This window comes from Salvelinus namaycush, chromosome 26 (assembly GCF_016432855.1).
Source record: "Salvelinus namaycush isolate Seneca chromosome 26, SaNama_1.0, whole genome shotgun sequence".
NCBI lineage: Eukaryota > Metazoa > Chordata > Actinopteri > Salmoniformes > Salmonidae > Salvelinus > Salvelinus namaycush.
The window spans coordinates 5,294,934-5,363,017 of NC_052332.1; the positions used below are offsets into that span (position 1 = coordinate 5,294,934).

The 68,084-nt window shown below is 42.7% G+C and overlaps 1 protein-coding gene across 1 annotated transcript; it reads right to left on the reverse strand.

Annotated features, from left to right (window-relative positions):
* Positions 1-13,296: 13,296 nt before the first annotated feature.
* On the reverse strand, positions 13,297-37,166 carry LOC120021851 (neuropeptide FF receptor 2-like). The gene is made up of 4 exons (XM_038965696.1): positions 36,809-37,166; positions 29,059-29,158; positions 28,816-28,936; positions 13,297-14,070 (listed from the first exon to the last, which is right to left on the reverse strand). Exons 1-4 carry the CDS (start codon positions 37,164-37,166, stop codon positions 13,297-13,299), a joined length of 1,353 nt encoding a protein of 450 aa, XP_038821624.1.
* Between the last annotated feature and the right edge of the window lie 30,918 nt (positions 37,167-68,084).

Here is a 68,084-nt window from a genome sequence, read left to right on the forward strand (position 1 = left end):
ACAACAGAAAATAAGATCCTTCACTGTATCCAATAAGGGATTTGGTTGGTTGCCGGTTGGTTGGTTACGTTCCCTTTACACCCAGTCCTCCTGTCTGTTTAAAGGCCCAGTGCAGACAAAAACATGATTTTTCTGATTTGTATATATATTTCCACACTATGTGGTTGGAATAATACTATGAAGTTGTGAAAATAATGATAATGCCTTTTTAGTTTATGAGCTGATTGAAAAGGCCGCCTGAAATGTCAGCCTGTTTTGATGAGATGCAGCTTTGGCCTACCTGGTGACTTCACCAGGTTTTCAGTTTTCTCCTCCCCACTCAGACCATTCCCCGCCGGTCATAGCAAAATTCTCGCTTGAGAAATTGCGCTTTGTAAGAAGGTATTTTTGTTTCTTTTTTGACCATTTTATTTGAAAACAATCACAGTAATGTTCCTTCAGAAAGTATTCACACCCATTGACTTTGTTGTGTCACAACCTGAACAAAAATGGATTACATTTATTTTTTTCTCTCCCATCACAATACCCAATACAAAGTGAGAACATGTTTTTAGAAATGTGTGCAAATGTTTTGAAAATGAAATACAAACAAATCGAATTTACATACGTAAGTACTCACACCCCTGAGTCAATACATGTTAAAATCACCGTTGGCATCGATTACAGCTGTAAGTCTTTCTGGGTAAGTCTATAAGACAGGGATAGGCAACCCTGGTCCTGGAGTGCCGTAGGTACTGTACATCATGTTTTTGATTTAACCGACCTGGAAGACCAGGTGTTTTGAATTTAGGCAATCACCGAAATGATCAATTAATTCAGTTTCTCAGTGTGCTGCCTAGTTGGGACACCCCTGCTCTAATAGCTTTGCACACCTGGATTATACAAAATATGCACATTATTCTTTTTTAAATCTTCAAGCTCTTTCATGTTGGTTGTTGATCATTGCTAGACAGCCATTTTCAAGATTGCCATAGACTGTAACTAGACCGCTCAGGAACATTCAACTCCAGTGTATATTTGGCCTTGTGTTTTAGGTTATTGTCCTGCTGAAAGGTGTATTTGTCGCCCAGTGTCTGTTGGAAAGCAGAATGAACCAAGTTTTCCTCTAGGATTTTGCCTATGCTTAGCTCTTTTCCATTTATTTTTATCCCCCCCAAAAAATCCCTAGTCTTTGCCGATGACAAGCATACCCATAACATGATGCAGCCACCACCATTCTTGAAAATATGAAGAGTGGTACTCAGTGATGTGTTGTGGTGTATTTGCCCCTGACATAATGCTTTGTATTCAGGACAAAAAGTTAATTTCTTTCAAAACGTTTTTGCAGTTTAACTTTATTTAGTACCTCATTGCAAAAAGGATGCATGTTTTGGAAAATGTTTATTCTGTACACGCTTCCGTCTTTTCACTATGTCATTTAGGTTAGCATTATATAGTAACTACAATGTTGTTGATCTATACTCAGTTTTCTCCTATCACAGCCATTAAACTCTGTAACTGTTTTAAAGTCACAATTGGCCTCATGGTGAAATCCCTGAGCAGCAACTGGTTAGGGAGGATGCCTGTATCTTTGTAGTGACTGCATGTATTGACACACCATCCAAAGTGTAATTAATAACCTCACCATGCTCAAAGGGAGATCCCATGTCTGCTTTTTTATTTTTACCCATCTACCAATAGGTGCCCTTCTTTGCGAGGCATTGGACAACCTCCCTGGTCTTTGTGGTTTAATCTGTGTTTGAAATTCACTGCTCGACTGAGGGACCTTACAGATAATTGTATGTCTGGGGTACAGAGCTGAGGTAGTCATTACAAAATCATGTTAATCACTGTTATTGCAACTTATCCATGCAACTTATTATGTGACTTGTTAAAGCACATTTTTACTTGCCATAACAAAGGGGTTGACTACTTATTGACTCAAGACATATCATCTTTTCATTTTGTATTAATTTGTAAACATTTCTAAAAACATAATTCCACTTTGACATTATGGGGTATTGTGTGTAGGCCACTGACACAAAATCTGAATTTAATACATTTGAATTCAGGCTGTAACACAACAAAATGTGGAAAAAGTCAAGGGGTGTGAATACTTTCTGCAGGCATTGTAATTGTTACCCGGACATGATTTGATATTGAGATAAAAACGGCTGTATTGGACCTTTAAGTGTGCAGTAGCAGGAGGCATCACCCAGCCCAGCGTGATCTCTTGCCATGTTCTGATCTAGTGTCAGTCCCAAGGCAATTGAATAGACTCATCCTCAGCTCTGAGTGACATCCCATTTGACTGGAAGAAAGACTGTCATATTGTAATTACACCCCCGGCCAGCATTAAGAAGCCTCCAGCATCCTCTCACTCCCATTTTTGGCTTAGTACTCTATTGTCCATCTGTAAGGCTGAACCCACGCATATCATCTGTGACATTCAATACTCCTTTAGTGTGAGATGTTCTCCTTAAATGTCACCCGTCAGTAGGGTTGCAAAGCTACCAGTAATTTACTAAAGTTACTGGAATCTTCTGTAATTTTGGTAATTAAAGGTAATCTATGGCAATCTATGGTAACTTTGATCATTTCTACTTGAATAACTTCCTATTATTAATTTCCTATATCTGTGTCCATAGTGTACATTCATTTCTAGTGGATAGACCATATGGTTCAAGAGAAAATAACCTAATTCATGAAAAAGGCATCTAATCAACAATTACATTTTTCTATTAGCAAAACATTTACAACAAAGGCATATTGACATAGTAAAAAAAGATAAAGGATATTTAATGCTGAAACCCTCATATTAAACACCAATATTGTTCACTAAGTTGATGGTTTATACAGATTTGTCATTTGATTAAAATCAAAATTAAATTACATGTATTTTATGTGATAAGGCCACACAGAGAGACAGAGATAATTACAGATTCCTGTGATAATCTGATATATCCAAAAAGGCCACTAGATGTCACCTGATAAAATTCCAAAATAAACCTTTAAGTTAACAAAATTCTGATAATTTACGGCTCAACCTTGAACGTTTCCAGTAATATACCCTCACTTTGCAACCCTACCTGTAAGTCATGACCCTAAATAGCCATGTGGAAATGGGTGTCGACGTGCACGGTTAAATGAAGGACGAGTGCACCTTCCTTTGTGACACTAAGTGTCTCATAGGTCATATATAATCTGCGAAAGGAAGAGAAAGTTGAAGAACAAGATGTCCTAGACATGGTTTTGAAAGATTATATCTTTGGTATGCAAGCAAATGGAATGCAATAATTGAGACCTCTTAAGGAAAAACACATGGATTTCATGTATGATTTTATGTGAATGTCACAATCGTCTTTAGGTGAAAGAGAGGACCAAGGCGCAGCGTGATATAAATACATCTTCTTTTATTTTGAAGATGAAACGAACACTAAATACAAACTAGACAAAACAACAAACGACCGTGAAGCTAAAAAACGAAAGTGCAGACACAAGCTACTAACGTCAAACATAGACAATTACCCACGAAATACCCAATGAATATGGCTGCCTAAATATGGCAACAGCTGCCTCTAATTGAGAACCAATCTAGGCAGCCATAGACATACAAACACCTATACTAGACACTGCCCCCATAAACATACAAAAAGACCCCTAGACAATACAAAAACACATACATCCCCCATGTCACACCCTGACCTAACTAAAATAATAAAGAAAACAAAGATAACTAAGGCCAGGGCGTGACAGTACCCCCCCCCCCCCCCTCCAAGGTGCGGACTCCGGCCGCAAAACCTGACACAGAAGGGGAGGGTCCGGGTGGGCCTTCTTACGGCGGCGGCTCGGGTGCGGGACGTGGACCCCACTCCACCATAGTCAAAACCCGCTTTGGTGGCGCCTCTGGAGCGGCGACCCTTTCAGCGAGTCCCGGACTGAAGACCATCCTAGAGGGCGCCACTGGATGGAGGGGCAGCTCCGGACTGAGGGGTAGCTCCGGACTGAGGGGCAGCTCCGGACTGAGGGGCAGCTCCGGACTGAGGGGCAGCTCCGGACTGAAGGGCAGCTCATGACTGGCGGGCGGCTCTGGCAGCTCCTGACTGGCGGGCGGCTCCTGGCTGACTGACGGCTCTGGCAGATCCTGGCTGGCGGGCGGCTCTGGGAGATCCTGGCTGGCGGGCGGCTCTGGCTGCTCCTGACTGGCGGGCGGCTCTGGCTGCTCCTGACTGGCGGGCGGCTCTGGCTGCTCCTGACTGGCGGGCGGCTCTGGCTGCTCCTGACTGGCGGGCGGCTCTGGCTGCTCCTGACTGGCGGGCAACTCTGGCTGCTCCTGACTGGCGGGCAACTCTGGCTGCTCCTGACTGGCGGGCGGCTCTGGCTGCTCCTGACTGGCGGGCGGCTCTGGCTGCTCCTGACTGGCGGGCGGCTCTGGCTGCTCCTGACTGACGGACGGCTCTGACGGCTCGGAACAGACGGGCGGCTCTGACGGCTCGGGACAGACGGACGGCTCTGACGGCTCGGGACAGACGGACGGCTCTGACGGCTCGGGACAGACGGACGGCTCTGACGGCTCGGGACAGACGGACGGCTCAGATGGCGCTGGGTAGGCAGGCAGCTCAGATGGCGCTGGGCAGGCAGGCAGCTCAGATGGCGCTGGGCAGGCAGGCAGCTCAGATGGCTCTGGGCAGGCAGGCAGCTCAGATAGCGCTGGGCAGACGGCAGACTCTGGCCGGCTGAGGCGCACAGTAGGCCTGGTGCGTGGTGCCGGAACTGGAGGTACCGGGCTAAGGACACGCACCTCAAGGCTAGTGCGGGGAGCAGCAACAGGGCGCACAGGACTCTGGAGACGCACAGGAGGCTTGGTGCGTGGTGCCGGAACTGGTGGTACTGGGCTGGAGACACGCACCACAGGGCGAGTGCGTGGAGGAGGAACAGGGCTCTGGAGACGCACTGGAAGCCTGGTGCGTGGTGTAGGCACTGGTGGGTAATTCTGTCACGATCGTCTTTAGGTGAAAGAGAGGACCAAGGCGCAGCGTGATATAAATACATCTTCTTTTATTTTGAAGATGAAACGAACACGAACACTAAATACAAACTAGACAAAACAACAAACGACCGTGAAGCTAACAAACGAAAGTGCAGACACAAGCTACTAACGTCAAACATAGACAATTACCCACGAAATACCCAATGAATATGGCTGCCTAAATATGGCTCTCAATCAGAGACAATGAACAACAGCTGCCTCTAATTGAGAACCAATCTAGGCAGCCATAGACATACAAACACCTATACTAGACACTGCCCCCATAAACATACAAAAAACCCTAGACAATACAAAAACACATACATCCCCCATGTCACACCCTGACCTAACTAAAATAATAAAGAAAACAAAGATAACTAAGGCCAGGGCGTGACAGTGAAATTAATGTGATAACATGGGGACGCAAAATTTTAACGTGTAATAACATGAAACTACACGTGACATCATGTGAGCCCTTTTTTTTTTTATATACATTTGCAAACATTTCTAAAAACCTGTTTTTGCTTTGTCATTATGGGGTAGAGTGTAGATTGATAAGGATTTTTTTTTAAATACATTTTAGAATAAGGCTGTAACATAACAAAATGTGGAAAAAGTCAAATGGTCTGAATACTTTCCGAATGCACTGTACTAAAGATTGGCTATACATATATTGCACTTGCACTAAAGTATATACAACAACTTGAAGATGTTATGTCTATAAAATCAAATCAAACTTTATTTGTCACATGTGCCCGAATACAACAAGTGTACACCTTACCATGAAATGCTTACTTACAGGCCCTTAACGTGCAGTTGCAGTATGCTGCTGTATTCTAATTTCAATTTGGGTAAAAAATCTGGTACTTTGACCACACTTGGGATTCTGCCTTAAAACCTTTTCTCAATAGGGGGTGCTGTTTTCACTTTGTAAAAATTTCATTCCCAAATTAAACTGCCTCGTACTCAATTCTTGCTCGTACAATATGCATATTATTATTACTATTGGATAGAAAACACTCTCTAGTTTCTAAAACCGTTTGAATTATATCTGTGAGTAAAACAGAACTCAAGTTGGAGCAATTTTCCTGTGAGGAAGTGAGAAATCTGAAATCAGACAGGCTGTTCTGGGGTCAGTTTATTAATTTGCATGTCTTCTATTGGTCGAGATGCACTGCATACGCCTTCCCCTAGATGTCAGCAAATAGTGAGAATTGGAATGGTGTTGCTAGGCAGATCTGAGGCCATATAAAGGGTTTGGGAACGTGGGGTCCACTCTTTTCAACATTCGCCATGACGCAAGACAGACCTCAGGATGGTGTTCTGGAAAGCTACCGTTATAGGCCTTAGATATATCCGGCTCTGATTTTATTCGATATAGGTGTTAGAGACATCATAATGTTGTTATTTTAAACCAAGTTATATCAGTTTATATCAGTATATTGCGATTTTCGGATATTTCTTTGTGCTGCGTTCTAGTGAGTTGGGCACGTCTGGGCCACATGGCTAATGTTTACTGCTAATTCCAAAGTTGAAGGCGACAATCTACAACCGAGCAACGATTCTTTTGGACAAAGGACAACTTGCCCAAGATTCTGATGAAAGCTCATCAAAAAGTAAGAACGATTTATGATGTTAATTCGTTGTTCTGTTGAAAAATGTAAAACTCATATTCCGCCATTAATTTCGGTGCGGTCTCGCTTTAATGCACGCTGTATGTCGTAGTAACGTTAATTTTAAAAATCTAACACAGCGGTTGCATTAAGAACTAATGTATCTTTCATTTGCTGTCCAACCTGTCTTTTTTAGTCAAGTTTATGATTAGTTACTGATTAGATTAGGTGCCTCTCCCAAGATTTCTCCCGACATATTGTTGGCAGCTTGGCTACTATTCTCATTGTATAACCACGATTTGTGCCGCTAAATATGCACATTTTCGAACAAACTCTATATGTATTGTGTAATATGATGTTATAGGACTGTCATCTGAAGAAGTTTGAGAAGGTTAGTGAAAAAATTAATATCTTTTGCTGGTTTATTCGTTATCGCTATTGTTGGCTTGAATCAATGCTGTTGTGTGGTTGGCTATTGTAGTAAGCTAATATAATGCTATATTGTGTTTTCGCTGTAAAACACTTAAAAAATCTGAAATATTGGCTGGATTCACAAGATCTTTGTCTTTCATTTGCTGTACGCTGTGTATTTTTCATAAATGTTTTATGATGAGTATTTAGGTAATTCACGTTGGTCTCTGTAGTTATTCTAGTTGCTTTGGTGGGAGTTGTGATGGTGGCTGCAATGTAAAACTATGATTTATACCTGAAATATGCACATTTTTCTAACAAAACATATGCTATACAATAAATATGTTATCAGACTGTCATCTGATGAAGTTGTTTCTTGGTTAGTGACTATTTATATCTTTATTTGGTCGAAATTGTGATAGCTACCTATGCAGGAAAAAAATGGTGGAGAAAAAAAAGTTGTGTCTTTTGCTATCGTGGTTAGCTAATAGAAATACATATTGTGTCTTCCCTGTAAAACATTTAAAAAATCTGTAACGGCTGTCTAATGCCTCCTCCTCGGATGAGGAGGAGGAGTAAGGGTCGGACCAAAACGCAGCGTTGTATGCAGACATAATGGATATTTATTAAAGAAAGACGAAACACGAAAACTCTTACACAAACTACAAAACAACAAACGACGTAGACAGACCTGAACTTGAGAACTTACATAGAGACACGAAGAACGCACGAACAGGAAAGACTAGCCAAACGAACGAACAAACGAAACAGTCCCGTGTGGTGCAACAGACACAGACACAGGAACAATCACCCACAAACAAACAGTGAGAACAGCCTACCTTAATATGGTTCTCAATCAGAGGAAACGTCAAACACCTGCCTCTAATTGAGAACCATATCAGGCAACACATTTAACCCAACATAGAAACACATAACATAGAATGCCCACCCCCACTCACGCCCTGACCAACTAAACACATACAAAAACAACAGAAAACAGGTCAGGAACGTGACAAAATCAGAAATGATGGCTGGATTCACAAGATGTGTATCTTTCATCTGGTGTCTTGGACTTGTGATTTAATGATATTTAGATGCTAGTATTTACTTGTGACGCTATGCTAGGCTATGCTAGTCAGCTTTTTTACTGATGGGGGTGCTCCCGGATCCGGGATTGTGATGAAGTAGAAGTTAACAGGTATTTGAATTTATAACCTCTCAGTCACTAGCAACCTGCAATGTCCTGCTACACCACCAGGTCTACAAGCATAAAAAAAGATATGGCCACAGACTTATTGGTAAGAAAACATTTCTGGACTTTGCTAAAAGCTGCCCCGAATCAAGTAAATAATTATTAAATTATCACCACCAACATACCATCAACTTAAATGTGCTCAAGGATACTTGACATAGACTATACGTGAATCCTTTAGGATTTGAACTTGCAACTTCTTGGTTGAGTGCATTGATGTTTCTGCAGTGACACCAGGTTCATACTTATTGCTTGCCTTGGAACATGCATTAACACCCCAAAAAATAAGGGCATGGTTAGGGTACAGTGTTGTTCCCCGGGGTACACATATGAACAATTCAGTACCTTGTAGTCATAATGGGACAGTTTGGGACCCATCATTTTTAAATAAAGGTACAATCATCACTTAGCTTTGATAGGCGGGGGGAAATGTACTGGTGGGGCTCATTAGCATATTTGGGGGTGCAGTCACATATACGTGTATTTTTGCCAACCATCAGTGGAAGTGTTGTATCAGTGTTTGTGTTTGATGGTCATGCCAATGCAAGGTGATTACCACCTTTGACATTGTCTGTTCTGTAAACGTTGTAAGAGCATATTATCTGTGGGGGTTTTTCACATGTGAAATCATGTGTTTTTGGAACTCTTCACACTTGCCGTTTTACATGTGAAAACATGTTTTGGGAAAAATTCACGTGACATCTCACATGTGAAATCATGTGCAAGTGAAATTTCACATATGAAATCATTTGCAAATGTGTTTTTGGAACACTTCACATGAGATCACGTTTCCACATGTGCTTACATGTTGTCACATTCTCACATCTTGTCACATGTAGTTTCATGTTATCACTATGCTTTACATGTTGTCACATTGGTTGCATTCCCTTGCTCAGACGTTGCATGCATCAACCAATGGTTTCGTGCCACGTCATCGACTGTGTCATTGGGTACCACATAGCATATGATGTGGTTAGCTGATAAAATACCTATCCAGGCATTGTAAGATCTGGCATGCATCAGACACGCCTGGGCAGAGGAACGCGCCCATTAACTTCACATAAGATTACATGGGATCACATGAAACACGTGATTACGTGAAATTCATGTGGTTTTTCCGTTAAGGTTGAGGACCACGTTGGGATGTTTGTAAGATGTTCTCATGATGTTTGTGTTATCAGTCGCCAGGACTTCACATGATGACCCCAGATGGTCTCAAATCATCCCAAACCATTATAAGTAAAGTACTGAAATGTATGGTATTGACTAAATACACTAAAGTAAAAGAATGTAATAAAATCAAAAAGTAACACAAGAAAATGACATAACAATAACGGGGCTTTATACAGGGGGTACAGGTACTGAGTCAATGTGCGGGGGTACAGGTTAGTCAAGGTAATTTGTAAAGTAACTATGCATTGATAATAAACAGCGAGTAGCAGCAGTGTAAAAACACTTGGGGGGTAGGGGGGGGTCAATGTAAATAGTCCGGGTGGCCATTTTATTAATTGTTCAGCAGTCTTATGGCTTGGGGGTAGAAGCTGTTAAGGAGCCTTTTGGTCCTAGACTTGGCATTCCGGTACCGCCTGCCATGCTGTAGCAGAGAGAACAGTCTATGACTTAAGTGACTGGAGTCTTTGACAATTTTTTGGGCCTTCCTTACACACCACTTAGTATATAGGTCCTGGATGTCAGGAAGCTTGGCCCCAATGATGTACTGGGTCGTACACACTGTAGCGCCTTACAGTCAGATGCAGAGCAGTTGCCATACCAGGAGGTGATGCAACCGGTTCAGGATGCTCTCGATGGTGCAGCTGTATAACTTTTTAAGGATCTGGGGACCCATGCCAAATCTTTCAGTCTCCTGAGGGGGAAAAGGTCTCTTCACAACTGTCTTGGTGTGTTTGGACCATGACAGTTCGTTGGTGATGTGGACACCAAGGAACTTGAAACTCTCGACCCGCTCCACTTCAGCCCCGTTGATGTTAATGAGGGCCTGTTCGGCCCACCTTTTCCTATTGTCCACAATCATCTCCTTAAACGTGTTCACATTGAGGGAGAGGTCGTTGTCCTCGCACCACACTGCCAGGTCTCTGACCTCCTCCCTATAGGCTGTCTCATTGTTGTTGGTGATCAGGCTTACAACTGTTGTGTCGTCAGCAAACTTAATGATGGTGCTTGGCCACGCAGTCAGGGAGGACAGCGAGTACAGGAGGGGACTAAGCACGGGCCCCCGAGGGGCCCCAGTGTCGAGGATCAGCGTGGCAGATGTGTTGTGAGTTAAAATCCCAGGTGAGGACATAATAATAATTACTGTATAAATAGACATCATGTGATTTTCCACACGTTAAATCGTGTCTTTTTTTCTGTAAGATAAGCCTATCAAAGTGCAGTATAATACAAGATGATGCTGAAATCAAAATGTATTCTATAGTTAATGTTGTAGTTTCCAATCAGACTTCTCCCCATATACAGATTGGCATATAATATAACATAATAAAGAATTGTGTATCTATCAGGGGTTGGAACCTACGTTATTTTCCAATCGTTTCGTTCTGAACAGAACCAACATTTTTTTTCTACCTTTCCACTGTCCCGACTAGCATAATAAAGTTCTGAACCGTTTTGAACCAGAATAACGTACCGGTTTATATCGTCCCTTTATGTTCCTTTTTTAACTTGTGACATCTAACCCCCACCCCACCCACCAAGGGCCCCCATCTTGACAGTGGAGAGTGGACAGTGGAGAGTATATATTTTGTGGAGTTAATATCCTGCAATTCTACACATTTTTCCATAGGGTGTAGAGAAAATGTCGCCGTTTTAAAGCAAGTTTGCTGAAATTCTACAAATTTTGACATGGGGTGGAGAGAAGATTTAGAAATGTTATAACTAATATACTGCAATTCTACTCATTTTGCAATCGGGTGGTGATACACTTTTGCAAATTTAAAGCACATTTTCTGACATTCTACACATTTTGCCATGACTTATGCCATGTTAAAGTAACTGTCCAGTGAAAGTCTCACTTTTAAAAGTTAACATATTCTGTTAATTCATACCCAGGAAATGTTGATGACTCGTCCTATATTTGTGGCCAAAGCATAAATTGGAGAAAAACACTTAAAAAACGCCACCTCAAAACTTTTTTAAATGCTTGCTATATGATGTCATACTCCTGATTAGGATGAGCTGGCCAATCAGTGGTCTACTCGCTTGAATATTATTAATGACCTGTATACATCCACACCATTCTGATGTTGAGGTATGCTCACACCATTCCAACACAAGCTGCTTTTTAACATACTTCATTAAAATGTTTTGGGAAGTAAAACTATTTCACTCATACTGTAAGTAATTATAGGGTATCCGAGTGACTAATAAAATCAATGGGGCCCCCTGGAGGTCAAAGCCCCTGTGCACGTGCCCTCTGTGACCGGTCGGTAATTTGACTACAAGTTTAGATGTCTGGTTAGACTAACTTACCAAGTTCACGGGGCCCTAAGTGTTCGCTTATGTGGCTTATGCCTAAGGCTGGCCCTGTTTAATGGACAGACAAGTGTAGGGCGCAAGATGCGGCTCCAATTTTTGCGGGGTGTGGAGAGAGCGAGAGAGCGAGTGAGACAGGTGGACATGGAGGAGGTTTTAAGAGTTAATATGGAGGAACTGTGAACATCCGAGACTTGGCTCAACAGCGAGGCTAGCTCAACGCCCTGGACCAGAGCTAGCTAACAAGTATGTGTGTGCAGCAACACCAGAATTCAAAACACATCTAACCTTTTTGTGATAATAAATCCAATGTGAAACGTGATAACTAGAGTATCATTAACTACCCTAGAAAACTAGCTGGCAGGCAGACAGACAATGTAAGGAGAAGTTTCTGACTGACAGAGTGAGTGCTTTGCGGTGCTTTGATGTCCTTTTTTGTGGGACTGAATAAAAAATGCTCGGAATGTAAAATAACGTTAATAACCAGTTCCCAATTATTTTAAATAATGGTTATGTTCCAGAACACTATAGATCACTTTCGTAACCGGTTCCATTGCTGTTCTTCGAAAAATGGCGTTATTTTTCAGTTTTCGTCTCTGTTCCCTGAACCGATTCCAACCCCTGATAACTATGCATTAATCATTTATTTTGCAGAAGGCAAATTAATTATTGTAAATGTAAAAATCAGGGAAGCAAGAAAACAATTCCCTAGTAATCATCTTCCCTGTACTCCACAATCAGTGTCTCTCAATGGCCCAAAAATATGTACTTTCAACGTCTGGAAAATACGTATTTTCTACTTTCCTTCAGAATAGAAAATTTGCCTGATTTCAAAGTCCAGAAAATACATGTTTTCAATGTCAAGAAAATACGTATTTTCAACGCCCGAAACATATGTATTTTTAACACACAGAAAATACGTATTTTCACCTTTCATCCAAAACCTAAAATTACTGTAACTTCAACATCTGGAAAAAACTTATTTTCGATGTAATTTTGTTACTATGATTGTACATGCTTATGCTATACCAATATGTGAATGGGTAACTAATCACATAATAAACCAACACAACAAGATATTGTGCTGTGGGGAAAGAATCATATTTAACATTTCTCCTAGAGAGTCCAGTTTACCCTCAAGGGCCTCTCTCTATGTGGTTGGTTTGACTCTCTGATAGAATACCTTCACAGCTTCTGCGTCCCAAATGGGCCCTGGTAAAAAGTAGTGCAGTATAGGGAACATGGTGCCATTTGGAACACCCACTGCCTGTGTCCTCTCTGTGTCCTGAATGTCTATTGCACAATATAGGTACATAACAGGTATGTGTGTGTATTACAGTTCATGCAACAGTACAAATGTTTAACTGTAATCTTTAAATATGGGATACAATCTCCAGGTTATCTGAATGTATCTCCATGGCATGTACAATACCGTATGTGTGTTACAGTACACATGGTCTAAATGTCATGTTTAAATCTTTCCTCTACGTGTCCCAATGGCACATACAGTATGTATGACATGTTTAAATCTGGGATACCTTCTCCAGATCCTCCATGATCAGATCATGCTCCTTCGCGTTGCTCCCCGACGTCCTCTCGCCCGACGTCCGCCCGACAACTTCCTCCCGGCCCAGCCCCTTCCCGTTCACCAAAGCCAATCCTGACCCTACCGAGCTGGGCCTGGTGGGCAGATGCAGGTTCTCAGGTAACACTGCGTTGCCTTGGATACGACGCTCCATGTAGGCGACGCACAGCTGGAACTTAAACGCGGCCTCGAACCCCCGGCGGAAGTTCTCGTTGAAGAAGCCGTAGATGATGGGGTTGACGGAGGAGTTGAAGAAGGCCAGCCAGTGGGCCAGCGGGTACACGTAGATGTTGATGACACGGTGCTGGCTCGCTGTCAGGCTGGCGTAGTCACTCAGCATCATCAACGTCCAGAGCGGCAGCCACGACAGGATGAAAAGCAACGCCACCATCAGCAGCATCTTGATCACCTTCTTCTTCTTCTTCGACACCGTCTGACGGTGGTTGTCCAGGCCGGGCTTCGTCCCACCGCTGCTGCCACTACTGATTCCCGGGCCTGAGGCGGGCACAGCCATCTTGAAGAGGGTGAATCCGATGCGGACGTACATGATGACGATGAGTGACAGTGGGGCTAGGTAGATGTTAGCAAATAGGACGGTGGTGTAGATCTTCCTCATTTCCTGATTGGGCCAGTTCTCACGGCACCAGTAAATTGGGCGTGTGTTGTTGTAGCCGTCCCCCAGTAGGATCAGGACACGCTGCTCCTTGGTCACCTTGGATAAGATTAGATTTTTTTTAAACTAGATTAATTACATTTTTATTTAAATTGACTTGAATGTCCTCAATGAGGCAATTTGGCCAGTAATTTTCCAGCATACAAAACACATTTACATTTACATTTAAGTCATTTAGCAGATGCTCTTATCCAGAGCGACTATAATACATACAAAGTGACAGACAGTCACACAACAAATGAATTGCTCGGATGCCTACCCAAGCACCTTAAAGACCATGTTGCAAGTTAAATTTGGTTTAAATTTGCCAATAAAATATAATAGATGGCAATACTCCCAAAAAAGGTCAAACAATTCCCCCCGGGCTGCTAGAGAAAAGAATGTGCGCTAGTAAGCAACGCCCTTCCTCGTGTGCATGACAGAGCCTGTAATTTTGCCTGTGACGTTGCACCAGGTGAAGGCTCTGGAGCTGACTGGGGCAACTCAACTGGGAAACATTTCTGTAGAGGAAAGCCAGTTTTTTTGGGGGGGGGGGACTTTAAGCAATTTTAGAATAAGGCTGTAATGTAACAAAATGTGGATAGAGTCAAGGGCTCAGAATACTTTCCGAATGCAGTGGATTGAAGTGGATTTGAAGTGGATTGAAGTGGACTGATTGAAGTGGATTTAACAAGTGACATCAAAAAGGGATCATATCTTTCACCTGGATTCAGCTGGTCAGTCTGTCATGGAAAGAGCAGGTATTTTTAACGTTTTGTATATTCAGTGTATATATTGGGATGTAAACTCTATATCTGACGTTGTACAGGTGTCTTCTTTTTTTTAAGGCCATAACCATGTGTGTGAGGTGTATGCTTTCGTTTCAAAATAGATTTGTTTAAGACTACCAATAAACACTCTGTGTGACCCTGATTTAGCCCACTGCAGTAAAAGGTTAATTGCACCCCGGATAGCACGGACCCAGAATTCAGTGGGTCAAACGAACAACTAAAATGAACCAGTCACTCAGAAAAACAAATCATGACTCTCAAGTCAGTAAAAAGGGTTGTTTAAAAAAAAAACGAATCGAACTGCACATCACAACTTCAGTGGTACTGGAAGCAAGAGCTTTAGCTGGGAGTACAACAACAGTCTCTCTGTCACAGCCATTCTGTCAACATGTACTGTATGTAACCACTCAATTTCATACGACCTGATACGGACGCAAACACTGACATATTTTCACACTCCGGACCAACCAAATTTGGTCTTGTTTGGGGTCAGAGCTCATTAGAATAATAGCTAGTGTGTAGAATAATATCAATATATGCAATGGAGGATATTGTATATTTCTACCTTTGTGTACCTATTTAGGATACATCACCATGAAGAGAATGACATTAATATCCATAATTATGCATTTATGTGTAGTACAGATCAGGGACCCATGATATAATTCCGTTAACGTAATTCTGTTACCGGGTGTAAATCCACTTCACTTACTGTAATTCAATAACTAAATTTTTTTTTTTTTTCTAAGTCAAGGTGTCATGTCATAGCTGACACCCCATTCTTCCTGCCGACATCTTTGAATCTTAATTCAGAGCAGATATTTAACAGAGTTTTTGGAAAAAGTGGACATTTTAGAGATTTTAATACTGTTACCAAACTTTGCATCTGCACAGTTCTTCCAGTAAATGTGTTTTTGTGAAATCTTCCATGAACATTTTTCAAAGTAGTCCTTGTGCAAAGAGTTGTGTAGTTTGTTCAACTTTGAAATGCATGGTTTTTGTTTGGCATACATTTCAAGTCTCAACTTAATTCCCGTTATCGTGGAATTGCCCTGTTTTTATCTTATTATGGACTTGATCATAACAGCCTGATTGAATCATGCCTTGTTGTTTGATGAATAAAGGACTGTGGTAGGCAAAAATATGTAAACATAGGTATGTTAGTAATGTCAGTGGTGATTGTTGTGTTCACGTTCTTCATGTGTGAACTGTCCCCCATCCTCCTATCCTTACCATTGTACCTGCTCTACTAGAGAGGCCAAAACTGTCTATTTCATGGCATGCGCCCTACACAATCAGAGGTAAGAAAGAACCCTATTTACCCATTGACACTGGGAGTTTGCAAACTCAAACAAAGTTCAATTTAACACACTGATACCAACTCCTGTATCAGGAGGACTAATAAGTGGCTAAATATGGTTGTACAGTAACATGCTATATACATGATGTCCGAGCTCTGGCTCTGCACTTCACATTGCTGTATGGGTGCACGACAAGATGTTGCCCACATCCCTCCCGGCAATTGGGCAAATTTTGCAAACGTTTTGTTGTCCGAGTGCGGGAAATGCTGTAAATAAAGATGACTCTGTATATTTTTAAAGATCAGACATTGAGGATTATAACAAATACCACTTTGATGTCGTACAAGCAAGCCAAACACCCTTGAGTCCAAATGTGCAGTTCACATTTCCAAATCATAAAACCCATGTCATATACAGTGTCAACATTATGATCACTGTGTTTGATGTACAGTTACAAGATGACATGGCGTCACACCCTGGGTTGTTCTGAACAGCACGAGCCTATGTCTGTTTATTGTGAAGAAAATTTGCCAGGGCACAAGCACCTGAATGTGCTCAAGACTCCTTTCTATGCGCACCAAAAATAACAATCAGCTTCTCTGAATTTCCCTGTGGAAGCCTAACACAGCGAGATCGTATTTTACAACTTAGCTAGTCATGTTGGCAATTGAACAAGCATTCAAATCATGCCCAACTGACCCAGATTGCGATTTATAATGGAACATAAACAACAGTGATTGTGTGATGGCGGGGACGCAGGGTTGTGTTCCAAATGAAACAACTACAAGTGTGCTTGCTCTTGTTTCTCACCGCTAGGAGAGCTCAAAAAATGACCTTATAGTTGAAGACTCTTCTTTGAGTCGTAAAAGCGCATTGAAATTGCTTTGGAACTGTGTACATTTTGGAGAGATGTGTTTCCACTTGGAGACACCAGCGTTAGTCCGGCGTTTCCCAAACTCGTTTTTTTTTTGTTGCCCTAGCACTACACAGCTGATTCAAATAACCTAATCATCAAGCTTTTATTATTAGAATCAGCTGTGTTTAGTAGTAGAGCAAAATACGAGTTTTTGAAACGCTGGAGTAACTGGTGTCTCCAAGTGGCCACACATCTCTCCAAAATGTGCACAGCTCCATCCTGTCAAATGCCTTCTCAGCATCCAGTGAAGCCAGCGGGACATGGTTCTTTGGTGCGTTTACTTGATCTATAATATCAAAAAGACAGTGAATGTTGTCAGAAGAGTACCTGTCTCTAATAAATCCAGTTTGGTCCACTTTTATTATTTTGGGAAGTTTAGTCTTTTGGCGTGCAATTTGGTAATTATTTTGTAGTCGAAATCCAACAAGCTTATGGGCCGGAAGGACGAGCAGGATAGAGGGTCCTTGTCTTTTTTGAGCAAGTAGAGTCTGGGAGAGCTCAGCTTTTGCAAAAAAAATCGTCCAGCATTGGCATGAAAATAGGGCTAAGCTGGGGTAAAAAAAGCTTTGTAGAACTCTGGGAAATAATTGCCTCTAGGACCTCCTCAGGAGGGAAGGGGGAATTGAAATCTTCTTGGTCGGTCTCTGATAGTTTTGGTAGCGAGATTCCCTCTAGGAAGGAATGGAGTTCTGCATACGTGTGTTTTCTCTCAGAAGTATATAATTTGCAGTAAACATCATGAAAAGTTTAATTTATCTTATTTGGATCATATGTGACCTCATCTGCTATTCGGATGGCCATGACTGATCGTTTTTTAATTGGTATGCAAGCAATCTGCTAGGCCTATTGCTAGGCTTATTGTTATACTCATGGTATTTCTGTTTAGTAAAGAAAACTTTTTTTTATATCTCCCAAGTAGTTTTGCTTTTTTAAGGTGACTCCAGGAGGTGCTGTCTGGGGATTGTTTATGTACTTTTTCGCAGCGTTCCAGCTCCCTCTCAAGATCTAACCTGTGTGCTTCCATTGCTTTTTTCTTTGAGGAAGCATATGCAATTCTTTTCTTATTTTACCTTTATTTAACTAGGCAAGTCAGTTTAAGAACAAATTCTTATTTACAATGACGGCATACCGGGGAACAGTGGGTTAACTGCCTTGTTCAGGGGCAGAAAGACAGTTTTTTACAGGGAGTCAATCCCAGCAACCTTTCGGTTACTGGCCCAACGCTCTAACCCCTAGGCTACCTGCCGCCACACTAAGAGGTCAGTTAGTTGACCTCTTAGTGTGGCTTTGGCAGCGTCCAACATTGTGGCCGGAGAAACAGGAGTCTTTGTTGTCTTGTGTGTAGTTGTCTATCCATGTAGTAACCAATGTACGGAATGATTCGTTTGATTACATGGAGGTGTTGAATTTCCAGCTCTTTGATCTCGGGATGTTTTTGCAGAGGTCAAAGCGGAGGTGGACAAAGGCGTGATCTGAAAGTGCTATGGGTCCGATTGTACACGTGGCTGAATTTATGAAACTCTTTGGGATAAAAATGTCATCTATACGAGAGTAGGTGTTATGGACATTGGAGTAGTATGTATAGATGAGCTATTTGTCTCTCTCCAGATATCATCACCCATGTCTTTAGTAAGAGAGTTCAACATCTTTGCCGATCTAGGGTTTGTGGTGGGGACTTGAGATGATTTGTCCTGAGTTGAGTTGGGTACAATTAAAATCTCCAGCCAGCACTCCAAAGGAAACACAATGCTCGTTGAACAGGGTTATCTTTTTTGACATGAAAGCAGGAGTATATGTTTTAGATGCATATATATTTACGATAGTAACTATTTGCCCATACAGTGACCCAGTTATCAGAAATAATCTCCCCTCTGGATCACATAAGTTTTTGTCAATTATGAATGGAACATGCTTATGGATAAGTATGGCTGTACCTCTACTGTTAGAGTTGAAAGATTTTATTTTTTTATTTCACCTTTATTTAACCAGGTAGGCTAGTTGAGAACAAGTTCTCATTTGCAACTGCGACCTGGCCAAGATAAAGCATAGCAGTGTGAACAGACAACAACACAGAGTTACACATGGAGTAAACAATAAACAAGTCAATAACATAGTAGGAAAAAAAAGAGAAAAAAAAGAGAATCTATATACAATGGCTGCAAAAGGCATGAGGAGGTAGGCAATAAATAGGCCATAGGAGCGAATAATTACAATTTAGCAGATTAACACTGGGGTGATAAATCATCAGATGATCATGTGCAAATAGAGATACTGGTGTGCAAATGAGCAGAAAAGTAAATAAATAAAAACAGTATGGGGATGAGGTAGGTAAATTGGGTGGGCTATATACCGATGGACTATGTACAGCTGCAGCGATCGGTTAGCTGCTCAGATAGCAGATGTTTAAAGTTGTTGAGGGAGATAAAAGTCTCCAACTTCAGAGATTTTTGCAATTCGTTCCAGTCGCAGGCAGCAGAGAACTGGAAGGAAAGGCGGCCAAATGAGGTTTTGGCTTTAGGGATGATCAGTGAGATACACCTGCTGGAGCGCGTGCTACGGGTGGGTGTTGCCATCGTGACCAGTGAACTGAGATAAGGCGGCGCTTTACCTAGCATAGCCTTGTAGAAGACCTGGAGCCAGTGGGTCTGACAACGAACATGCAGCGAGGGCCAGCCGACTAGAGCATACAGGTCGCAGTGGTGGGTGGTATAAGGTGCTTTAGTAACAAAACGGATGGCACTGTGATAAACTGCATCCAGTTTGCTGAGTAGAGTATTGGAAGCTATTTTGTAGATGACATCGCCGAAGTCGAGGATCGGTAGGATAGTCAGTTTTACTAGGGTAAGTTTGGCGGCGTGAGTGAAGGAGGCTTTGTTGCGAAATAGAAAGCCGACTCTCGATTTGATTTTGGATTGGAGATGTTTGATATGAGTCTGGAAGGAGAGTTTACAGTCTAGCCAGACACCTAGGTACTTATAGATGTCCACATATTCTAGGTCGGAACCATCCAGGGTGGTGATGCTAGTCGGGCGTGCGGGTGCAGGCAGCGACCGGTTGAAAAGCATGCATTTGGTTTTACTAGCGTTTAAGAGCAGTTGGAGGCCACGGAAGGAGTGTTGTATGGCATTGAAGCTCGTTTGGAGGTTAGATAGCACAGTGTCCAAGGAAGGGCCAGAAGTATACAGAATGGTGTCGTCTGCGTAGAGGTGGATCAGGGAATCGCCCGCAGCAAGAGCAACATCATTGATATATACAGAGAAAAGAGTCGGCCCGAGAATTGAACCCTGTGGTACCCCCATAGAGACTGCCAGAGGACCGGACAACATGCCCTCCGATTTGACACACTGAACTCTGTCTGCGAAGTAGTTGGTGAACCAGGCAAGGCAGTCATTAGAAAAACCGAGGCTACTGAGTCTGCCGATAAGAATATGGTGATTGACAGAGTCGAAAGCCTTGGCCAGGTCGATGAAGACGGCTGCACAGTACTGTCTTTTATCGATGGCGGTTATGATATCGTTTAGTACCTTGAGCGTGGCTGAGGTGCACCCGTGACCGGCTCGGAAACCGGATTGCACAGCGGAGAAGGTACGGTGGGATTCGAGATGGTCAGTGATCTGTTTGTTGACTTGGCTTTCTAAGACCTTAGATAGGCAGGGCAGGATGGATATAGGTCTGTAACAGTTTGGGTCCAGGGTGTCTCCCCCTTTGAAGAAGGGGATGACCGCGGTAGCTTTCCAATCCTTGGGGATCTCAGATGATACGAAGGAGAGGTTGAACAGGCTGGTAATAGGGGGAGCGACAATGGCGGCGGACAGTTTCAGAAATAGAGGGTCCAGATTGTCAAGCCCAGCTGATTTGTATGGGTCCAGGTTTTGCAGCTCTTTCAGAACATCTGCTATCTGGATTTGGGTAAAGGAGAAGCTGGGGAGGCTTGGGCGAGTAGCAGCGGGGGGGGCGGAGCTGTTGGCCGAGGTTGGAGTAGCCAGGAGGAAGGCATGGCCAGCCGTTGAGAAATGCTTGTTGAAGTCTTCGATTATCACGGATTTATCGGTGGTGACCGTGTTACCTAGCCTCAGTGCAGTGGGCAGCTGGGAGGAGGTGCTCTTGTTCTCCATGGACTTTACAGTGTCCCAGAACTTTTTGGAGTTAGAGCTACAGGATGCAAATTTCTGCTTGAAAAAGCTGGCCTTTGCTTTCCTGACTGACTGCGTGTATTGGTTCCTGACTTCCCTGAACAGTTGCATATCGCGGGGACTATTCAATGCTATTGCAGTTCGCCACAGGATGTTTTTGTGCTGGTCGAGGGCAGTCAGGTCTGGAGTGAACCAAGGGCTATATCTGTTCTTAGTTCTGCATTTTTTTAACGGAGCATGCTTGTCTAAGATGGTGAGGAAGTTACTTTTAAAGAATGACCAGGCATCCTCAACTGACGGGATGAGGTCAATATCCTTCCAGGATACCCGGGCCAGGTCGATTAGAAAGGCCTGCTCGCAGAAGTGTTTTAGGGAGCGTTTGACAGTGATGAGGGGTGGTCGTTTGACCGCGGACCCGTAGCGGATACAGGCAATGAGGCAGTGATCGCTGAGATCCTGATTGAAGACAGCAGAGGTGTATTTGGAGGGCAAGTTGGTCAGGATAATGTCTATTAGGGTGCCCATGTTTACGGATTTAGGGTTGTACCTGGTGGGTTCCACCTGGTGGGTTCCTTGATGATTTGTGTGAGATTGAGGGCATCTAGCTTAGATTGTAGGACTGCCGGGGTGTTAAGCATATCCCAGTTTAGGTCACCTAACAGAACAAACTCTGAAGCTAGATGGGGGGCGATCAATTCACAGATGGTGTCCAGGGCACAGCTGGGAGCTGAGGGGGGTCGGTAGCAGGCGGCAACAGTGAGAGACTTATTTCTGGAGAGATTAATTTTTAAAATTAGAAGTTCGAACTGTTTGGGCATAGACCTGGAAAGTATGACAGAACTTTGCAGGCTATCTCTGCAGTAGATTGCAACTCCTCCCCCTTTGGCAGTTCTATCTTGACGGAAAGTGTTATAGTTGGGTATGGAAATCTCAGAATTTTTGGTGGCCTTCCTAAGCCAGGATTCAGACACGGCAAGGACATCAGGGTTGGTAGAGTGTGCTAAAGCAGTGAGTAAAAATCTTAGGGAGGAGGCTTCTGATGTTGACATGCATGAAACCAAGGCTTTTTCGATCACAGAAGTCAACAAATGAGGGTGCCTGGGGACATGCAGGGCCTGGGTTTACCTCCACATCACCCGAGGAACAGAGGAGTAGTAGGATGAGGGTGCGGCTAAAGGCTATCAAAACTGGTCGCCTAGAGCGTTGGGGACAAGGAATAAAAGGAGCAGATTTATGGGCGTGGTAGAATATATTCAGGGCATAATGTGCAGACGGGTATGGTGGGGTGCGGGTACAGCGGAGGTAAGCCCAGGCACTGGGTGATGATAAGAGAGGTTGTATCTCTGGACATGCTGGTTATAATGGGTGAGGTCACCGCATGTGTGGGAGGTGGGACAAAGGAGGTATCAGAGGTATTAGGAGTGGAACTACGGGCTCCATTGTAAACTGAAACAATGATAACTAACCCGAACAACAGTATACAAGGCATATTGATATTTGAGAGAGACATATAGTAAGGCATAAAGTAATCGCAGGTCTTGATTGGGAGAGCTAGCTAAAACAACAGGTGACACAACAGCAGCTAGTCAGCTAACACAACAACAGCAGGTAAAATGGCGATGACTAGGCAGAGAGGGTCGGATTAACTACATACAGAGCCTGAGTTCGCGGCTGGGGCCGACAGATTAACACAAATAAACAGAATGGAGTACCGTGATTAATGGACAGTCCAGCAGGCATCAGCTATGTAGTCAAGTGATCATAGTGTCCAGGGGGGAGCAGTGGATGGAACAGGGAAGCCGTCACCACGCTAGCACGCGGCGTTTAAAGTTAGTAGCCCGGGGGTGGTCTGCTCAGACGGAGGCCGGTTGAGGGCACAGCGGATGGAGTATTCGTCGGCAGACCAGACGTGGTGGTGCGGCGGGGCGCCGTGTCGACAGAGAATCCAAGCCAGATGGCGAAAGAGGTATTGTAGAATTTTGTTTGCTAACTGGTGCTAGCTTCGTGGCAGTGGCGTTAGGGGATAGCTTCGGTACTGGGTGCCACGGAGGGTGCAAGCTAGCTGTGAGCTAGCTAGCTGCAAGCTGTGAGCTAGCTAGCTGCAAGCTAGCTGTGAGGATCAGAAGTAGTGGCTCAGGGATTACGGCAGGAATCCGGCGTTGATAAGAAATACACCAGTTCCACCCAGGCTCTGCGGAGGTTAGCATGTTCGGCATCACAGAGGTGCGTCTCTTGTAATAGCGCAATGTCTGCTTTTTCCTTTTTGAGAGCACATAGTATTTTTTTCAGTTTTATTGCATGACCTAGACCATGGCAGTTTCATGTCAGTAGATTTAAGTAGATATATATACTTTGTTATGAGATTCTAAATTGAGCTCAGGTGCATCCTGTTTACATTGATCATCCTTGAGATGTTTCTATAATTTGATTGGAGTCCAACTGTGGAAAATTCAATTGATTATGCCTGTATATATATACTTTTCAAAAAAGTCCTAAACCTGTTTTCGCTTTGTCATTATGGGGTGTTCTGTGTATATTGCTGAGGATTTTTTTGTTTTTAGTACATTTTTTAATAAGGTTGTAATGTAAAACAATGTGGGAAAAGTCAGGGGTATGAATACTTTCTGAAGGCACTGTATATCCAGTGAAAATGTCATACAGCTTTCTGTCCCGAATTCACTGGAGCAGGAAACTTTGACGTCCCGGAATAAGCTAGTTGATACAATGATGCAAGTTCGTTAGCGACAGTTTCGGGCCAAACCCTGTGATAATTGGATACAACGTTGAACTTCACTCAAATCAGTCAATCACGGACTACAAAAGGAAAACCAGCCCCGTCGCGGACCACAATGTCTTGCTCCCAGACAAACTAAACAACTTCTTTGCTCGCTTTGAGGACAATACAGTGCCACTGACACGGCCCGCTACCAAAACCTGCGGGCTCTCCTTCACTGCAGCCAACGTGAGTAAAACATTTAAACGTGTTAACCCTCGCAAGGCTGCCGGCCCAGACGGCATCCCCAGCCGCGTCCTCAGAGCATGCGCAGACCAGCTGGCTGGTGTGTTTACGGACATATTCAATCAATCCTTATCCCAGTCTGCTGTTCCCACATGCTTCAAGAGGGCCACCATTCTTCCTGTTCCCTAGAAATTGAAGGTAACTGAATTAATTGACTATCGCCCCGTAGCACTCACTTCCGTCATCATGAAGTGCTTTGAGAGACAAGTCAAGGACCACATCACCTCCACCCTACCTGACACCCTAGACCCACTCCAATTTGCTTACCGCCCCAATAGGTCCACAGACGACGCAATCACAATCACACTGCACACTGCCCTAACCCATCTGGACAAGAGGAATACCTATGTAAGAATGCTGTTCATCGTCTACAGCTCAGCATTTAACACCATAGTACCCTCCAAACTCGTCATCAAGCTCGAGACCCTGGGTCTCGACCCCGCCCTGTGCAACTGGGTCCTGGACATCTTGACGGGCTGTCCCCAGGTGGTGAGGGTAGGTAACAACATCTCCACCCCGCTGATCCTCAACACTGGGGCCCCACAAGGGTGCGTCCTCAGCCCTCTCCTGTACTCCCTGTTCACCCATGACTGCGTGGCCATGCACGCCTCCAACTCAATCATCAGGTTTGCAGACGACACTACAGTGGTAGGCTTGATTACCAACAACGACGAGACGGCCTACAGGGAGGAGGTGAGGGCCCTCTGAGTTTGGTGTCAGGAAAATAACCTCACACTCAATGTCAACAAAACAAAGGAGATGATCGTGGACTTCAGGAAACAGCAGAGGGAGCAGCCCCCTATCCACATCGACGGGACAGTAGTGGAGAAGGTGGAAAGTTTTAAGTTCCTCGGCGTACACATCACGGACAAACTGAAATGGTCCACCCACATAGACAGCGTGGTGAAGAAGGCACAACAGCGCCTCTTCAACCTCAGGAGGCTGAAGAAATTTGGCTTGTCACCAAGAACACTCACAAACTTTTACAGACATTGGCTACAGAAAGCGGGATCACACAGTCATCCGGAACAGCTGGTGCGCTCATGCATGCTTCAGTGTTGCTTGCCTCGAAGGTTAGTGTCCCACTCCTTGAAAGCGACAATTCTACTCTTTAGCTCAGTGCGGCTGTCACCTGTAATCCATGGCTTCTGGTTGGGGTATGTATGTACGGTCACTGTGGGGATGATGTCATCGATGCACTTACGAGAGCTTCCTCTGGATGAGCATTTTCTTGTTTGCTTAAGGCCCTATACAGCTCATTGAATGTGGTCTTAGTGCTGCCAGCATCGGTTTGTGGTGGTAAATAGATAGCTACATAAAAAATATAGATGAAAACTCTCTTGGCAAATAGTGTGGTCTACAGCTTATCATGAGGTACTTTACATCAGGCAAGCAAAACCTTGAGACTTCTTTGATATCAGATTTTGCTCACCAGCTGATATTGACAAAAAGACATAGACCACCACCCGTCGTCTTACCGGAGGTAGCTGTTCTGAAAACCCATCAAACTGTATGCTATCCATGTCATTCAGCCACGACTCGGTGAAACATAAGATATTACAGTTTTTATAGTCCCATTGGTAGGATAGTCTCGAACGGAGCTTCTCCAGTTTATCCAGACACTAATGTACTTGTCCTCTTGCTCAGTTGTGCACTGGGCCTCCCACTTCTCTTTCTATTCTGGTTAGAGTCAGTTTGCTCTGTTCTGTGAAGGGTGTAGTACACATCGTTGTATAAGCTCTTCAGTTTCTTGGCAATTTCTCGCATGGAATAGCCTTCATTTCTCAGAACAAGAATAGACTGACGAGTTTCAGAAGAAAGTTATTTGTTTCTGGCCATTTTGAGCCGGTAATCGAACCCACAAATGCTGATGCTACAGATACTCAACTAGTCTAAAGAAGGCCAGTTTATATCTTCTTTAATCAGAACAGTTTTCAGCTGTGCTAACATAATTGCAAAAGGGTTTTCTAACGATCAGTTAGCATTTAAAATGATAAACTTGGATTAGCTAACACAACGTGCCGTTGGAACACAGGAGTGATGGTTGCTGATAATGGGCCTCTGTGTGCCTATGTAGATATTCCATAAAAAATCTGCCGTTTCCAGCTACAATAGTAATTTACAACATTAACATTGTCTCCACTGTATTTCTGATCAATTTGATGTTATTTTAATGAACAAAACATTTGCTTTTCTTTCAAAAACAAGGACATTTCTAACTGACCCAGAACTTTTGAACGGTAGTGTACCTCCACACAAACTACCGTTGTATCATAGTATCAATGCCCCCCCCCCCCCCCTTACTAACACCCTTGTTTTTCTAGCACTAACTCTCACACTTGTCTTTTGTTACTAGCACTGACCCTGCTAATAGCTACTTTACTGTAGCAAAATGCACTTACAGTACTATGACTGTGATATGTGGTTGTCTCAAATAGCTACCTTATGATGAATGCAGTGACTGTAAGTTGCTTTGGATAAGAGCTTCTGCTAAATGTAAACTGTCTAACTCCCTATATTGGCTGACCCTCATCAACAGCCTCACTTTTTGAGAGCCACTCAGAAGCATGCCATTTCTCATGTCAAACTCTTTATCCCCATTGCTACAAGGGGCTCATTCCCCTCAAGGAGCGGACCTTTGCTTGCCTCAATGACAACATCAGGGAGCCCTTCTTGGCTGACATGTGTGCCAAATTTGGTGGAGATCTTCACCAGCACCAGGGGAGGGCTAAGGATATGGCCAAACACCTCTTTCGTGTGCAACATTGTTCATGCTCAGCTGGGTATCAAAGGTAAAACATGGTTTCATGTATGTGTAGATTTTCTTTGAGCATTTGATTTTGTGAGTGTTGGGAAAAAATATGCGCTTTATACTGAATCTTCGAGGTGTTTTATGGAGACATGAAAAATGATTGTACTCCATATCCCTACACCCCAAGCTTCACTGCTTCCTCCCAGGGAGAAGGAACACCCCTACACCCCTCGCTCCGGTACTCCATTCTCACAGGACTCAGGCTATGTGTTGCCAGGTCAGTCTTGGGGGTGACCCTGGTGACATTTTAGTCTTTGGAAGATTATTTAAAAATTATAATAACATGAGGTCATGGCATACCAGCTCCGATAGAGTTGAGCAATTATCCACGTGCTTGTTATTATAAAAATGATAGATGTTTTTATAGTCATTAGGATCGCAATAATCAATGTGGCAACTTTTATTATCTAAACCCTCTTTCTGTCATTGTGTTTCTGTCAGACATGTTGAATACAGCGCTGGGCTGTTGACCAGCAATGGCTACCCTCCCCGGGACCTTTTGCTATCTTGCTGTTGCTAGCTTTTTTTCCCTAAGGGATAAACATTGGGTTGTTATTTTGCCTGAAATGCATATGGTCCTTTTCTTACCTGGATGTTTTTTGGCGAGTTTTGACCCATTTTGAGTCGTACAACATTTTTGGTTCAATTAAGCCACAGATGAAAGGGACAACCTATTCAGTTTTTAGTTTGTTTCCTTTGATTCGTCTCGTCTTCTTACTTTCGCCACTAAGGGGAGTCACCCGATTTCTGGGGGTCTTTACTCCTACAGTTGTGCTTGCAAGTAAACTGCTGCTCTGTTCGCGAGCAGTTTTCTGCTGAAGGCAGTTCTTTGTGGTGATAAAATGGGATGATTGCCATCCTTTTTTTAGTCATTACTGAATTATTTAAAGTAATAAAAACATTACAATGCTGTTAGAAGGTAAAGTAAAAATCTAAACCAGTCTGTAAAAAAAGACCTGTATATAGTTATCTTTCACAGTTTACCACCCAGCCAATCTATTCTGTGCATATGACAAATAGATAGACTTTGATTTTGTGATGTGTACAGCCAGGAAACTTCAGCGACACTGTATGTTATCGGGTAAGTTCACTGGAGTACTCAACATGATCATGCCACGTGAACAGACCTATAAACACGGCTTGAACACCAACCTGTCTGTTTCCCATCATATCCGTGGGGTGTGCCAAAGCCATGTATGTGTGACACGGCGTCAAAAACTCCCAAGAACTGTCCGTTTGCGGAAACGTATGCTGGAATTTTCAACCCAGAAACGTGTCTTTTCATGCAGTGATATCAGATTGATACATACAGTACCAGTCAAAAGTTTGGACGCACCTACTCATTCAAGGGTTTTTCTTTATTTTTACTATTTTGTACACTGTAGAATATTAGTGAAGACATCAAAACTATGAAATTACACATATGGAATCATGTAGTAACCAAAAAAGTGTTAAACAAATCAAAATATATTTTATAATGGAGATTCTTCAAAGTTGCCACCCTTTGCCTTGAAAACAGCTTTGCACATTCTTGGCATTCTCTGAACCACCTTCATGAGGAATGCTTTTCCAACAGTCTCGAAGGAGTTTTTTGATGTCTTCACTACTTTTCTACAATGTAAAAAATCGTCAAAATAAAGGAAAACCCTTGAATGAGTAGATGTGTCCAAACTTTTGACTGGTACTGGTACTGTATATGCACTGTATTGTTTTGCTTTTGTAAAAGTGAAATATGGCCTTTAACATTGATGTTGAACCTGACATTTTGATCAATGTGTCCCTCTCAAGTCATTTGAATAATAAAACCTGAGATGTACCAGCATTAGACAGTACCTGGAGCATGACCCCTGAAGGACACATGATGGAGATAGCCAGGACCCAGATGATGACAATGATCAGCGTGGCGGTGGAGATGGTCAGCTTCTGCTTGAAGGGGTATACGATGCAGCGGAACCTGTCATAGGGAGAGGAGAGAATGGATTGTTCCTTACTGAACATTTTCAACACACACACACACAGTTTTTTTTTCACACACACAGCTTAATTCATGATGTCATCAGTTGAAAGAAACCTCACCTGTCCACAGCTATTGCCACCAGAGTAAAGACTGAAGCTGACACTGATATGCCTTGAACCATCCCACTCAGCTTACACACTAAACTTCCAAAAGGCCAGCCTGTCAAATAAGACAAAGACGTGACATGTAGAATATACAAGAAAACAAGATATCTGGGACAAATAATGAGTCAGTAGTGGATCCTTAGCTTGAATCTCTTTTTCTTAAGAAAAAGGTACACTCTTGGAAAAAAGTGTCTAGAACCTCTAGTGGCTATCTAGAACCTTAAAGGATTCTTCGGCTGTCACCATTGGAGAACCCTTTGAATAACCCTTTTTGGTTTGAGTAGAACCCCTTTTATTCCATGTAGAACCCAAAACAGTTCTACCTGGAACCAAAAAGGGTTCTACCTGGAACCAAAAAGGATTTCCTATGAGGATAGCCGAAGAACCCTTTTGGAACCCTTTTTTCTAAAAGTGTAGATAACATGCAATTTCATAAGCATGAACAAAAATGAATAGGGACTGAGTGACGGAATACGTGGAAAGACAAGTAGAGTGATTGGAAACTGTAATAGACATTGGGTCAAAGTAGATAGCACTAAGCACTCTAAGCTCATGACTGTGCCACTTACAGTAAGTTCTGTATAGAAGCAGCCACGGTTGACAGTCTTAGACTGATTAGGTCCATTAGACCTATCAGCTGTCAGAATATGACCATTAGAGTAAACACAAACATTCAGGAAAACAACCCCAGTACCACCAACATGTCAGCGGTAGCCGGGTGCTAATCAGGGGTTGGAACCGGTTCAGAGAGCAGAACTGAAAAACGGAAAATAACAAACATTTTCAAGGAACAGAAACAGAACCGGGAATGAAGTGATCTATACTGTTCCTGAATCATTCTTTTTTAAAGCATGGGCACCGGTTAATAACCTTATTTTATGTTCCACAAAAACAACAAAGCACCTGTCACTCAGAAACTTCTTCCAGTGTCTGCCTGCCAGCTGAAAATCTGTGTAGCCTACCTCCCCTCCCCCCTCTGAATATTTATTTTTCATTAGAGAAGAATGGATTAACTTTTTCAATGCTAGTTAAAGATACTATTGTTTCACATTGGATTTATTAACTACAAAAAGGTAATTTTAAACGTTGGTGCCGATCTGCACACACACGCTTGTTAGCTAGCTCTGGTCCAGCGTTAAGCCAATCGGAAATTCAAAGTTCCTCCACAGAAGCTGCTCCTCCCGAGATATAATTCTGTAGGTATAAGTCAGATAATGCATCTCATAACATAATGCACTAGAACAAGGGTCGGCAACCTAAGACATGCGTGCCAGCCTTGGCATGTGTAACCGATGTGAAATGGCTAGCTAGTTAGCGGTGTTGCATGCTAATAGCGTGCGGAAGCAATACTGTTACTGTTACATTGATGCTGTTGACCCGGATCACTGGTTGCTGCGGAAAAGGAGGAGGTCAAAAGGGGAGTGAGTGTGGCCGATGTGAAATGGCTAGCTAGTTAGCGGTGGTGCACACTAATAGTGTTTCAATCGGTGACGTCACTCGCTCTGAGACCTGAAGTAGTTGTTCCCCTTGCTCTGCAAGGGCCGTGGCTTTTGTGGCGCGATGGGTAACGATGCTTCGAGGGTGGCTGTTGTCGATGTGTGCAGAGGGTCCTTGGTTCAAGGCGAGGAGAGGGACGGAAGCAAAATTGTTACACATGCAACACATTATATATTTTATATAGTAAAACATATACATAAAGCCACTCCTATGAAGTCACAATAAGAATGAATTCTAATGAATACATCAAAGTTAAAATGACCATAGCATTAAAACTGCTGACCACAACTGCATGTCAGACAAATACACATTATGCAATGAAATAAGAGGCATGACATCAAAGGAATGACTTACAATCATCAAGGACGCTTGCCAAACAATATCGACCAAACAATGGTGAAAATCAGAAAGTACAATACAAAGATCTATAGATGCGTTTGAAAAGGAGCGAAGACGGCGCCGGATTCAGCACCTTGGACAGCTCCTTGCCCATCTGATGCAGGTAGGCCTTTAGTGGAGCTCGGTTGTGCTAATGGACAGCACCTCCGTTTAGCGAGCTATGGAATGCATCCGTGTGTCCGCAATTAGACATTCAACAAACACAATTAGTTATAATGCACATATAAAATCATAACTGGCATGCAGATCGGTAGAAATGGTAGGATAAATTGTAAAATGGCACTCCACACAAAAAAAGTTGCCGACCCCTGCACTAGAAGTACCCTAGCCCTATGGGTGGTAAATCATTTCATCTGATTAATTTGATTCAATGCAATTTCATCTTTGAGGACTGCAACCGTAGAAATACAATTTCTTTATGCCTATTAATATGCCATTGTCAACTTCCTGTCTATGCTTATTTTGCTCACTGTCAATTGCTCGCTGTCCAGTAAATTAGTATTATGATTAATGCAGTCAGTCTACCGACTCAAAATTGGCCTACAAACGCTCCTTTGCATTATGACAGCTAAATCTCCCATACTAACCGTGCCATTCCAAACACAAAAACAGCCAAATATAATGGCCAGTTGTATGTAAGAGGACAACGCTCTTCTTTTGGTCTTAAAATGGCTTACCGTGTTATAATATAGATTATCAATTTATTTTCCCGTGTCTATTCTCTTCCTTAGTTGTCTGTCAATGTTGTACAATGTTATAGCGAAAGCAAATGCTTAAGAATGAATGATTTGCCATTTATAATGGTTGATATCCAACCGTTGGATCAAGAAATGATTGTAGGCTTATGTGCTGCAAATGAGCCCAAACTAAACCATAATGGTGCCATGCATCTGACTTGACTGTTGGTGATTGAATGTGTTGTTTTTTTAATATAAATATATTGTTTTAATGTATTTATTTATTTGCTAGGGACAGATACAATGATTCAATGTTTTAATTTGATCTATCCCTAACATATTAGGCTATTATTATCTACTTATATATTATCTATACTGCCTAAAACTCTTGTAAATCATCTAATAATAGAAACTCAGTCATAACAGTTTTAGTTAAAAGACCATCTTTTTTTATAGGTCCCGAAATGTTATTCTGATTCCCATGTAAAATAGCCTTTTGAGTGACTATTTTGGGGGGATAGAAACACTCAGAATTTGAGAAAATGTACTTAGTCTCTCATGGCTAACTACCAGGAAGTTAGAGAAGACAGGTTAAGTGGGCGAAGAGCTTGTATTCATGAGCTCGCCTTTATTGACATCTCTTTGAAACTCCTATGTCAAGAAACTTGGATGCAGTGAGCAAGCAGTGTTGCAAAAAAATTATCTCAAGAAAATGTGGTGATGTACAAAACAACTCAAACAACATTTAGATGTAATAAATTATGTAAATGATTTATATCTCCCCCATTTGGCATGTCTCTTGTGTCGCAGTTCACAGCAACACCGATTGATGTGTTGAAATGACAACTGGTAGAGTTTTTAACGACCCTTCCCCGCCTTTTGTTCCATGCTGGCTGAAGACCTAGCTAGACAGTAACTAGCTAACATCAGAGTAGCTATCTAGTTATATAAATCACACCCCTCCACAAACACACCTTCTCCGATGTTGGTTACTGGGCGGTACTTATTCAAATGAGGTAAGAGAATATCATGTTACCATTGGTGTATTAAAATGAGAGTTAGGGTGATGTCACCCTAGCCCCTTAATAATCCCGCCTCCTGAATTCAAGTGTTTGACATGGGGGAATGGACCACTAACTTTATGATCAAACTTAATTAATGTATAAGCAACAGTCATTTTTCTTTTAGTCATCATACTTTGATCTGGTTTCATCCAAATATCATCAAATTCCACAAAAACATGATTTTGACTGTTCATGACTTTTAAGCAAACTTTTAACATCTCTACACTACCAGGGAACAGAGGAATAAAAGTGGCCAGCCAAATGTGAGGATGACACGCTTCTTTTGAGCCTAAAAATGAAGAAAATCGACACAGAATTGTAGGAGCAGATTATCTCACAGCTTCTAATTTTTTGCATATTAAAATATAGATGTCATTACAATGTGCCCAGGGATTCAAGCCAAGCCTCCTGTTCCACCCTGTAACGGAATTCCTCCTCCTCTTCATACGAAGAGGAGGAGTAGTGATTCGACCAAAGTGCAGCGGGGTGTGAATTCATAATGATTTATTAGACAAGACAAAAAACGAACTAACTTGAATAACTAACAAAATAACAAAACGGAGTAGACAGACCTGGACATGCGAACTTACATAAAACGAAGAACTCACGAACAGGAAAATGACTACACAAAAGAACGAACGTACAAACAAACCGAGACAGTCCCGTGTGGCACGACAAACACAGACACAGGAGACAACCACCCACAAACAAACAGTGTGAAAACACCTACCTTAATATGATTCTCAATCAGAGGAGATGAAAACCACCTGCCTCTAATTGAGAACCATATCAGGTACCCAAAACCAACATAGAAACAGAAAACATAGACTGCCCACCCAAAACTCACGCCCTGACCAATAAACACATACCAAACAACAGAAAACAGGTCAGGAACGTGACACACCCTCTCTTCCTCTCCCCCCAAGTGCAAAATTTCAGTCTCATCTCGCGCCCTACACTTGTCTGTAAATAACTAGGTAGCTTGTCCGCTCCATAGCAAGCTGCTCTATCCGCATTGATTGGTGAAGTATTTTAATGAGCTAAATGTTTAAAGAAACACTGTAGATTTTAAAGGTTAAAAAAGGAACAATATAAACCGGTACTTTGTTTTTTTCCGAACTGGTTCAGAACTTTATTTTGCTACTCGGAACAGTGGAACGGAATGAAAATAAATAGTGGTTCTGTTCAGAACGAAACAATTGGAAAATTATTTAGGTTCAAAGCTTTTTCTACAGCTGCAGACGTTCTTACAAAAAAGCAGCGGTTCGATCAAACAAGGGTTGACTCGGTTTGAGTACTGACCATCGCAATCAGATAAGGTCCCGCAGGGGGCCTCTCTTATCTTTCAATGAAAAACATTCTTCAGAAGTGGTTCCAGAGGACCAGGGGTACCAACTCTGTATTTATACTCACAAAACCAATTATGTTTCGGGGAATCTCAAATTGTCTTGTCGGAAGAGGGATTTGACTGGCTACAGCGCTTCCACCAAATCCACCCCTCGCTAAGCGGTTATTAGGAATCGGAGACATTTTTCTTTAGCTGTCGGGGCAAGGCGTAAGCGTGGGGGAAATATTTGAAGAGTATGGGCTGTGATGTGACATTTGAAAGTCTAAGGTGTTCAATGTCAACATTAAATTTCACCCAAGAAAGCTTCACAGATCGAGGAATTGTGAATTTACACTTTGAATGACATTTTGGATATACAGAATGGTTATTAGAATTCTGTCAGGTTGCCCAGAAAAGCAAGAATGCTGATTCAAAATAAATTGAGAATAAATTATAATTGTCATCATTTTATTGAGTTTGTGTCCTTTATTTAATGGGATAAATATATATTTTTTTTTACCGGGGGCAAGGCTAGCCTCCTGGCCCCGGCAAGGCCCAGCCCTCCCTGGCCCCGGATATTTCATTCATCCTTTAAGGGTGGGTTACCATGCGCAGGGCTGAAGCTCCATAGGGTGGGCTTAGGGAGTAGGCCATGGTCTCAGGCCCAGGGAGAGGTCAGGCAATAGGGCAGGCAGGTGGATAGGCAGGGCAGGCATGGAGGGCAGGCATCGAGTGTAGGCCTAGAGCTCTGGGCTTAGGCTGTGGACCTCCAGTGTAAGGCGTGGAGCTCCAGAGGGTGAGGCAGGAGTCAAACGCAGAAAGTGGGTGCCTCGAGGGGGGCAGAAGTCAACATGTCAGTGGGAGCCTGTCTGGAGCTCCATAGAGGGCCAAGGGAGAAGGATGAAAAGTGGGACTGTCATTTTTCAGAGTGCTCCTATTGATTTGTATTGGGTGGCCAGGTATTGGGTGCCCGCGGTTAAACTGCTCTAAAACGGCCAGTGGCTCCCCCCAGTGACTGACCCCGGGTAGGGGCCTTGGTCTCCCCAGTCGCGGTCTCCCCCAACAAAGCCATGGACCCCCAGCACACCCTTGGGGGCCTCTGGAGCTTTCCCCCTTTCCCGCTCGGATACCAGGTGCATGGATCCAGTGTGCGGTTCCTACTAAAGTAAATCCCTGATATTTATATGCTTGAATCTCTCCCAATACGGACTTGTTGGGGGTCGATTGGGGGTCGCTGGTGAACCGCGTCTTCCCAACTTTCTCTCCTAACACGGACCTGTTGGATCCCATCGCCTGGATTGGCCTATAGTGAGAAGTTCATGGAACTGGCAGTGCGGTGCCAGGACAACAACCTCTCGCTCAATGTGAGCAAGACAAAGGAGCTGATTTTAGACTACAGGGAAAGGCGGGCCAAAAATGCCCCCATTAACATCAACGGGGCTGTAGTGGAGCGGGTCGAGAGTTTCAAGTTCCTTGGTGTCCACATCACCAATGATCTACCATAGTCAAAACACACCAAGACAGTCGTGAAGAGGGCACGACAAAACCTTTTCCCCCTCAGGAGGCTGAAAAGATTTGGCATGGGTCCCCAAATCCTCAAAAAGTTATTCAGCGGCACCATCGAGAGCATCCTGACTGGTTGCATCACCGCCTGGTATGGCAACTGCTCGCCGTCTGACCGTAAGGCGCTACAGAGGGTAGTGCGTACAGTCCAGTACATCACTGGGGCCAATCTTCCTGCAATCCAGGACCTATATAATAGGCGGTGTCAGATTAAAGCCCATAAAATTGTCAGAGACTTCAGTCACATAAGTCATAGACTGTTTTCTCTGCTACCGCATGGCAAGCGGTACTGGAGCACCAAGTCTAGGACCAAAAGCTTCTACCCCCAAGCCATAAGACTGCTGAACAATTAATCAAATGGCCACTGGACTATTACATTGACACCCCTCCACCCCCTCACCCCTACCTACATGTACAAATTACCTCTAACCTGTACCCCCGCACACTGACTTGGTACCTGTACCCCCTGTATATAACCTCGTTATTGTTATGTTATTGTGTTACTTTTTATAATTTTTTACTTTAGTTTATTTGGTCAATATTTTCTTAACTCTTCCTAAAGTGCACTGTTGGTTAAGGGCTTGCACGTAAGCATTTCACGGTAAGGTCTAGAATTGTTGTTTTCGGCGCATGTGACAAATAAAGTTTGATTTGATTGTGCCAGACTGGCTCTCCCCCTTTCTCCATCTAGCCACTAGCCTCCGCGTAAAAACAAAATGGTGAAAACACCTTGCTGCCCCAGGTTCCTCCTGGCCGCAGGTGTACTCTCAGGCCCTGTGAGAGGGAATGTGAGTGGGTAGAGATTGTGGGTCTACGTCCCTGGAGGTCTGGCTGTAGAGAGTCAAGGTGGAGTTCCATGGATGGATGGGTGACAAAAGTGGATGTTTGATCATGTACTTTTCACCCACGTACTACATGGGCTGCAGCGAGGTGCAAACTCAAGACCCTGGGTCGGGAGGCGACACTTCTACCAGGTGTCCTATAAGGACAGAGCGAGCTAGTGCACCCACGTCCTTACCAACCACTGCCTGTTGATTGCCTGCCCAGGTGCCCTCCACAGTTGTGGGCAAGCCTGCAATTGTGTAAGGTTGAGCCAAAGTTTGGACATGAAGCTATGGTTAGTGTTGTGGTTGAGGGTTAGGGTTAAGGTAAGGGTTCGGAGGCCTTTGAGTACTAACCTGTTATGATGTTGTCCACCAGGGTAGTGGGCATACAGAATATGCCAACCAACAAATCACTAATAGCCAGATTGAGTATGAAGAGGTTGGTGACTGTCCTCATATTCTTGCTCCGCAGCACGATGAAACACACCACACCATTCCCCACCATACAGACCAGGAAGATGAGCAGGTAGGACACAATGAAGACTACCGCCACCGAGGGCTCGTGGAGGTACAAGTCCACATAGGTGATATTCTGATGGGTGGAGTGGTAGGGTGGGTATTGGAGGTATTGGGGGTCCCTTGAGGAGTTGAAGTAAAAGGTGTTCCAGTCTTCTGAGCTGTTGGAGCAGTTGGGATCCAGAGTCTGCGTCATGGTGGAATCTGAGGAGGGATTGAGGGGGTGAGGGACAGAGAGAGAAAAAGAAAATGGGAGGGAGAGTATGACAGCGAGATGGTGGTTTTAGATTGTGGGTTTCTTTGTGCTGTACAGATAGTGAAATGATTTGTCACATTGGACACCTTGTGAATATACTGTAGTGGTTGACAAAAGAAAAGTTCTGGTAGAGATGATGTGCAACAGTCTGGCTATTTTCATATTTGATTTTTTTCTCCGTCAAAAACCATCTTTCTATTGTGGCGTTGAACCTTGAAGGCGCTTACCATTGGCATACAGTACACCATATGTGATAAATCTTATATTGTGTGTACTGTAGGTCTCTATGGATGTGTGTGTGTGGCAGTAAGTGGAGGGAGGCGTAAAACGTGCTGTAGTGGAGGGTAAACGCAAGTAAATGGCGTTTACGAACCTTTTTTATTTTGCTCAAGCGTTTACCCACCTTTTGTGGGAAAATGCATTAAAAGTATAGGGAGCGTTACTTCTTTAAACAATCCTTAATGGCTTTCAGCATTCACCCACCTATTATTTAGCACTCCATCACTGGGTGTAACCATTTCAACCTTTCAAGTCATTCAGATTTAAATTACCAGGACCGTGTGCTGAGACTATGTTAGAAACATCCTATTTACAAAATCATCCAATCAAGAAAGCCCATACTCAGAAAGGTTAAAGCCTTCACAATCTACAGGAAATAAAAGGCAATACCACACTCACATGAAGTGGATAGTGATTGGTCACCATGACATACAACATACACAACCTAGTCTCCAGAAATCAACTAGAACAATTTTTCTGCCGTGATGATTCCGTCAACTGTATACTGTCTCTCAACTTCACTCACACGCACGCACGCACACACACACACACACACACACGACAAAAACATGAGCTCGAGTGAAAAATTCCAATGTATTTTTTATGATGATATTCTGCTGGCATGCTGGTACCCCTCTGTGCACCAAGGCATCAAAGCGATCAATCACATCACTTCAAAAAATTGGCAAATTTCTCAAATATTTGACTGGAGAGAATTATCCTTGATATCAAGCTCTTTTCTCCCTGAAGTTCCAAACTGCCAATGATTGATAAGTACACTCCTTTAGGCTTTTGTTAACTTTCACATATGACATTTTAACAGAGTTGACAAGTAGTTTTGAAGTCCTCCTTTCTAGCTAAATACACTTCACATACCACCTGTGGGCACTTTCATCCTTACTTGACTCTTGACTTCTAAAGAAAAGTAAGTGAAGAAGTTCAATTGGATTTAGAAAAAAACTCCACCAACATGAGAAATGATCAGATCAGACTGACTTCCAGATGCTGTCAGTTCACCTGCAGCACTTCATTACTTAAGCCACAGGTGAGACCCGCTGATGGAATTTACCATAGCAATCATTCTGAATTTCAATCAGCATATTCTCCTGGGCAGATCTGGTTTAAAAAATAATAATAATAACTTTGACTGCTTGGAGTGCAAAGTAGGGTTTTCTCTAGTGGGTTTATTTAATTGGTTGCATTGCACCAGGCAAGCTCAATCAAGCACAGCTAAATGAATTGAAAGATCACAGATACTAGTTGAATCCGGGCTAAACACAGATGAACTGATCTGTAATCCCCTACAACCTCCAGTCAACAACTGGACATGACCAGATCTAAGACCAGATCTAAGACCAGATCCAAGAGCAAGATATTAAGATCAGCAAGCAGAATGACTGAGAAGCAGTGAGTCACCCTCTGCACATACACAGAATTCCCGATGTGAAGAAATCAAGAGATTTCAGAACCTTGCACAACGGCGATAGCGCCGTTCCGAGGTTCCAGCATTCAGCACCACATGACAGTGGACAGCGGCAGTTATGGAAATAATTCAAATTGAACTCATGCAGACGTTAGAATTCAATATGTAATGAAATATCTATTTTTAATGACATTCACAAAACCTCAATTTCAGTTGCTGAACTATAAACTTCATTGTGCCAATCTCTAGCTGAAATTAGATGGATGGGAGTGGGTAGACTGCTATGCCACCTGCCATTGATCAGAAAGACAGTCGTATACACTGTAGGCCATCTACCCACTGAACTCTGAGTATCAATTAAGGTCAGTCATGTAATTAGGTTGATTGTGGACCATGTGATGGCAGTCGTCATCTCGTTTTGAAAAGTGACACTTTGTATGCGTTTTAAATAAAATAAAGGCAAGGTCTTTTTCAATGGATAGCCATAATGCTTTGATGATTCATCATTACTTTCTAACATTTAGAAGAAAAAAAAAAATGGTAACACTTTACTTGACACCTATCGTCATTATGACATTATGACATGATCATAACCTGTAATAATATGGTCATTACTGTCATGACCCATATATTTACACATGTTGTGACATACCTCGCATTATTTTATGCCTAATTATGACAACTACATAAGTGTCAAAACCCACATTCATTCACATTTTTTTCCCCTGACAAGAAGTTTCCTTTTGTTTGAAAGTGTGTTCTTCCTTTATTGTAACTTGTATACATGTTTTACAGTCATGTTTTTTTCATCAGATTTGACTAAAGAACTTGTAGAAAATACCTTTTATGACACTGTCAATAAGCATTATAAACATCAGAATCACGTACGCCAGATTGGCCTACCAAAGTGCATGCCCTTATGTCAGTCAGTCATCAGTTAAAAAGAGGATGTCTTGTCCTGCTCCTGAAATCTGCTCTTGCATTCATCAGCAACGGAGCTTTGTTGTAGGTGCATGTTTGACATCAATCTGTACACAGTTACCATTTAATATGGTCAATTTCAGAAAATGTGATATAACATAACAAATACTGTTGACAAGTATGCTATGGTGTAATGGAATGTTTTGCCTTGTGTGGTAGGTTTTTGTGGGTTTGGACAGTCTTATGTAGGTGTCATAATCAGCCATAAAATAACGCAATATATGTCACAACCGGTCTAAAAAATGTCCATATCATGACCATATTATGACAGGTTATGACAAGTTATGTCAGCTGTTATGACATATTATGACATGGTTATGACCGTGTCATAACGTGTTATGACGCTAGGCGTCAACTAAAGTGTTACCCAAAAAAATGAAATAAGAAAGATCTTACCTTACCTTAAAGAACTTCATAAAATGTCCAACTGATAATATTTCCTTCCAAAAGGTGATGTAGAAAACTAGAAGAGGAAGACTCAAAAGTACGAAGAGATAGATGTGCTCACTTCTGAATGAGAGCACTGCTTTGAAGAAGATCTGTACAACGACCGAGAAGAGAGACACGGACTGACTGTTGTCGCTCCGCACGCTTTGGCACAAATAAATCCAATAACAAGCACAAGAAGCGCAGAATTGCAGGGCGGGTAGGTAAAGTGCGTGCCGCTGTTATGATACTGACGGTTTGTCGAGACTGATGGTTTGTTTATACGGTTGTGGCTACCATAACTGCTCTTTGTACTGTAAAATAGGAAATGCCCCCCCTCAAAGAATTAACTCAAAATAATGTTTACGATCACAAACTTTAGGACCCTGTTTATAAACGTGGATGCGACGTTGGCACGTTCATGCTTTTCTGGCACAGTAAATGCCGCACAAGGCTACGGGCCAGAAGGTTAAGGGTTCGCTGACCACCACAAACAAGTCTACCTGATTGTTTTATTATGCCTAAACTACGATCAAAGCCGGCTGCAGACAATGATCAGCTAGGGGGAAATCAGAGTTTCAACATTTTGATGCCATATTTATAATTATAAAATATATATATGCAACAAATTTTCCTCCAACAGGTTTCTGTGCCAACTCTCCACACAACCAATAATCAAAGCATACCGACTTCGGGTGTTTCAATATCATGGTTTGCCTTTTCCAACACCACAATAAACAGACTATCAAGGGTGTCAAAAATGTCGGACCCCACTATTGTTTTTTTATTTTATTGACAAATAAAATCAATCAATCCAAACTGTACAGCGGCCATTTTATAAATGGAAAGAGACATCTGTTACAAAACAACAAAAAGTTGAATGACTTTCGGAGATTGTCGAATCAGGCCTTCGACACTTGGTAAGCCTAGAAGGTAGGAAGGGATGTATTTTCTGTTTGTCGAAATTGACTTAAAGATGAGCAATAATGACTGTATAAAATAAATAATTAAAATACTGAGCTATATTGTATACACATTTTTTGGGGGGGTGAATGATATTATTTTACAATTGCTCAGAGAAAGAGATGTTGTTTTTTTCTCAAGAAGGTAGGTGTCAAAAGTATTTACACCCCTAAAGATTCTTATAAATAAGGTAGTCAAAAGTTTAGTACTTGGTCCCACATTCCTAGCACGCAATGACTACATCAAGCTTGTGAATCTCCAAATTTGTTGGATGCATTTGCAGTTCGTTTTGGTTGTGTTTCAGGTTATTTTGTGAATGCTAAATAATGTATTGTGTCATTTTGTTTCACTCACTCAGTTTCACTCACTCAGAGTCAATCGTCTCAGGGCATAAATCTCGCCTTCTGCAAACGTCATGTATGAATCCGTAGCTAGTCGTTGTTCAGTCTAGTTATTTTCTGTAGACCTTGATGATGCCGTATGGTTGTTTTTGTCTGTCTACTTGGCATTGTTTAGTAGGCCTACTATGTCTGTCCGTATAAATACTCCGTTGCTGATGACGTCTGTCGTTATGTCGTGATCCAAGCCCATGCATCTTGCTATTATTATTTATTCTAGCCCAAGCATGTTTAACGAGCAATAGATCATTAAAACATCTAATTATAAAAGCAGATAGTTTATTTTGATTGTACAAATATTGTGACATACGAGTCGGGAGGTAAAATCTTTGCTCCTCTCAAAAGCGAAATAATATATGGGGCAAGCAATTTAGCCTACCTTCATCTAATGTCTGTAATAAATTCAGGCCGTAGTAGCCAGCCATGCATTAGGGTAGTTATTAGCCTATTTCTTTGATAATTGAATAGGACTAAGTAAGTAAATGGCCCTAATTTGCATTTTCATCTGTCGGGGTCGTTGAACTTTGAACAATGTTTGTGAATGAGTGAAGGAACATAATGATGCGCACAATGATGCGCACTGCGATGCAATCTGAGCGTAGTAATGCAGATTTAAGGTTTAGGCTTTCCGGCATTTAAAGCACACTTCCGGTTTTGCCGTTCACCAGTAAATCCGATGAGTATCAAGTGTAATAAAACGGATATGATTACTAGATCGGCACACTCCTATAGCATCCGCATTCATGCAGAAGTGTTTAGAAACATATTCTATTCTTATTCACAATAAACATGTCTCCAAAATTACACAATACATTATTTACCATTCATTTCTTTTGGGCCCCAAATCATCTGAAACACAACCAAAACGAACTGCAAATGCATCCAATAAGTTTGTAGAGTTACAAGCTCGATGTAGTCATTGTGTGCTGGGACTATGGGCCGAAATACTAATCTTTTGAAAAAGCAACCGCTCAAAGTATTTCAAAGATGATAATCATATTTGAACCCAGGTGTATGCTGTGTTCTCTAACCAAGATGCCTGCACATGGAAGTGCAAGCCATTACATGGTCAGTACATGAATGCAGGAGGTCTTTACTGAACATTACAGAGGAAGATGGCACCATGTGGTTCTTGGAACATAAATCCATGTGAAAGGCTTCATCCTCGGTCCCTAGCCATGGCTTAATAGACTACCTGTAATGAGCGTCGTCGGGAGAAGGAGAAGACCAAGGTGCAGCGTGGTAAGTATTCATAATACTTTTAATAAATACGAATACTTGAACAAAAAACAACAAAACAACAAACGAACAGTTCTGCAAGGTGATATACACAAAACAACTACCCACAAACACAGGTGGGAACAGGCTACCTAAGTATGGTTCTCAATCAGAGACAACGATTGACAGCTGCCTCTGATTGGGAACCATACCAGGCCAAACACATAGAAATACAACACACAGAACAAAACATAGAATGCCCACCCCAACTCACGACCTGACCAACCAAAATAGAGACATAAAAAGGATCTCTAAGGTCAGGGTGTGACACTACCATAATTAACTACAGTCGATTTGTGCCCTGCTGTGTGTTTGATGATTGAGAGAGGAGGAAAGGCAGGCTCAAACATACTGAACGTGTATGACAAGGCCGGCTCCAAGCATAAGCGACATAAGTGGTCACTTACCGCCCCCAGCCATTAGGGGGCCTGTCATCCCAAATAATGTCCCCCGACCAAAAAGTGTCCACCTGCGTTACAATGGGATTCAATGAAATATTAGCGTCCGTTGCTATATCAATGGTGTGATGACCTAATGATTAGAAATTTGGAGTTCATTACAGCCTAAATTATGTTGTAAGGGTTGTCCTCCTCTTCGGAAGAAGAGGAGGAGTAGGGATTGGACCAAAGCGCAGCGTGGAATGTAGACATAATTAAGTTTATTAAAGTAAATACGAAAACCGAAAACACTTCAACAAACTACAAAATAACAAACGCACGTAGACTGACCTAAAACATGAGAACTTACATATAACACGAAGAACGCACGAACAGGTACAGACTACAACAAACGAACGAACAAACCGAAACAGTCCCGTGTGGTGCAACATACACAGACACGGAAGACAATCACCCACAAACAAACAGTGTGAACAGCCTACCTTTATATGGTTCTCAATCAGAGGAAACGTCAAACACCTGTCCCTGATTGAGAACCATATAAGGCTAATTACCACTAACCTAAACATAGAAACACAAAACATAGAATGCCCACCCCAACTCACGCCCTGACCAACTAAACACATACAAAATTAACAGAAAACAGGTCAGGAACGTGACAGAACCCCCCCCCTCAAGGTGCGAACTCCGGACGCACCACCAAAAGTCTAGGGGAGGGTCTGGGTGGGCATCTGTCCACGGTGGCGGCTCAGGCTCTGGGCGTGGTCCCCATGCCACCATAATAAATCCCCGCTTTTTTATCCCCCTCTCAATGACCACCCTCCAAATAACCCCACCTAAATTAAGGGGCATCACCGGGATAAGGAGCAGCACCGGGATAAGGGGCAGCTCCGGACTGAGGGACGGCAGCTCCGGACTGAGGGACGGCAGCTCCGGACTGAGGGACGGCAGCTCCGGACTGAGGGACGGCAGCTCCGGACTGAGGGACGGCAGCACCGGACTGGATGGCGGATCCTGGCTGGCTGGCTCTGGCGGATCCAGGCTGGCTGGCTCTGGTGGATCCAGGCTGGCTGGCTCTGGCGGATCCTGGCTGGATGACGGCTCTGGCGGGTCATGGCTGGATGACGGCTCTGGCGGGTCATGGCTGGATGACGGCTCTGGCTGGTCATGGCTGGATGACGGCTCTGGCTGGTCATGGCTGGATGACGGCTCTGGCTGGTCATGGCTGGATGACGGCTCTGGCTGGTCATGGCTGGATGACGGCTCTGGCTGGTCATGGCTGGATGACGGCTCTGGCTGGTCATGGCTGGATGACGGCTCTGGCTGGTCATGGCTCGCTGACGGCTCTGGCTGATCCTGTCTGACGGAAGGCTCTGGCTGATCCTGTCTGGCGGAAGGCTCTGGCTGATCCTGTCTGGCGGAAGGCTCTGGCTGATCCTGTCTGGCAGAAGGCTCTGGCTGATCCTGTCTGGCAGAAGGCTCTGGCTGATCCTGTCTGGCGGAAGGCTTTGGCTGCTCCTGTCTGGCGGAAGGCTCTAGCGGCTCCTGTATGGCGGAAGGCTCTAGCGGCTCCTGTCTGGCGGACGGCTCTGTAGGCTCATGGCAGACGGGCGGCTTTGCAGGCTCATGGCAGACGGGCGGCTTTGAAGGCTCAGTACCGACGGGCAGTTCATGCGACGCTTGGCAGACGGACAGTTCAGACGGCGTTGGGCAGACGGGCAGTTCAGGCGCCGCTAGGCAGACGGGCAGTTCAGGCGCCGCTAGGCAGACGGGCAGTTCAGGCGCCGCTGGGCAGACGGCAGACTCTGGCCGGCTGAGACGCACTGTAGGCCTGGTGCGTGGTGCCGGAACTGGAGGTACCGGGCTAAGGACACGCACCTTCAGGCTAGTGCGGGGAACAACAGGGCACACTGGACTCTCAAAGCGTACTATAGGCCTGGTGCGTGGTACCGGCACTGGTGGTACCGGGCTGAGGGCACGCACATCAGGGCGAGTACGGGGAGAAGGAACAGTGCGTACAGGGCTCTGGAGACACACAGGAGGCTTGGTGCGTGGTGTAGGCACTGGTGGTACTGGGCTGGAGACACGCACCATAGGGCTAGTGCGTGGAGGAGGAACAGGGCTCTGGAGACGCACTGGAAGCTTGGTGCGTGGTGGTACTGGCCTGGAGCGGGGAGGTGGCGCCGGAAATACCGGACCGTGCAGGCGTACTGGCTCCCTTGAGCACTGAGCCTGCCCAACCTTACCTGGTTGTATGCTCCCCGTCGCCCGACCAGTGCGGGGAGGTGGAATAACCCGCACCGGGCTATGTAGGCGAACCGGGGACACCATGCGTAAGGCTGGTGCCATGTAAGCCGGCCCGAGGAGACGTACTGGTGGCCAGATATATAGGGCCGGCTTCATGACATCCGGCTCAATACTCAATCTAGCCCTGCCAGTGCGGGGAGGTGGAATAACCCGCACCGGGCTATGCACACGTACAGGAGACACCATGCGCTCTACTGCGTAACACGGTGTCTGCCTGTACTCTCGCTCTCCACGGTAAGTACAGGGAGTAGGCGCAGGTCTCCTACCTGACTTCGCCACTCTCCCTCTTAGCCCCCCCCCAAGAAATTTTTGGGGTTTACTCACAGGCTTCCTACCGCGTCGTCGTGCTGCCTCCATTCGCCGGTATCCCTCCTCGCACTGCGCCAGAGAATCCCAGGCGGGCTCCGGCACTCGCCCTGGGTTGACCGCCCACCTGTCAATCTCCTCCCACGTAGTGTAGCCCAGATCCTTCTCCTGCTTCCGAGCTAGCTCCTCGAAACACCGCCTCTCTGCTTTCGCTGCCTCCAGCTCAGCTTTGGGGCGGCGATAAACGTTACTACTTTTCGGAAATGGCAAAGAAAACGTTTAATCTGCTTGACACATTAAAGTTACTTACCTTACAGTTCACAGTCAGCTAATTTCCACCCCATTCATGTGTAAATCCGTTTTAATCTATCTCTCATTGCTCTTTTGGTTGAATATACATGTACAGTTGAAGTCGAACGTTTACATACACTTAGGTTGGAGTCATTTAAACTCGTTTTTCAACCACTCCACAAATGTCTTATTAACAAACTATAGTTTTGGCAAGTCGGTTAGGACATCTACTTAGTGCATGACACAAGTAATTTTTCCAACAATTGTTTACAGACAGATTATTTCACTGTATCACAATTCCAGGGGGTCAGAAGTTTACATACACTAAGTTGACTGTGCCTTTAAACAGCTTGGAAAATTCCAGAAAATGATGTCATAGCTTTAGAAAGTTCTGATAGGCTAATTGACATCATTTGAGTCAATTGGAGGTGTACCTGTGGATGTATTTCAAGGCCTACCTTCAAACTCAGTGCCTCTTTGCTTGACATCATGTGAAAATCAAAAGAAATCAGCCAAGACCTCAGAAAAAAATTGTAGACCTCCACAAGCCTGGTTCATCCTTGGGAGCAATATCCAAATGCCTGAAGTTACCATGTTCATCCGTACAACAATAGTACGCAAGTATAAACACCATGGGACCACGCAGCCGTCATACCGCTCAGGAAGGAGACGCGTTCTGTCTCCTAGAGATGAACATACTTTGGTGTGAAAAGTGCAAATCAATCCCAGAACAACAGCAAAGGACCTTGTGAAGATGCTGGAGGAAACAGGTACAAAAGTATCTATATCCACAATAAAATGAGTTATTGACAAAACCTGAAAGGCCACTCAGCAAGGAAGAAGCCACTGCTCCAAAACCGCCTTAAAAAAATCCAGACTACGGTTTTCAACTGCACATGGGGACAAAAATCGTACTTTTTAGAGAAATGTCCTCTGGTCTGATGAAACAAAAATAGAACTGTTTGGCCATAATGACCATCGTTATGTTTGGGGGAAAAAGGGGGATGCTTGCAAGCCGAAGAACACCATCCCAACCGTGAAGCGGTTGGCAGCATCATGTTGTGGCGTTGCTTTGCTGCAGGAGGTAGGAAAATGATGAGGATAGATTGAAGCAACATCTCAAGACATCAGTCAGGAAGTTAAAGCTTGGTCGCAAATGGGTCTTCCAAATGGACAATGACCCCAAGCATGCTTCCAAAGTTGTGGCAAAATGGCTTAAGGACAACAAAGTCAAGGTATTGGAGTGGCCATCACAAAGCCCTGTCCTCAATCCCATAGAAAATTTGTGGGCAGAACTGAAAAAGCGCGTGCGAGCAAGGAGGCCTACAAATCTGACTCAGTTACACCATCTCTGTCAGGAGGAATGGAACAAAATTCACCCAACTTATTGTGGGAGGCTTGTGGAAGTTTACCCGAAACGTTTGACCCAAGTTAAACAATTGAAAGGCAATGCTTCCAAATACTAATTGAGTGTATGTAAACGTCTGACCCACTGGGACTGTGATGAAAGAAATATAAGCTGAAATAAATAATTCTCTCTACTATTATTCTGACATTTCACGTTCTTAAAATAAAGTGGTTAGCCTAACTGACCTAAAACAGGGAATTCGTACTTGGATTAAATGTCAGGAATTGTGAAAAACTGAGTTTAAATGTATTTGGCTAAGGTGTATGTAAACTTCCGACTTCAACTGTAGGTATTTGTAGGATGTCACTTTTTCAATGGATAAGCCACCAGATGTGACAATGCTAACCTTCTCTGGCTGAGTGCAAACTCTGGTAAAGGTCATGATTTTTGTACATTCAAGACCAGTTTATGACCATAAAGGGAGGCCTGCAGTGACTGAAAAGCAGTCTGGAGCTCTTCAACAGTGTCACGCCCTGACCTTAGAGATCCTTTTTATGTCTCTATTTTGGTTTGTCAGGGCGTGAGTTGGGGTGGGCATTCTATGTTTTGTTCCTTGTGCCTTATTTCTATGTGTTTGGCCTGGTATGGTTCCCAATCAGAGGCAGCTGTCAATCGTTGTCTCTGATTGAGAACCATACTTAGGTAGCTTGTTCCCACCTGTGTTTGTGGGTAGTTGTTTTCTGTTTTGTGTATTGCACCTTGCAGGACTGTTCGTTTGTCGTTTTGTTGTTCTTTTTGTTCAAGTATTCGTATTTATTAAAAGGTATTATGAATACTTACCACGCTGCACCTTGGTCTTCTCCTTCTCGTTACAACCAGCCTGAACCAGAGAAGGAGCACATTAATATACAGTGGGGCAAATAAGTATTTAGTCAGCCACCAATTGTGCAAGTTCTCCCACTTAAAAAGATGAGAGAGGCCTGTAATTTTCATCATAGGTACACTTCAACTATGACAGACAAAATGAGAAAAAAAAATCCAGAAAATCACATTGTAGGATTTTTAATGAATTTATTTGCAAATTATGGTGGAAAATAAGTATTTGGTCAATAACAAAAGTTTCTCAATACTTTGTTATATACCCTTTGTTGGCAATGACAGAGGTCAAATGTTTTCTGTAAGTCTTCACAAGGTTTTCACACACTGTTGCTGGTATTTTGGCCCATTCCTCCATGCAGATCTCCTCTAGAGCAGTGATGTTTTGGGGCTGTTGCTGGGCAACACAGACTTTCAACTCCCTCCAAAGATTTTCTATGGGGTTGAGATCTGGAGACTGGCTAGGCCACTCCAGGACCTTGAAATGCTTCTTACGAAGCCACTCCTTCGTTGCCCGGGCGGTGTGTTTGGGATCATTGTCATGCTGAAAGACCCAGCCACGTTTCATCTTCAATGCCCTTGCTGATGGAAGGAGGTTTTCACTCAAAATCTCACGATACATGGCCCCATTCATTCTTTCCTTTACACGGATCAGTCGTCCTGGTCCCTTTGCAGAAAAACAGCCCCAAAGCATGATGTTTCCACCCCCATGCTTCACAGTAGGTATGGTGTTCTTTGGATGCAACTCAGCATTCTTTGTCCTCCAAACACGACGAGTTGTTTTTTTACCACAAAGTTCTATTTTGGTTTCATCTGACCATATGACATTCTCCCAATCTTCTTCTGGATCATTCAAATGCTCTCTAGCAAACTTCAAACGGGCCTGGACATGTACTGGCTTAAGCAGGGGGACACGTCTGGCACTGCAGGATTTGAGTCCCTGGCGGCGTAGTGTGTTACTGATGGTAGGCTTTGTTACTTTGGTCCCAGCTCTCTGCAGGTCATTCACTAGGTCCCCCCGTGTGGTTCTGGGATTTTTGCGATCAATTTGACCCCACGGGGTGAGATCTTGCGTGGAGCCCCAGATCGAGGGAGATTATCAGTGGTCTTGTATGTCTTCCATTTCCTAATAATTGCTCCCACAGTTGATTTCTTCAAACCAAGCTGCTTACCTATTGCAGATTCAGTCTTCCCAGCCTGGTGCAGGTCTACAATTTTGTTTCTGGTGTCCTTTGACAGCTCTTTGGTCTTGGCCATAGTGGAGTTTGGAGTGTGACTGTTTGAGGTTGTGGACAGGTGTCTTTTATACTGATAACAAGTTCAAACAGGTGCCATTAATACAGGTAACGAGTGGAGGACAGAGGAGCCTCTTAAAGAAGAAGTTACAGGTCTGTGAGAGCCAGAAATCTTGCTTGTTTGTAGGTGACCAAATACTTATTTTCCACCATAATTTGCAAATAAATTCATTAAAAATCCTACAATGTGATTTTCTCTTTTTAAGTGGGAGAACTTGCACAATTGGTGGCTGACTAAATACATTTTTGCCCCACTGTATGACTGTAGCATCTGCATATAGATGCAGTTTTGCTGGCTGCATCCCATGTCCCAGATCTTTAATACAAATGGAGAACAACACAGGAGCTAAAATAGAACCCTGGGGCACACCTCTATTAATCTCAAGAAAGCTAGACTTGTGATTGTCAGTATATACACATTGTATTCTTTCAGGAAGATAGTTCCTAAACCAATTTACTGCCCCTTCACTGATACCAATGTTACTGAGTCTAGCTAGCAACATGGTCAATTCAAGTTCATATATGATGTAATTTGCCACTACCATAGCTGCAGTTGTGGTGCTGTGCCCCGATCTAAAGCCAGACTGAACCCGGCTCAGTATGTTCTTTTCAATTAACAAGTTTTTTACCTGTGAGTTCACTAGGGATTCATAGACTTTGGCCAGGATAGGGAGTTCACTAGGGATTCATAGACTTTGGCCAGGATAGGGAGTTTGGAGATAGGACGATAGTTATTAGCATCTGAGAGATCTCCACCCTTTAGCATTGGGAGAACATACGCTGATTTGCTGCTGTTGTGTGCAAAGAGAATTACCTTTCAATTTGTTCTCCCACCATTCCTGGTACCAGTCAAGGGACTTGCCCATGGCAGTCTGGTTGGTCCATTCACCAAACCTGGAGGAGGGGGTAGGAAAGCGATATCTATTGACAATGTAAGATATTAAAATATGTCTGATTATGTACCATGGAAAAACAAAAACAAAATGTAAAAAATAAATCAAACAAACCATTGGTGACAGAATATAACCTAAAACATCAGTACATTGTTCCAGAGTTCATGACTTCGGTCACTCAAGATGACCTCAGGAGAACCGTGGGTGTTGAAGATGTCCACCGTCGCCTTGGAAGTGGCCTCGCCAGACTCGTCCTTGATGGGTATCATACAAAAACGAAAATCCTTTTTTGGTTCCTAGCACGCTTTTTAATGGGTTACAGAAGGGAATTTAGAGTTAACTCTTCCTTAATGGGCATTGCCTCCACCCGGTGATGGCTGTTGCCATTCCTGGATTTCGTGAAGGTTCCGATTAGGTCCATCCCTAACATTTAAAGTGTTAGAGAGAAGATTACTTTATTCTTACCTATATCTGTGTCATATAGTATGCATATTTTCATATTTGTAAGGATACTGAAACACACACATACCTCCTTGAACTCTGCTGTGGTCAAATAAAGTAACCATTACAAAACAATTTATCAGTGCAAAATTTGAATTGGGACACTTACTGCTCATGTGCCATGGTGAAACAACTTTGATGGGCTTCAACTCCGGCGCCACGGTCTTCGCCCTCTCAAACTTCTGGCAGGCTAGACGGGTTACTGACCTTAAAGCAAAAAGGTGACAAATTGAAACATTGTGTGCTCTCTGATATGACATTCACTGAAACCATAATCATTTCAGATATAATAGAATGTGATTCATAAACAAAAGGTTATTTAACTTGCCCAGCTGTCCACCTCCTCGACAATTCCCTGTCAGAAGAAGCGTAGGTTGATTTTGGCAATCATGCGCTTCACTCTGAAAGGGCCAAAATGCATCTCGGTCAGCACGGCCTCCTTCTCCGCCTTAGTAAAAATCACCCTCCTGTGTGGCTGGCCATCCTTCCCACGTAGGTACATGTGATTGCCTAACAAGTTGGAAGAGAAGAGTTGTTGAAATACTCAAGTCTAAGTATGTAGGCCGTCATTGTAAATAAGAATTTGTTCTTAACTGACTTGCCTAGTTAAATAAAGGTTAAATAAATTAAAATAATATACATTTGCACTGGTGTCTTTCTCTCTCTCTCTGTTACTGTTACTGTTGAGAGGTAGAACATTAGAATACACAAGGTGCAATTTCGAAATTTGGTTATGCATCAGCCGTTTTTCTCTTGTTATGCCAGTCACTGACAGTCAGTAGTGTAGTGGGGACATGTCACTTTTTTTCATATCATTTTTCAGACAGGGCGCCTTTCTTTCGTTGGGCGGGCCGTTTGGGACATTTTGGGCAGTATTAGAGTCTACCCACTTCTCCAGGCACCCCTCCAACACTGTGTGCAAGTTGTGATGTGCTTTAGCCTCTAAAAGTCAAAGCCGTTGTGGGGGGTACTAAGCTGACATATGGAATTGTTTAAAGATGGTCATACCATGGATCATTTAGCTATTTGATTTTACATTTTACATTTAGAAATGAACTGACAGAATATTGAATTTGGCCTATACTAACACATTCGTAAGTGGCAAAAAACAGTCAAAATATAAATCATAAGGAATAAGGTTTTAAAAAGTGTCTGTCCTGTATCTAGGGGATATGAGAAGACTCAAATATTTTTCCTTCTTTGGACACATAGTTAACCCCTTATTCTTGTTGGCACAAAACCATCTCCACACTTCCAATAGTTTGTATGGGTTACCTTCAGATGAGTCTCGTGACACTTGTGGGGGTCGTAGTGCAAAAAAAACGGATATCTCTATCTTACACGAGCAGATTATTTTTATTATATTACTTAGACTCATCCCGTCAGTTGAGGATGCCTGGTCATTCTTTAAAAGTAACTTCCTCAACATCTTAGATAAGCATGTCCCGTTCAAAAAATGCAGAACTAAGAACAGATATAGCCCTTGGTTCACTCCAGACCTGACTGCCCTCGACCAGCACAAAAACATCCTGTGGCGGACTGCAATAGCATCGAATAGTCCCCGCGATATGCAACTGTTCAGGGAAGTCAGGAACCAATACACGCAGTCAGTCAGGAAAGCAAAGGCTAGCTTTTTCAAGCAGAAATTTGCATCCTGTAGCTCTAACTCCAAAAAGTTCTGGGACACTGTAAAGTCCATGGAGAACAAGAGCACCTCCTCCCAGCTGCCCACTGCACTGAGGCTAGGTAACACGGTCACCACCGATAAATCCATGATAATCTAAAACTTCAACAAGCATTTCTCAACGGCTGGCCATGCCTTCCTCCTGGCTACTCCAACCTCGGCCAACAGCTCCGCCCCCCCCCCCCCCCCCCCCCCCCCCCCGCAGCTACTCGCCCAAGGGTCCCCAGCTTCTCCTTTACCCAAATCCAGATAGCAGATGTTCTGAAAGAGCTGCAAAACCTGGACCCATACAAATCAGCTGGGCTTGACAATCTGGACCCTCTATTTCTGAAACTATCCGCCGCCATTGTCGCAACCCCTATTACCAGCCTGTTCAACCTCTCTTTCATATCGTCTGAGATCCCCAAGGATTGGAAAGCTGCCGCGGTCATCCCCCTCTTCAAAGGGGGAGACACCCTGGACCCAAACTGTTACAGACCTATATCCATCCTGCCCTGCCTATCTAAGGTCTTAGAAAGCCAAGTTAATAAACAGATCACTGACCATCTCGAATCCCACCGTACCTTCTCCACTGTGCAATTCGGTTTCCGAGCCGGTCACGGGTGCACCTCAGCCATGCTCAAGTTACTAAACGATATCATAACCGCCATCGATAAAAGACAGTACTGTGCAGCCGTCTTCATCGACCTGGCCAAGTTTTTTGACTCTGTCAATCACCATATTCTTATCGGCAGACTCAATAGCCTTGGTTTCTCAAATGACTGCCTCACCTGGTTCACCAACTACTTTGCAGACAGAGTTCAGTGTGTCAAATTGGAGGGCATGTTGTCTGGTCCTCTGGCAGTCTCTGTGGGGGTACCACAGGGTTCAATTCTCGGGCCGACTCTTTTCTCTGTATATATCAATGATGTTGCTCTTGCTGCGGGCGATTCCCTGATCCACCTCTACGCAGACGACACCATTCTGTAAACTTCTGGCCCTTCCTTGGACACTGTGCTATCTAACCTCCAAACGAGCTTCAATGCCATACAACACTCCTTCCGTGGCCTCCAACTGCTCTTAAACGCTAGTAAAACCAAATGCATGCTTTTCAACCGGTCGCTGCCTGCACCCGCCCGCCCGACTAGCATCACCACCCTGGACGGTTCCGACCTAGAATATGTGGACATCTATAAATACCTAGGTGTCTGGCTAGACTGTAAACTCTCCTTCCAGACTCATATTAAACATCTCCAATCCAAAATCAAATCTAGAATCGGCTTTCTATTTCGCAACAAAGCCTCCTTCACTCACACCGCCAAACTTACCCTAGTAAAACTGACTATCCTACCGATCCTCGACTTCGGCGATGTCATCTACAAAATAGCTTCCAATACTCTACTCAGCAAACTAGATGCAGTTTATCATAGTGCCATCCGTTTTGTTACTAAAACACCTTATACCACCCACCACTGCGACCTGTATGCTCTAGTCGGCTGGCCCTCACTACATATTCGTCGCCAGACCCACTGGCTCCAGGTCATCTATAAGTCCATGCTAGGTAAAGCTCCGCCTTATCTCAGTTCACTGGTCACGATAACAACACCCACCCGTAGCACGCGCTCCAGCAGGTATATCTCACTGATCATCCCCAAAGCCAACACCTCATTTGGCCGCCTTTCCTTTCAGTTCTCTGCTGCCTGTGACTGGAACAAATTGCAAAAATCGCTGAAGTTGAAGACTTTTATTTCCCTCACCAACTTTAAACATCTGCTATCTGAGCAGCTAACCGATCGCTGCAGCTGTACATAGTCCATCTGTAAATAGCCCACCCAATTTACCTACCTCATCCCCATACTGTTTTTATTTATTTACTTTTCTGCTCTTTTGCACACCAGTATCTCTACTTGCACATGATCATCTGATGATTTATCACTCCAGTGTTAATCTGCTAAATTGTAATTATTCGCTCCTATGGCCTATTTATTGCCTACCTCCTCCTCCTCTTTTTTTTTTCTTTTTTTTTTCTACTGTGTTATTGACTTGTTTATTGTTTACTCCATGTGTAACTCTGTGTTGTTGTCTGTTCACAATGCTTTGCTTTATCTTGGCCAGGTCGCAGTTGTAAATGAGAACTTGTTCTTAACTAGCCTACCTGGTTAAATAAAGGTGAAATAAAATAAATAAATAAATAAGACTGACACACAGGTGTGTCAATAGACTCTTAGGCTATGATACAGACAAGGTTTCAATTACCTGCATCATTGACTAAAGAAGTACATCTTCTTGACGCTGTCACCCTGAGCATACAGTATGTCTCTACCAGGGAAAACACAATTACTACAGTGTTCTCTACTGTAAAGCCTGGTTGCAGAGGATTAGATGAGAGAGAAATTAAAGATGTGATTATGCAGTACTTGTGCAGTGTGTTTGGGTGTGTGTGTGTGTGTGTGTGCATATATACTGTATAATATCTATGCTCTAACAACCCTGATACTCATTAGTTCACAGTTTTCATACCAGACTTTCAGACCAAACCATAGGCTACATCCCAAATAGCACATTGCCTTCACATTGCAGTACATTTGACCCGGGGCTAAATAGGGAACGGGGTGCCATTTGTAGCAAAGCCATTATTCTCCTTGCCTTTACTATCACCACTGCACTGGCCTTGTTTAACCCTATCAGCTGTTTAAGGAAAGATTACAGAAGGTCTCTTCTATTCAGGCCTTACGCAGTCACAGAATCACAGAGGGCAAAAATGTATATTATTATTCTGGCCTTTATGTAACGTAATCACCAACTGGGTCAAAGGTCAGGGTTTTCCTTTGCATGTAAATGCATTCATAATGAATGATTTAAAGCCTACGTTGCTTAGCGCTGATACTGTTACACGTTCTCAGTGTAAGAAATTAACGCCCGTATTGTTACAGTTAATCATTTTGGGGTGTTGTTTGTTTAAACGCTGTAGTTTGTAAAGCTTAATTTGCATATTTCCCAGGGTGCTTTTTCTTTTCGAGTGAATTGTAGCATTACAACCCATGACTGTATTCGTTAGTGACGGACAAAAGTATTTTAAATTCTTTCTTTTGTAAAGCCTGTGACTTTCACGAAGTGAGTATCTAGGTGATTGCCATCATTCAAATTAAACTCTATGAAAAAACAATATATGCAGGTATATCCTAAGGCCTTACTTTGTTGGCCTAGGTTTACCCTAACACAGTGGTGTTAGGAAACTCCTGGTTTACAGGCCACATCAGGCTTGCAAGTCACATTGTGCTGGCTTGCAAAGTGATGTGTAATTCCTATTGGAATCCAGCCAAAGTTAGGATATCTAACATTTGGATTTTTTATTAATCTGCATTCAGAATGACTGTCAGGGTCAGGTAAATTGACAAGAAGACTACCTAAACCATTTAAACTGGAACAACCATTTCAGCAACAGGTGCAATAAATCTAATTATTTGACTGGATTAGTTTTGATTTTTTGTTGTTATTTATCTTTGTGTAGGTTAAGATTAATCAATGGTTTTAGTATAGACATTGCCATTGAGTGCTTCCTTTCTTCAACGGTAAGAAACTCAAGTAGACTAAACTACAGTACAGTAAAGTACAGTACAGTAGCTCATAGTACAGTGCAGTAGAGTAAAGTACAGTACAGTAGAGTACATTAAAGTAGGGTACAGTACAGTAGAGCACAGTACAGTAGAGCACTGTACAGTACAGTAGAGTATCCTAGAGTAGGGCACGTTACAATACAGTATAGCACATTAAAGACGTCTATGTTTTAGACAAATAGATTTCAATGTTTGGGCTCTTGGAGGGTTGGAGCCCCCCTGCTGGCTATGAATCTCAATACTCTACACTTTTTCCTGTCCACTACCCACACTGTGGTCCTCTGTATTTTAGTTGGTAGAGTATGGTGCATGCAGACAGATGGTGCATCACCATGTGGCCATGCGGAGAGGGGTCCAATCCCATCACCTGGTGATATTTGTAAGGATGTGACTTTAATGTGTGTGTTTTGGTAGTGACTTCAAAAAGTTGGACAGCATTTTTTAGAGAAAGATGTTAAAAAATAAACAAGACTACTAATTAGATCAGTATCTTTGAATGTAGTAATAGAACAACTCAAGATGTTCTATTGTTCCAAAAATGACGAAAATCATGAATTGCTTTATTTTCAAACATGAAGTTTAGGAATCAGGGTTTGGGACAGCTATCTATCAATAGAGATATATGTATAAACAAATGACTAAACAATTTGGATCCCTTCACAGCCTCAGAGGATCTAGATAACTTTTCTAACCTCTCTGGAATACAATCGAATTATGATAAGTGCACCCACCATATTACACATTGGATTACTAAATAATACAACTTTTATATTACCGTGTAGTTTACCAATAAAATGATCTGACGGTGTGGACATAGTGGACATACTAGATATTCATATCCCGACAGAAAGAAATTCTCACCACAATACATTTGAATAGAAAGTTAGCAAAAACAGTTAAGATCTTGCTAACATGGAAAGGAAAATACCCGTCTATTTGTGAAAAATCACACTGATTAACTCTTTACGCATTTCCTAGTTTACCTATTTGCTTATGGCCCTGCCTACACCTAATGACTTGTTTTTTAAAATTATATGAGCAAAAGATATGTCATTTTATTTGGAACGTTAAGCCAGACAAAATTAAACGGGCCTATTTATATAATGAATATGAATTCGGAGGGCAGAAATGATAAAAAATTCAAAACTATACTTAAATCCAATCTGGTTCTCTACCAGATTAGTAAGAATGGCTCACCCCGTGTTCAAGAATGGACTTTTTCCCTTTATTCTGATTACAACTTCTCACTTTTGGTTATTTGAAAATGAAATAATCTCCAAAATATCGTTATTTTTAAAACAAGCCATAGAAAGTTGGTTGCTATTTCAGTTTAATCGACCAGAAAAGACAGAACAAATATTACAACAAATATTATGGTTAAACTCAAATATATTAATTGATTTTTTACGATACAATCTTTGTTTTAGGGTATCTGAGGAGTAAATAGAAACATATTTTAACTTGTTGAAACAAAGTTTAGGGGTATATTTTTGGATTCCTTTCTCTGCACGTTGAACGAGTGGATTACTCAAATCGATGGCGCCAACTATTTGGGGTATAAAGAAGGATTTTATCTAACAAAACTACACTACATGTTATAGCTGGGACCCTTTGGATGACAAATCAGAGGAAGATTTTCAAAAAGTAAGTGAATATTTAATCGTTATTTGTGTATATATGAAACCTGTGCCGGTGGAAAAATATTTTGATGTGCAGCGCCGTCCTCAAACAATCGCATGGCATGTTTTCGCTGTAATAGCTACTGTAAATCGGACAGTGCAGTTAGATTAACAAGAATTTAAGCTTTCAGCCGACATAAGACACTTTTTTGTACATAAATAATCATAAATATTATGGATTTTAAACATTTATTTGAATCCCGCTAGCGGGACACCGATCCTTTACAATCTGTAGAAACTATGAGAATACAAAGGCTCAGGACTTTTGTGAAATATCACAGCACAGTTGAAAAATATATGGGTAATAGAAATCAAAACTGGATGGTGTTCAGAGATGGATGGGAGGGGTTGAAAAACTAAATATCTAATGTAAAATATACTGTGTCCAAAAAATGTATATAGTATGTATAAACTGGAAATAGAAGCCTAAGTATTGTTGTCCATTAGTTTACTCCAATTAGGGGAGGGATTGTAGGTTTAGGGAAAAGAATAAAGAGGGAAAATATATATCAAAAATAAAAATACTGAACAAAAATATAAACGCAACATGTAAAGTGTTGGTCCCATTTTTCATGAGCTGAAATAAAAGATCCAAGAAATGTTCCATATGCACAAAAAGTGTATTTCTCTCAAATGTTGTGCACAAATTTGTTGACATCCCTGTTAGTGAACATTTATCCTTTGCCAAGATAATCTGTCCACCTGACATGTGTGGCATATCAAGACGCTGATTAAACAGCATGATCATTAAACAGGTGCACCTTGTGCTGGGGACAATAAAAGGCCACTCTAAAATGTGTAGATTTGACACACAACACGATGCCTCAGATGTCTGAAGTTTTGAGGGAGCGTGCAATTGGCATGCTGACTGCAGGAATGTCCAACAGAGCTGTTACCATCGAATTGAATATTAATTTATCTACCATAAGCCAGCTCCAACGTAGTTTAGAGTATTTGGCAGTACATCCAACCGGCCTCACAACCGTAGATCACCCATGGCTGCGCCCCTGATTTCATGTGATATCCAAAAATTAAGGCCTGATGAATTTATTTCAATTGACTGATTTCCTTCTAAAAACTGTAACTAAGTAAAATTGTTGCATGTTGCATTTATATATTTGTTCAGTATATTTACCAAAAAATATATGGGGGATTGAAAATGACACAGACAATTACATTGATAGAAGCCACAATCTGCAATATTAAAGTTGATCTACCCCTTAAATTAAAAAACTAAAATAATAATAATAATTTTCAATAACTGTCATGAGCCTTCCATCCATGGAGCCTGTCAGTTTCTTGATCTGTTCACAATCAATTTTCACTGAAGCAGCAACCACAGCCTCCCAAATGCTGTTCAAAGAGGTGTATTGTCCTCCCTCACTGTAAATCTCACATTTGAGAAGGGCCCACAAGTTCTCAATAGGATTTAAGTCAGGGGAGGAAGGGGGCCAGGTCATTATTCGGGCCTCTTTGAGGTCCTTGCTGGCTAGCCAAGCAGTGGAGTACTTGGATGTGATGGAGCATTGTCCTGCATAAAGATCATGGCCTTCTAGAATGCTGAGGACTTCTTCCTGTACCACTGTTTGACGAAAGAATCTTCCAGAAACTGGCAGTAGGTTTGGGAGTTTCAGTCCATCTTCAACCCGAAAAGGTCCAACTACCTCATCCTCAATGATAGCAGCCCATACCAGTACCCCTCCTTCACCTTTCTGGCACCTGACTTGAAGTGGTGCCCCTGTGTCCATTACTGATCCAGCCACGGGCCCATCCATCTGGTCCATCAAGAGTCACTCTCATTTCATCTGTCCATAAAATCTGTCTTCAGGTATTTCTTTGCCCAATCTTGACACTTCAACTTGTGAATCTTATTCAGTGGTGGTCTTGTTTCAGTCTTCTTGACCTTGGCCACGTCTCTGAGCACTTGACACCTTGTACTTCTGAACACTCCAGGTAGGTTGCAGTTCTGGATTATGGTGGCACTGGAGCATAACGGGTTCCTGGTAGTTTGACGTTTAATTCTTCTCAAGTCTTTTGCAGTTCATTTGCGCCTTTTCTTCCCTGTGCGTTTTTTGCGCCCCAGTTGACTATTCGCAACAAAACGTTTGATTGTCCGGTGGTCACGCCTCAATAGTTTCGCTATTTAAAGAGTGTCGCATCCGTCTGAAAGGCATTTTACATTTTTGGCTTTTCAGTGTCAGTTAAATCTCTTTTCTGGCCCATTTTACCTGAGGTAATGAGAGGCTGCCTAATAATTATGCACACCTTGATATAATGTGTTATTCACTTTCGCCACACCCTCCCTCATTACACAAATACATATCACCTGAAAATGAATAAATCCTATTAGCATTCAACTTTATATGGATTGGAGTTGGAACATATACATAGAAATAATGATAAGATCAGAATACTCACTTGCCTAATAATTGTGCACGCAGTGTATTAATTTAACAATAAATCTCCTCAAAATATGAGGTCCAATACATTTGTTATTGGGGCGGCAGGTAGCCTAGTGGTTCGAGCGTTGGGCCAGTAACCGGAAGGTCGGTAGATCGAATCCCTGAGCTGACTAGGTAAAAATCTGTCGTTCTGCCCCTGAACACACTGTTCCTAGGCCGTCATTGTAAACAAGAATTTGTTCGTAACTGACTCGCCTAGTTAAAAAAATACACTATCCACAAGTCAATAGGCACATCAAATGAATCGATTACTGTAGCCCCAACCAATCTCATTAGTTGATCCTCTTTCATAACATCTTAAATAGGGTTTTTATATGTTATTTTCCTGTTATCATTGATATGCCCTGGGCATCATTGATATGCCCCCCCGGAGTGCACATCGATGGAATTGATCAAAAGGGGATTTTTGAAGTATTTATAAGGATCTGAAAGATTCATAAGGATATGATGATAAGGATGTAAAAGGGCATGATGATAAAGAACAGTGGGGACGAGAGTGTGTGAATACTGTGCCCCAGTTTCACACTCACACTCAGATGAGGTATTATGTTATGCATAATTATAGTGGAACTGTACTTTAGCAATCAACTGTATTGTGTAATAGCTCATGTTCAGCCCTTGAAACGGCTTTGAAGGCCCAGTGCAGTCAGAAATGTGATTTTCCTGTGTTTTACAGTTGAAGTCGGAAGTTTACATACACCTTAGCCAAATACATTTAAACTCAGTTTTTCACAGGTCCTGACATTTAATCCAAGTAAAAATTCCCTGTCTTAGGTCAGTTAGGATCACCACTTTATTTGAAGAATGTGAAATGTCAGAACAATAGTAGAGAGATCTAATTCAGCTTTTATTTCTATCATCACATTCCCAGTGGGTCAGAAGTTTACATACACTCAATTAGTATTTGGAAGCATTGCCTTTCAATTGTTTAACTTGGGTCAAATGTTTTGGGTAGCCTTCCACAAGCTTCCCCCAATAAATTGGGTGAATTTTGGCCCATTCCTCCCAACAGAGCTGGTGTAACTGAGTCAGGTTTGTAGGCCTCCTTGCTCGAACATGCTTTTTCAGTTCTGCCCACAAATTTTCTATAGGCTTGAGGTCAGGGCTTTGTGATGGCCACTCCAATACCTTGACTTTGTTGTCCTTGAGCCATTTTGCCACAACTTTGGAAGTATGCTTGGGGTCATTGTCCATTTGGAAGACCCATTTGCGACCAAGCTTTAACTTCCTGACTGATGTCTTGATGTTGCTTCAATATATCCACATAATTTTAGTTCCTCATGACACCATCTATTTTGTGAAGTGCACCTGTCCCTCCTGCAGCAAAGCACCCCCACAACATGATGCTGCCACCCCGTGCTTCACGGTTGGGATGGTGTTCTTCGGCTTGCAAGCCTCCCTTTTTCCTCCAAACATAACGATGGTCATTATGGCCAAACAGTTCTATTTTTGTTTCATCAGACCAGAGGACATTTCTCCAAATACTACGATCTTTGTGCTCATGTGCAGTTGCAATCCGTAGTCTGGATTTTTAAATGGCGGTTTTGGAGCAGTGGCTTTTTCCTTGCTGAGCGGCCTTTCAGGTTATGTCGATATAGGACTCGTTTTACAGTGGATATAGATACTTTTGTACCTGTTTCCTCCAGCATCTTCACAAGGTCCTTTGCCGTTGTTCTGGGATTGAATTGCACTTTTTGCACCAAAGTACGTTCATCTCTAGGAGACAGAATGCGTCTCCTTCCTGAGCGGTATGACGGCTGCGGGGTCCCATGGTGTTTATACTTGTGTATTATTGTTTGTACAGATGAACGTGGCGTTTGGAAATTGCTCCCAAGGATGAACCAGACATTTTTCTGTTGTCTTGGCTGATTTCTTTTGATTTTCCCATGATGTCAAGTAAAGAGGCACTGAGTTTGAATGTAGACCTTGAAATACATCCACAGGTACACCTTCAAATGACTCAAATGATGTCAATTAGCCTATCAGAAGCTTCTAAAGCCATGACATCATTTTCTGGAATTTTCCAAGCTGTTTAAAGGCACAGTCTACTTAGTGTATGTAAACTTCTGACCCACTGGAATTGTGATACAGTGAATTATAAGTGAAATAATCTGTCTGTAAACAATTGTTAGAAATATGACTTGTGTCATGCACAAAGTAGATGTCCTAACCGACTTGCCAAACCTATAGTTTGTTAACAAGACATTTTTGGAGTGGTTGAAAAATTAGTTTTAATGACTCCAGTCTAAGTGTATGTAAACTTTCGGCTTCAAATGTATATCATATTGTACAACAGCTGATGAAATTAACATTGTAAATGTGTGACAAAATTTGATCATTGTTATTTCCTGATATTTCCTGGTTGAAAATACTATCTACATAGGACCTTCTAATCAGCAGGTTTGCATGGGCAGGAGTGTCTGCTTTCCATGGTAACATCACCATGCAGTAAATTGGTTAACAGACCAATAACAAAGAGAGTTCCAAACCTCTCTGCCAATAACAGCTCGTTTTCAGTTTTCCCAGAGAACGCACAGAGCCCAAAGTTGATTATCCTTTTTATACCATGGCTATAATTTAACACATTTGCTGGAAGAAATGTTTTTATTTGCCGTTAGAAATGTGTTCAACATCCACTGAAGTAGCTACTGTAGCAAGTTTACTAGATAGCTATAGTAGTTGCCTTATTAACACAACAAACATACTTGCTAGTTTATCTAACCAAACCAACAGTCCTAGTTTGCCATTATGAAAATCGAATTTAACAATGCCAATAACGTTTTCAATTTGACTTTTGCTTTCAATACCAGATCAAACATAGAACAAGTAAGAATGAACTATAGCCATTGAATTTTACTGTGCGGATATACTGTGTGTTATAGGGAAATAATGCACGCTCTAGAATGCCCTTCAAGCCAGTATGAGTATTCAACACTGCAATGGTGTAAAGTATTTCATTGTACCCAGAAAGGATTTGATATTGATATCAAAATGACCTTTAACATATAGAGGAGGTCCATGAAAACACAATCATGTACACGACAAGAGTACAAGACACAGTTTCTGTGTGGTAGCTCTGTGAAGTGTGTGACCCCAAAAGCCCACAAGATGTGTTCAAGTCCGTTGCATGATTTGTTTTCCTCAGCAGACTGCATGAGTTTAGAGTTCAAGTGAAAACTCCCCCTTAAATAAATACATTGGATTCATGTGCAGATATAGGCTTGAATCAGACGTGGGTTACTTTCAAAGACATTTCAAAGCAAGTAGTTGAATATTGGATTGTATTTGGAAATACATCTGTAAAGTATTGGCATACATTTGAAAATACAATACACAAACAAGTGTATTTTCAAAGACAAATATTTAAATACTACATGCCTTTGAACCCAGGTCTGTTGAGTCCTAGGGGTATTTGAAGTAATGTATTTGAAAATCGTTTTGGCTATTTATAGGGAGTTATTTGAAAATAATTGTAAATACTTCAAATAGAAGTAGCTGAGTTGTCCACATTATTTTAAAATACTCAAATACAGAGAAAGCAAGTATTTAAATAACATAATGAAATACCCATGTATTTGAACCCAGTTCTGGCTTGAATACAGTCCAAATGCATGCATATTACCGGCCCATAGTGCACAGCAACATAGAGCCACAGACCAGATAGAATCTCAACCACTCACTGGTATGTGAAGATTATAGACCCGAGGCAGAGACTTGTGCCAGCTCTCAGTTTAAACAAAGAACAATAATTATGGGGCTCCTCTTACCCTAAAGAGAAAATAGATGCAGAACAGAACAATGTGAGATTGCTCGGCTGCATTTGTGATTCATTATTAAATAGTCTCAAGCGTCCTGCTTTTCCAACTCATTTCCATAATGCTTTACATATTATTAGGGAATGGGTTGGCTTTTGGCTGTCTATTATAGTGTTTGGCCAAATGTCATCCTCAAATTCATATATCTTTCACATTCCCCAGCAATCATATGTTTTCTGTGACAGATGTATATTTCATTATTATTTATATATTTCATGTATTATTGTTGGGCCCGTGAAACTTCAAAACAACTGACTATCTTTCTCCTTGCTATCCTCCCCCAACCTGAACAAAGCCTGCAAGCAGAACAGGATATCAAAACAATCATATTCAAATCTGTTTTGGATGTGGGAGGAGGAAGGGTGAAATCGAAAAACTTTTTTTGTTCAGAAAGTTTTCACTATTATAGCAGTGAAGCCTGCCTAGTGAGCAAAATTAAATATTTTAGACGTCCATGGACATCAGCGTCGGACGGTGCTTACTGGGTGGTCCCTGATCTATTTGTGACTATGGCCAACTCCATTGCTGTCATAGTCAAGACAAACACAGTAATAAGGAGTTGGCAAGGGAGCAGAAACAGACTGGTTAGTGAATAATTCTAATGCGAGACTCAAACCCACTATTCATCTTGAGTCCTTCAGTTCATTACCTAAGCCATTATGGCAAACCCGAATAACCCAAACGTTTTAACAAAGTAATTTATATTGTATATGCATGCTGCACTAATGCTACCAATGTATTAAAACAACTATATCATTTTGATTGAAAGGTTGAATACTTCCATGTGCTACCCTTACGGAAAAAACCCATGATTGCATGGGCGGGAGTTTCTGCATTCCATGGTGACATCACCACGAGGTAAATTAATAGACCAATAACAAAGAGTTCCAAACCTCTCTGCCAATAACAATTTGTTTTCAGTTTTCCCAGAGAACGCATGGCCCCGAGTTGATTATCCTTTTTATACCATGTGTCACGCCCTGATCTGTTTCACCTGTCCTTGTGATTGTCTCCACCTCCTCCAGGTGTCGCTTATTTTCCCCAGTGTATTTATCCCTGTGTTTCCTGTCTCTCTGTGCCAATTTGTCTTGTATGTTTTCAAGTCAACCAGCGTGCTTTTCCCGTGCTCATGGTTTCTAGTCTTCCTAGTTTTGACCGTACCCGACTGCTTGACCCTTCTGCCTACCCTGACATCGAGCCTGTCTGCCACTCTGTACCTCTTTGACTCAGAATCTGGTTTTGACCTTTTGCCTGTCCACGACCATTCTCTTGCCTACTCCTTTTGGATATAAATAAACACAAAGACTCTAACCATCTGCCTCCTGTCTGCATCTGGGTCTCGCCTTGTGCCCTTATACCATGGCTATAATTTAACACATTTTCTGCTACATGTGTTTATTTACCGTTAGAAATGTGTTCAACATCCACTGAAGTAGCTACTGTAGCAAGTTTACTAGATAGCTATAGTAGCTGCCTTGGTAACCAAACAGACTTGCTAGTTTATCGAACCAAATCAACAATCCTAGCTCGCCATTATGAAAATCGAATTTAACAATGCCAATAATGTTTTTAATTTGACTTTTGCTTTCAAAAGCAGCTTAAACATGTAAGAATTAACTATAGCCATTGAATTTTACCGTGTGGATATACTGGGTGTCATAGGGAAATAATGCACAGTCTAGAATTCCCTTCAAGCCAATATGAGTATTCAACACTGCAACAGTATAAAGGCATTTCTTTATACCCAGAAATGATTTGATATTGATATCAAAATGGCCTTTAACATGAAGAATATACAGAGGTCCATGAAAACACAACCATGTACACGACAAGAATACAAGACACAGTTTCTGTGTGGTAGCTCTGTGAAGTGTGTGACCCCAAAAGCCCACAAGATGTGTTCAAGTCTGTTGCATGATTGTTAAAAATACACTCAAGAAAAACTAGTATTTTTGTCATAGTGATTGGAATTTGAATGGAATTGACCTCATCATTAGCTTGCACACTTGGGACACAACCACACCTGTGATTTGAACTCACAACCTCTTAGATGACAGCAACTTGAAGTTCCTGCTTCGCTACCAGGTCTGTGGCTGTGACAGAGATCGGCCACAGATTTATTGGCAAGAATACGTTTCGGCACTTTGTTAAAAGTTGCCGGGAATCAAGTCAATAATTGTACGATTATCTGACAACACCAACTACAAAGTAGCAGTGTCAGGGACACTTGACATTAAGACCTAGATTAAATCAGATCAAGCCTAAACACACAATATCCGACACCCGCAAAGCTGGTGTTTTGACAGTGTTGGAGGTGTAACTGAGTTAGAGCTGTCAAAATCGGTCATGTGGTCATTGTCACAAAGCCACACCCGTCCTACTTGCGTTAGAAGTTCAAAACGGGAAAGTGTAGGCAATATAGAAATAGTGACACTCAAATTGAAAACCATTTTTTTAAATAATGAGGATTTCTATCAGCCTTAACGAGGTGTAGATTACATATCCCTTTCCAGTGTTCCAACTTGTAAACAAGGCTGCATGGGATTTCTCTTAATTAATGCAGCTCTGTGCAGCCAATTTCCAGGGGGTTGAGTGGTAAAGTGGATTAACTGAAGTTGGGGATCCCTGGTGTCTGTGAGGCACGCCGTTGGGTGCGACCCAGACCCGGTGGCGAGAACTGTCTGTCCTTCTGAATTTTGATGCAGAGTGTTTGCTGGATAAAGTCATGCGAGGGTATATTGTCACGCCTGTTCCCGCTCTTCCTCCCCCTGGCGCTCTCCAGGATTACGCAATCAAGCCACCATCAGTACGCACACCTGCCTTTCCCCGTCACGCGCATCTGCGCTCATTGGACTCAGCTGAACTCTATTACTTGTGTTATTGCTTTCCCCATATCTGTCTGTTCCCTAGCTCTGTTCCCTGCTTCGGGATTGATGTTTGTCATATGTCCTTGGTTAACCGTGTGCTGACGCCGGTCCTGTCGTGTTCTATGGCCGTTCCTGATTAAATGTTTGACTCCCCGTATCTGCTTCTTCTGTCCGGTGTCACACCTTGCATATATATAAGTTATCCTGTCGGAGATTTTGTTTCCGAACCCACTACAGTGTTTCAGGTGCCAAGTTTATAGTCATGTTGCAGCAGTATGTTGGATGGAGATCCCGAGGTGTGTTTAATTGTGGGGGTGGCCATGTTGATGGGGATCATAAATGTCGTTTGCGAGTGAAACAGATTGAAGTTTCCAGGGCGAGAGCAGTGCAGAAAGTGTCATATGCCTGAGGCAGTGAGGAAAGTAGAGGACACTGGGCAAAGGGCGAGGGTGCCTGAGAGGATCCCTGTGATTAGTAGACCAGTACAGAGTGACCCGAACAATTTCTGCTTTAGTAAGGTTGGCTTCTTGGCTATGGTCATTAATTGTACCGTACAGATGGAAAGGAAATCTCAGAAGATTGACTAGGTAGTAGCAGCAGCAGAGAAGTCTTTAGGATATCAGAGATTTTAGTGCAGAAGAACTAAAGGGGTTTTTTGAGAGAAGGGGTTCCAGCCTCCCAGGCTGACGGCCTAATGAAGGATGTGTTGGGGTCAAAGTAATGGGAAGAGGTGGTGGGGTGTGTTGGGCATAGTTTACGCACTATGCGCTTCAGCACTCTGCAGTCCCATTC

Bases quoted from the DNA above. Each gene is read 5' to 3' on its own strand.
- LOC120021851 (XM_038965696.1), bottom strand. From the start codon at position 37,166: ATGACGCAGACTCTGGATCCCAACTGCTCCAACAGCTCAGAAGACTGG. The intron at 29,159-36,808 runs GTTAGTACTCAA...CTTATTTGACAG, and splicing joins GGTGGACAACATCATAACAG to GCTGGCCTTTTGGAAGTTTA. The intron at 14,071-28,815 runs GTACTGTCTAAT...ATCTTATCCAAG, and splicing joins CTTCAGGGGTCATGCTCCAG to GTGACCAAGGAGCAGCGTGT.